This window comes from Numenius arquata, chromosome 23 (assembly GCF_964106895.1).
Source record: "Numenius arquata chromosome 23, bNumArq3.hap1.1, whole genome shotgun sequence".
Taxonomy (NCBI): Eukaryota; Metazoa; Chordata; class Aves; order Charadriiformes; family Scolopacidae; genus Numenius; species Numenius arquata.
Window position 1 is genome coordinate 6924140 of NC_133598.1, and position 65399 is coordinate 6989538.

At 66.6% G+C, this 65399-nt stretch overlaps 5 protein-coding genes across 7 annotated transcripts; 4 read left to right on the forward strand and 1 right to left on the reverse strand.

Annotated features, from left to right (window-relative positions):
* Nucleotides 1-3324: 3324 nt before the first annotated feature.
* On the forward strand, nt 3325-9715 carry THRA (thyroid hormone receptor alpha). 2 transcript variants are annotated; one of them, XM_074163102.1, is made up of 8 exons: nt 3325-3377; nt 4843-4934; nt 6572-6672; nt 6772-6919; nt 7152-7357; nt 7834-7980; nt 8115-8373; nt 9465-9715. In XM_074163102.1, exons 1-8 carry the CDS (start codon nt 3325-3327, stop codon nt 9713-9715), a joined length of 1257 nt encoding a protein of 418 aa, XP_074019203.1. The 2 variants fall into 2 exon arrangements, with proteins under 2 accessions (XP_074019203.1, XP_074019205.1); XM_074163104.1 differs by having other exon boundaries at nt 4843-4904.
* A 3340-nt stretch (nt 9716-13055) lies between these two features.
* On the reverse strand, nt 13056-18917 carry NR1D1 (nuclear receptor subfamily 1 group D member 1). Its single transcript, XM_074163101.1, has 8 exons — nt 18890-18917; nt 16095-16424; nt 15903-15991; nt 15663-15807; nt 14537-14997; nt 14215-14400; nt 13364-13574; nt 13056-13255 (listed from the first exon to the last, which is right to left on the reverse strand). The coding sequence occupies exons 1-8, from the start codon at nt 18915-18917 to the stop codon at nt 13056-13058; spliced, it is 1650 nt and encodes a 549-aa protein (XP_074019202.1).
* A 7663-nt stretch (nt 18918-26580) lies between these two features.
* On the forward strand, nt 26581-33457 carry MSL1 (MSL complex subunit 1). Its single transcript, XM_074162924.1, is given in 9 exon segments — nt 26581-26628; nt 26630-27166; nt 30091-30314; nt 30595-30980; nt 31748-31812; nt 32081-32148; nt 32395-32519; nt 32670-32742; nt 32824-33457. Coding segments are annotated over 9 exon segments (1617 nt in total). The 3' UTR covers nt 32915-33457.
* Nucleotides 33458-34239: 782 nt separating this feature from the next.
* On the forward strand, nt 34240-46141 carry CASC3 (CASC3 exon junction complex subunit). 2 transcript variants are annotated; one of them, XM_074162652.1, is made up of 14 exons: nt 34243-34501; nt 35773-35800; nt 36098-36135; nt 37820-37978; nt 38068-38219; nt 38616-38792; nt 38999-39693; nt 41467-41531; nt 41767-41881; nt 42458-42556; nt 43281-43495; nt 44648-44770; nt 44933-44997; nt 45671-46131. In XM_074162652.1, exons 1-13 carry the CDS (start codon nt 34244-34246, stop codon nt 44966-44968), a joined length of 2160 nt encoding a protein of 719 aa, XP_074018753.1. In that variant the 5' UTR covers nt 34243; the 3' UTR covers nt 44969-44997; nt 45671-46131. The 2 variants fall into 2 exon arrangements, with proteins under 2 accessions (XP_074018752.1, XP_074018753.1); XM_074162651.1 differs by lacking the exon at nt 44933-44997 and having other exon boundaries at nt 34240-34501; nt 45671-46141.
* A 4444-nt stretch (nt 46142-50585) lies between these two features.
* On the forward strand, nt 50586-57430 carry RAPGEFL1 (Rap guanine nucleotide exchange factor like 1). The gene is made up of 15 exons (XM_074162898.1): nt 50586-51000; nt 53202-53280; nt 53753-53903; nt 53985-54082; nt 54404-54516; nt 54682-54849; nt 54936-55033; nt 55136-55258; nt 55363-55541; nt 55623-55713; nt 55831-55881; nt 56147-56234; nt 56331-56395; nt 56687-56741; nt 57306-57430. Exons 1-15 carry the CDS (start codon nt 50586-50588, stop codon nt 57428-57430), a joined length of 1899 nt encoding a protein of 632 aa, XP_074018999.1.
* Nucleotides 57431-65399: the final 7969 nt, after the last annotated feature.

A 65399-nucleotide genomic window follows, 5' to 3' on the forward strand; every position in this document is an offset into this window, starting at 1 on the left:
CCCATGGCATCCTCCGCGCTGGGGCTGCCCAGCTGCTGCGGATGCCTGGGATTCCTGCAGCCTCCCCGCACGCCGGCCCCGCCGCGCGCTGCCATGCGTACCCCACGGCACCGGGCACCCCACGGCACCGGGCACCATGTGGCACCAGGCGTAGGGTGCCGCTCACCGGCAGAGGTGCGGTGTGAGCACGGGGCAGCGGGCAAGGACACGCGTGTGGCACCGGGCGCAGCCACACACGTGGCCACCAGCGTGTGCCGGTGCTGCCAGCTGTGCCATGGCAGGTGGCCCTGCGCCTGGCCGCGCTCCCACGGCACGGTGCTGTCAGCCAGGGCTGGGGCAGAGTCGTGCTGCTGCCCCGGTGCCCGCCGTGCAACACCGGGCATCGCACGCCGGTGTCCGGCGGGTCTGCCCGCGGCGCCCTGCCCCCAGCCCGCGTTAATCGCGCTAATTGGCACCCTGGCTAAAGCGCTTAGGCCCTCACCTCCCTGACCCAGATGGCAGCTGGGCGGGGGGAGGGGGCGCCCGGGACCCCCGGAGCCCATCTGTCCCGGGGGGCAGGGACACCGACCGGCGTCCCCGTGGGGCATCCGCTGTTCCCGGCCCCACAGAGGCAGTCGGTCCCTTTGTGGAGGGGTGTCCCCCAGGCTGTGGTCGCCATTCTGGGGGTCCCCAGGGGTGGGGTGCTGGGTGCCCCCCGCGAGGCGACGTGGCTCCCGCCACCGGCCCAGCCCTGGACTTTGCCCCCAGGTTGTTTTCCATCGCCTGTAACCACCCGACTCAGCAGAAACGCTCCCCTGGGCGTGGGGCTGGGCTGGGGGGGGGGCACAGGGTGGGGACCCTGCCAGCCCCACACCTGGTCCCACAGGGTGGGGACGCAGAGGGGGCTGAGACCCGACTGTGCTCATCACACGTGTCCCACAGGAGTAGGAAGAGAAGGAGGAGGAGGAGAGCCGCCTCCCGTGTCTGTCTGTCTGTCTGTCTGGGCCTCCCCCAGCACAGGGATTCCTCGAGCGAGGGTTCCTGGAGCGGCACCATGGGCTCAGCCGGGCGCTGGGTGCCGGGGGTGCTGGGGGGGGCTGCCGGGGACGCTCACCGGCACGGGTGGGCCCCGACTTAGCGGCGCTGAGCCCCGGCTTTAGCCCTAAGCCCCTCTAATTCGACACCACTCGCCGGCCAGGCCGCCCCAGCGGGGAAACTGAGGCAGCAGCAGCCGAGCCCACCCCATGCCAGGTTTCAGAGCTCCCCCGTGCCCTGGCCCGTGACGGCTTTGCCGTGGTGGGGCTGCACCCCGGCCCCACACATGCACCGAGCCGGGTCGGGGCTCTGCTGGCGTGCGGGGTCCCGGGGGAAGCGGGGCGGGGGGCGGCGGGGGGGCCGGTGCCCGGCGGGGGCCGCGCAGCCCTGGCGCGCTGCCAGTGCCTATACTTGGAAGTCTCTGCGCGCCGTTCCCATATGGAACAAACATTTGCTGCAGCCCCCGGCCGCGCCGCCCCGGTTTCTATAGGTACTGCCGGCCCCAAAGCCCGGCCTGGAGCCGCCGTGGGGAGCCCCGAGCCCCCCAGAGACCCCCCGAGATGGGGAGGGGAGGCAGCCGTAGTGGGTGGCTCGCAGTGCCTCGGTTTCCCCGCAAAGGGCTGGGGGGGTCTGTGGGGACCCCCAGTGCGAACCCCGCCCCCCCCCCGGTGTGTCACACACGCGCGCTCCCCCTGCAGCGTTGTGGGGTGCAGCCGTGCACCTACGGGTGCATCATCCCTCCCCGGGCATCCCCAGCTGGAGGGGGGGGGGGGAGCGCCAGGCTGGGGTACCCCACGGCCTGGGGGTGCCGAGGCAGGGGGGGGGGGGGGACACAGGACACACACACACACACACACACACGCACACGGGTGCAGCCGAGCCCCGGCCGCTGCGTTTTAAATCCGCCGGAGGAATTTCTGCCGCGGCCAAGACAAACGTGACCTACTTTCTGCCTGTCCCCGCACGGAGCGGAGGAGCCCGAGGGCCGGGCACGGCGCCCAGCGCAGCCCCACGCCCCCCCCCCCCATCATCACCGCCACCCCCAACACACCCCCCCCTCCCTGGGGGCCCCCGCACCCTCCTCCCGCACCCCAGGTCGCCGGGGGTTCACTGGGAGGGGTGCATGCAAGCGCCCCCCCCCCCCCATCCTGCGGGTGTGCTGGGGGGTGTTGGGCACCCAGGAGGGGTTGGGGGGGGGGGGGGGGGGATGTCGTGCCTCGGTTTCCCCATCGTGGGGGTCTGCAGTGGGGGGTGGGGTGGGGGGTACCCCCGGTGCTGCCCGTGCCCGGCCCCACTGTGCCGTGTTTTTGCCGCAGGAGAGCTTGCAGAGGAGGGATCGCCCGCACCCCCGGCCCCCCCGGCGCCCCCCACCCCGTAAGTCTCCCCCCACCAACCAGAATGGGCGGGCGGGGGGGTGCACACATGTGGTGAATGCATCAGGGCTCAGCCTGCCCCTTGGGCACAGCATCTGTGGGGGATCCCCTGGGGGGGGGGGGGGCTGCACTCTGCACCCCCAACCCCCCGGGCTCCCCCCAACACTTGAGGGGCCCCCCCCAGCCCTGTTGGTCCCCACGGCAGGGGGCAGAACCCGCTATCGCCCCTGCACGTGCTCGTGCTTCCCTGCACACTCTCGCACAGCCCTGCACACCCGTGCATGCTCTCACACTCGTGCGTGGTCTCGCACGCTTGTGCATGGCCTTGCACACCCCACGTGTTTTCACAGTCTTGCACACCCGTGCACACTCTCGCACGCCCCGCACGCTCCTGCCCAGCCCCGCGTGCTCTTGCACACACCCTGCAAGCCCTCACTGGCTCCATGTGTTCTTGCACACCCCTCGTGCGCTCACCCAGCCCTGTGTACTCTGCACGCTGTCGCACGCTCCGCACGGCCTTGCACACCCAGCGCGCTCTCCCCCAGCCCTGCACGCTCCTGCACGCTCTTACACGCTCCTGCACGCTCTTACACACTCCTGCATGCTGTTACACACTCCTGCACGCTCTTGCACGCTCCATGCGTACTTGCACACACACCCCCCCGTGCGTTCTCGCCCAGCCCCGCACCACAGCGTGACCTCCTGGGGGGCTGCAGCCCTTGCCCCCCCCCCCCCCCGATCCCTCCTCCCCGGGGGTCCGGGCTCAGCCCTGGGTTGTCTCGGCAGGGTCCGGCCCGGGATGCTGCGTGGAGCTGAGCACTGAGGCGGGCGCCATGGGGCGCGCGTGGTAGCCCCCCGCCGTGGCCCCCCCGCGCGTGGCACCGGTGGCGGAGCCCACTCGGTCGGTGCTGAGCGCTCCTTGATGGAATTGCGGTGAATGGAACAGAAGCCCAGCACCCTGGACCCGCTGTCGGAGCCAGAGGACACCCGGTGAGCCCCCCGGCCCCGTGCCACGCTGGCGCTGCAGCCCCCTCCGCCCCCACTGTCGCTGTGTCCCACCTGTCCCCATGTGTCCCCGTGCCACGTACATACTAATGCCCCGTGTGTCCCTGTGCGTCCCTGCGTAGCCGTGTACATGTCCGTGCCCCGTGTGTCCCCGTGCCCTGTGCATCCCGACGCCTTGTGTGTCTCCAAGTGTCCCCATGCCCGGTGCATCCCCATGCCCCGTGTGTCCCCGTTTGATCCCGTGCCCTGGGTGCCCTCCTGCACCCCTGTGCCCCACATGTCCCCATGTATGACCAGGCCCAGCGTGTCCCCCATGTATCTCCACGTCCCATGTCTCCCCGTGTCCCGTGTGTCCCCGTGCCCTGTGTGTCCCACTGCCTGGTTTGTCCCTGTGCGTCCCCATGCTCTGGGTGCCCCCTTGCACCCCTGTGCCCCACATGTCCCCACACATGCCCATGGCCACTGTCCCCCCACATGTCCCCGTGCCCAGTGTGTCCCCATGCCTGGTGTGTCCCCACGCCTCGCCGGGTGTCCCCCAGCCCTGTGCGTCCCCGTGGCCCAAGGTGTCCCCGTGCCCGGTTTTTCCCCATGCCCCGGGTGCCTCCCTGTTCCCCACATGTCCCCACACCCCCGTTCCCCCCCCAACTCGTGCCCCCCCCGCGGGGGCCTCTCCCAGCCCTCCCCTTCCCCGCCCGGGGCCCCTCGGGCCACCCTGTCCCGGGGCTATTTCGGGCGGGCCGCCCGCTCTCACGTGCCCCGGGGGGAGCCAGGCCCGGGGTCACCTTGGGATGGAGCCGGGGACCCCCCCCCCCCCCCTCCCATCCGCGCCGTGGGACCCCCCCCCCCCCCCCCCCCCGGGTGCGGCCCCCGCCCCCCCGCAGGTGCCCGTCCCCGCGGCATCGGCCCCCGCCCCTGGGCCCCGCCCCCTGCGGCGGCTCCGCCAATGGGCGGGTGCCGTGCGGGCGCGGCGCGGACCCCCGCCGCCAGCCATTGGCTGGGCCCCGCTGATGTCACTTCCCCGCTGAGCCAAAAGGACATTTTGTCTTTGACTGTGAATGAGCCCCTCCCCCCACTCAGCCCCCCCGCCCCTCCCCCACCTCCTGCCCCTCCCCCACCCGCCACCCTTTCCCGTCCCCTCCCTCCCTTCCCCTCTCCCCCCCCCCCCCAACTCCCCCAGCTCCACCCCCCCCCCTCCGCTTCGTTTCCCCCCAGCCCCCCCCGGACGATGCTGTGTCCTGTTTCGGGGTCCCCAGCGCCCCCCCCCTCACCCCACACCCGTGGCCCCCTGCCCCGACCCCACAGGTGGCATCGTCCCTTCCCGGGACCCCCAAGCGAGGGGTGCCACGTCTCAGCTGCGGGCGGGGTGGATGGGGGGAGTGGGGGGGTCAGGGGAGGCTGGAGGGGGGGGGGGGCGCTACGGGCACCCTCCCAGCCTGGCCCCCTCCCGCAGGTGGCTGGATGGCAAGCGCAAAAGAAAGAGCAGCCAATGTTTGGTGAAGAGCAGCATGTCAGGTACGGGCTCCCCCCCCCCGGCACTGCCGGGCACCATGGCATCCCCCGGGCACCCCGTGTCCCTAACGGGCACCCCAGTGTCCCCCGGGCGCCCTGTGTCCCCCAGGCACCCCGTGTCCCTTACAGGTACCGCAGTGTCCCCCGGGTGCCCTGTGTCCCTGCCAGGCATTCCTGGGTTCCCTGGGCACCCCGTGTCCCTGCTGGGCACCCCGGGGTTCCCTGGGCACCCCGTGTCCCTGCCAGGGACCCCACGGTTCCCTGGACACCCCGTGTCCCTGCCGGGCACCCCAGGGTTCCCCGAGTGCCCCATGTCCCTGACAGGCACCGTTGGGTCCCTTGGGCACCCCATGTCCGTGCTGGGGACCCCGTGGTTCCCTGGGCATCCGGTGTCCCTGCTGGGCACCCCGGGGTCCCCCAGGTGCCCCGCATTTCTTCTGGGCATTCCTGGGTCCCCTGGGTGCCACATGTCCTTTCTGGGCACCCCAGAGTCCCCCTGGTGCCCCACATTCCTTCTGGGCATTCCAGGGTCCCCCTGGGCACCCCCTGTTCATGCCAGGCACCCCATCTCCTTGCTGGGCACCCCAGGGTCCCCCTGGGCACCCCACATCCTCACTGGCTTCCACAGGCACCACATCTCCTGCCTGCATCCCATGGGCATCCCGGGGTCCCCCGGCAACCCCATGTCCCCGCTGGGCATCCCGGGAACCCCATGTCCTTGCAGGGTCCCACGGGCACCCCACTCTCCTGCCCGACACCCCCCCCCCCCAGGCACCCCACACCCCTGCAGGGTCCCCAGCACCCCCCCATCCCCGTCCCCGCGGGGTGCCCGTCCCCCTCCGTGTCCGTGGATCGGGCCGGGGCGGCGCTATCGGGGCCGGCAGCACCCTGGGGTGGGAGATAAGGGGGGCCCGGCCGGGCGCTGCCCCCCCAGCCCTGCCCCATTCCCCGGCGGGGAGCGGCCGGCGCCGGCGGGATCCTGCCGGGCGGGAGGAGGGGCCGGTGGGGGGACCGAGGCGTCCGGCTCCCAGCCCATCCCCCCCCCTTCCCGCACCCTTCCCCATCCTGGGGAAAGGGTGGCGGGGGGGGGGGAAACGTGGGGCCCCCCTGCATCCGGCACCCACAGGGCGCCAGGGTGGGCTCTCAGGGCCCCCACGGCTGGGTTTGTTCCATCCCGGGGGGGGCGTGGGGATCCCGGGGTGGTGGGGACACACACACACACACCCCCCCCCGCCCCGTGCATGGTGGGTGTTCTGTGCCTCAGTTTCCCCGTGAAGCCGGGGAGGGGGAGGGGGGGGCAGGGATTGGGGGGCTGGTCCCCGGGCTGCCAGGCTGGGGGACCCCGGACAATAGCGGGGACAGTGGGCCATTGTGTGCCCGGGGGGACAGGGACGCCCCCCCGCAGCCGGCTGGGGAGCTGGATAATGGGAGCTTTATTGCTGCGGGGGGCTCCGGCAGCCCCCCTACACACCCCACCCCCCCACAGCCGTTAACCCTTCCCGTGCCGGGGCTGCCTGTGGCGGGGTGGGGGGCAGCAGCAGGGCTGGGGGCAGATGCTGCCTTGGGGGGAAACTGAGGCACAAGGGGGGCTCAGTGGGGGGGGTGGGGGGTGTCCCGAAGGTCCCTGACGTGGGGTGCCCTGGGGGTCCCTGACGCGGGGTGTCCCTCAGGGTACATCCCTAGTTACCTGGACAAAGATGAACAGTGCGTGGTGTGCGGGGACAAAGCCACCGGCTACCACTACCGCTGCATCACCTGCGAGGGCTGCAAGGTGAGAGGGCAGGGGGTGGGGCTGGGGGGGAGGCAGGGAGGGGAGAGGGGTCTCATCGGGGCTCACCGTGTCCTGTCTGTGTGTCCCCGTCCCCCCCAGGGCTTTTTCCGTCGGACCATCCAGAAGAACCTGCATCCCACCTACTCCTGCAAGTACGATGGCTGCTGCGTCATCGACAAGATCACCCGCAACCAGTGCCAGCTCTGCCGCTTCAAGAAGTGCATCTCCGTGGGCATGGCCATGGACCGTGAGTGCGAGGGGGGGGGGGTCGTCAGGGAGGGAGGGGGGGCACCTGCTGCTGCCATGGGGGTCCCGGCACGGCCGGCGGTACCCGGTGCCACACCAGGACCAAGCTGGGGTGCCATGGCGTAGGGTGCCATGGTGTGGGATGCCATGGCGTGGGATGCCCGCCAAGGTGTGGCAGGGGGGGGTCCCGGCTGACCCCGGTGGCGGGGGGGGGGGGGTGTTGTTCCCGGCAGTGGTGCTGGATGATTCGAAGCGGGTAGCGAAGCGGAAGCTGATCGAGGAGAACCGGGAGCGGCGGCGGAAGGAGGAGATGATCAAGTCGCTGCAGCATCGCCCCAACCCCAGCGCGGAGGAGTGGGAGCTGATCCACGTGGTGACGGAGGCCCATCGCAGCACCAACGCCCAGGGCAGCCACTGGAAGCAGAAGCGGAAATTCCTGGTGAGGGCACGGGGCGGGGGGTGCCCGTCACCACCCCGGATCCCCCCACCCCACCCCAGCCGGTGGCAGCTGAGCACCCGCACACTCGGTGCACGCGTGGCGGGCAGTGCTCGTGGTGCCCCGGCACCGGGGGGGGGGCGGTTAGAGCGGAGGTGGGGGGGGGGGGTGTTTGGGACGTCACCCGGTGTCCTTGAGCTCGTCACCCCTGGAGGGTTAAGGGGTGAGCGGTGACCGAAGGGGACAGCTGTGCCCTGCGGGGTGGCCCTGTCCCCGTCCCTGTCCCCGTCCCCGCAGCGCTGCTGGCACACAGCTCCCTCTCCTGGCTGCTGCCCCCAGCCCTGCCTCGCTTTCCCCCACCATGACAACGGGGGGGGGGGGGGGGGGCGTGTCCCGGGGTGGTGGGGGGGGGACATGACACGGTCACACCACACACACACACACACACACACCCAAACCCCACCGCCTGTCCCCCGCAGCCCGAGGACATTGGCCAGTCGCCCATGGCCTCCATGCCCGACGGGGACAAAGTCGACCTGGAGGCGTTCAGCGAGTTTACAAAAATCATCACCCCGGCCATCACCCGCGTGGTCGACTTTGCCAAAAAACTGCCCATGTTTTCGGAGGTGAGAAAGGGGGGGATCCGGGAGGGTTGGGGACACAGCAGTTGTGTGTGTGTGTGTGTCCGTCCGTCCGTCCGTCCCACCGGCTTCAATGACATCCTTTCGTCCCCCCCGTCCCCGTCCCCCCACCGTCTCAGCTGCCTTGCGAAGACCAGATCATCCTGCTGAAGGGCTGCTGCATGGAGATCATGTCGCTGCGGGCGGCCGTGCGCTACGACCCCGAGAGCGAGACGCTGACGCTGAGCGGGGAGATGGCCGTCAAGCGGGAGCAGCTCAAGAACGGCGGCCTCGGCGTCGTCTCCGACGCCATCTTCGACCTGGGCAAGTCCCTCTCTGCCTTCAACCTGGACGACACCGAGGTGGCCCTGCTCCAGGCCGTGCTGCTCATGTCCTCAGGTAGCGGTGGCCGCCTCCACCCCCTCACTGGGGATGCTGGGGGGGGGGGGCGGGAAATGGGGTGGGCACCCCAGTGTCCAGGGAGCCGTAAGGGTGCATGGGGTGGGCACCCCGATGCCCAGAGCCCCCAGCAGCTTGGGGGTGCGTTGGGTGGGCACCCCGCTACCCAGACCCCCCAGCAGCTTGGGGGTGCGTTGGGTGGGCACCCTGATGCCAGAGTTCCCAGCAGCCTGGGGATGCATTGGGTAGACTCCCCGATGCCCGGACCCCCAGCAGCTTGGTGGTGTGTTGGGTGGGCACCCCAATGCCCAGAACCCTCAGCATTTTGGGGATGTTTTGGGTGGGCACCCTGATGCCCAGACCCGCCACCATCTTGGGGGTATGTTGGGTGGGCACCCTGGGAAAACTGTGGCCCCCCCCCCCCGGCTTTGGGGGGATACAGGGTGGGCACCCCAGTGCCCAGAGAGCCGTAAGGGTGCATGGGGTGGTCACCCTGATGCCCAGAACCCCCAGGATGCACCCAGGATTGGGTGGGCACCCAGGGGAAACTGTGCCCCACTGGTTTTGGGGGAAAGTGGGGTGAGCACCCTAATTCCCAGTGCCCTGGGGAGCCATGCCAGGCTGTGGTGGGGGGGATATGGGGTGGGCACCCTAATCCCCAGCTCCTTGGGAGCATGGAGTGGGCACCCTAATCCCGAGTGCTGCATCTTGGGGGTGAAAGGAGGGGGGGCATCTTAATCCCCAGTGCCCAGGAACGTGGGGTGGGGACTTTAGTCCCCAGTGCCACAACCTGGGGGTACAAGGGGGGGGACACGACACGACCCTAATCCCCAGAACCCCAGGAGCATGGGGTGAGGACCCTAATCCTGAGTGTCACAGCCGGGGGGGGAGAGGGGGGCACCCTAATCCCTGGTTCCTGGGAGCACGGGGCGCATGGAGTGAGCGCCTCCATGTCGCGGGCAGCCCTGCCCAGGCTTCACGAGGGGTCTCCAGGGTGGGCACCCCGACACTTAGAGGGGGTGGTGTGTGGGGCAGGCCAGCCTTGCGGGAGGTGAAACCCCCTCGGATGCCCGACTGCCTTGTGCCCGCAGACCGGACGGGGCTGATCTGCGTGGAGAAGATCGAGAAGTGCCAGGAGACGTACCTGCTGGCCTTCGAGCACTACATCAACTACCGCAAACACAACATTCCCCACTTCTGGCCCAAGCTGCTGATGAAGGTGACGGATCTGCGGATGATCGGCGCCTGCCACGCCAGCCGCTTCCTGCACATGAAGGTGGAGTGTCCCACCGAGCTCTTCCCCCCCCTCTTCCTCGAGGTCTTCGAGGACCAGGAGGTGTAGGGCTGCCACCCCCCCTTACCCCCCCCCCCCCTCCTCAATGCCCCCCCCACCTTACCCCTGCTCTGCCCACTCTCCCCCCCTCCTCCAAATTTTTTCTTATCCCTACCCCCTCCCCAACAAGGGGTGAGGGGGGGGGGGGGGAAGGGATGCTGCGCCCAGGTTGGGGGGGTCCCGCTGTGCCCCCCTCCCCCTCGCCGCCCCCCCGCGCCCCAGGACTTGACGAATTTTGTTTGTTTGCACAGGGAAGGGCCCCGACGGTCGAGCGTTTCCTTTATTGTCCTTCTCTTCTTAGATTATTATTTTTTAAGCATTTATTTCCCTCCCTGAGAGGCTAAAATATTAAACTAACTGCACTTTGGAAGGAGAGAGGAGGAGGAGGAGGAGGAGGAGGAGGAGGAGGAGGAAGAGCAGAGGAGAGGAGAGGAGGGGGCTCTGGGCTGCACAGGGAGAGGCTGCCCCAGCCGGGGGGGTCACGGCCACATGCACTTTTGGCCAAGCAGCGGCGAGGGGGCCGGGGGGGGGGGGTCCAGGACCCCCCCAATAGCGGGGTGGGGGGCACGGGGGGGCACAGCGGAGGCTAGGGGGACCCCAGCCCATAGGGGCACAGGGCTGGTGACCCCCTCCACCTACTGGCCTCTGGGTCTGCCCCGGCTGGGGTGCCCCCCCCAACCCTGCACCCCCTGTTTTCCCCAAATTCGGGGCCAGATTCGGGGCTTTGGTTTTCTCTGTCTTTTTTTTTTGGGCTGAGAGGAGACAATTTTGTGCCAAGCGCCGGCAGACGGTGGGCGCTGCAGGACACTGGGGGGGGGTCTTGAGGACCCGCTGCGGCTGCCCCCCCCCCCCCACCCCCACCTTTTCCGTTGTCCTTTTTTTTGTTGTTGTTTTTTCCCCCTCGTCCTCGTGGGTTTATTTGTCGTGTCCGTCAGGAGTTGCAATGGCCCCGGAGGTGCTGGCAGGGGGGGGGGGGCAGCGGGTGCCCCCCCGGGACCCCACACGGCCCCCACTGCACTACTGCCCCGGCCCCCAGCAGCAGCACTTCGGGGGGGGCTGCACCCCCCAACCACTCCCCTGCTCCCGGGGGGGGCTGGGCTGCGGCAGGGGCCGGTGGGGGGTCCTGGGGGGGGGGGGTCCCAGCTCAGTGGGGGGGCAGGGCTGCGGCAGGGGCACCCGGGAATGGTTTTATCACCTTCCCCCCCCCCCCCCCAGTTTAGGTTTGTGAATTTTTTCTTACCTCAGGCGGAGGCCGAGGGGGGGGGCGCGGGCCGGGGGGGGGCTGGCGAGGCAGGCAGCCTGCCGGGCCCACCTAAGCTAATATATATATATATATATAAATATATATAAAATATATAATTTTTGTAATTAAAAAAAAAATCTTTTTACGGGTCGTTTAAAAGCAGAAATCCCAACATGAGACACTTCCCCCCCCCTGCCACCAGGCATGGGGGGGCTGGGCCGGGCCCCCCGCCGCACCCCGGCACCCCCTCACATGGGGGGGGTCGTGTCTGGGGGCCCTGCCGGACCCCCTGCAGCCGGGCCGGGGGGGTGCAGTGGGGCTGTGGGGTGGCAGGGCCGTGGCACCCCTGGGTGCCCTCGCGGCTGGGGGGGGGGGGGGGGAGGGGGGGGTTGCAGTGCCCTCGGGCCCCCCGCCGCAGGGCCAGCATTGCAATTGGTGCAAAATGTCTTAAACTCTCACCCCGGGTGCCCGGCGCTGGGGGGGTCCTGGCACGGCCCCCAGCGGGCACAGCTCCACTGGCACCAGCACGGGTTGTGCAATAGGAGCCGGTGCCAGGAAACACTAACGCCCGCGCTGGGGGGGGGGGGGGGGCGGCGCAGGGTTTGGGGATTCATCCCCCCCCCCCCCCGACTCCAGCAGCACCGGCCCCCCCGCTGCCCACCATCCAGCGCCGGCCTTAACACGTGCCTTCGGGCCGGGGCTGCAGCCCCCCACGGCACGGCGATGCCCGTGCCATGCTGGTGCAAGGCCATGCACGCTGGAGCGATGCTCGTGCCGTGGCCACGCCGTGCCAGCGCGGTGGCCGTGCACGCTGGTGCGGTGGCCACGCCGTGTGCCGGTGCGATCTCTGTGCGTGCCGGTGCGGTGCCGTGGCCACGGGATGCCCGTGTGTGTCCGTGCACGGTCCATGTGACGCCGTGCGCTGCCCGCACGCTGCCCGCATGGGGCAGAGCTGTCATGGGATGTGTCTTAAGCAGCAAACGTGACCCCCCCGCCCACCCCCCCAAACACACACACACACCCCCCTCCCCGCAGCTGGGTGTGGGACACACACACACACACACACACACCCCCCCCGGGGCGGCTTGTCCTGGGTTGGGGGGGCACAGCCCGGCCCCGCTCACCCTGCACGCCCTCGCACTCCCCCCCCACCCCGTGCCCCCCCCGGGCCGCTCCCTCTCGTCTCCGTCTCGCGTCGCCATCGCACGTCCAGCATCAGCCCCGGCTTCGCCTGGGGGGGCAGGACCGGTGCCCCCCACCCCACTCCCCCCCCCCGCCCTTGCCTCCACCTCCCAGCCCCCCTCCGGGCCATCCCCATCCTCGCGTTCCCCGTCCCCCGTCCCCCCCCCCCCCCCCAAGCACATACCTCATGGCTCCCGGAGCTGCCCCCTGCCCAGGGCCGCGTCGAGCCCCCCCGGCATGTCCCGGCACGGCTTGGCACGTCCTGGCACGGCGCGGGGTCCCCCCGACTATGCATGGTGCCGCGGTGGCAGCGGGGGCCGCGGCCAGCGTCGCTGAATGTAGGGCGCGGGTCTGGGGGGGGGGACGGGGGTGGGGGGAGGTTGGGGCGGGGGGGGAACCGCTGAGCTCCGTGACAATCACAGTCTGTGACGTGCGATTTTAAACCCTTTTGTGTTTTGGTCAGGATTTTAAAGAAAGATATTTTTATGGTAATTGTTGCTGGTCTATTTTACTATATATTTATGTAATAAATATATGATGAAAAAAAAAAAAAAAAACACAACCGAACCCAACCAAACACCCCCCCCTCCCCCCCCAGCTCGGCTGGATCCAGTCTCTGCTTTCCACCGCTGGCTGCCGGAGTGGGGGGGACCGGGGCAGGGGGGACACCCCACCCACCCCCCCCGCCGGTGCTGTCAGTGGAGCTGTGGGACTGGTGCCCAATTTGGTGGGGGGATCCTGGCGCCCACTTGGGGGGTGGCAGCCCCCCCCTCCCAGGAGTCCAGCAGGTGCCGTGGGGTTCGTGCTGCCCCTCAGGGGGTTCGTGTGTGTGTGTGGGCGCGCGCCCCCCCCCCTCTTCACCCGCAGTGCTATGTACAGGGGTGGCGGGTGCTTGGTGGGGGGGTGAGGGGGTCCTTTAGGGCCCTACTGGGCGTCGATGCGGAAGGAGAGGAGCTTCTCGGAGTGGAGGTTGTTGAGGGTGCGGAGGTCCGGCAGCTTCAGCAGCAGCTTGGTGAACCGCGAGGTCTCCGCCGGGTGCGTCTTCAGCACCAGCGCGCGCAGGGCACGGATCAGCGTCTCCTGCAGCTGCTCCACCGACGCCGTGTCCTCCATGCCCGAGCGGTCTGCGGGGACGGGGCGTCAGCAGGAGAGTGGTGACACCCCCCAACCCTGAAAACACACACACACACACCCCCCCACACACACACCCCCCGTATCGCCCCAGCTCCCACCTGCCGAGACCAGGACGACGGCGGTGAAGAGCCCCAGCTCCTCGTCGGTGAGGTCCAGGGCGCTGAGCTTCTCGCTGAACTCGAACATGGAGCTGAGGAGGTCGCCCATGCCCATGCCCCACAGCTCCTCCAGGCTGTACTTCGTCCGGCTCATGAACGTCACCGTTTGCTCCTTCACGTCGAAGAGCGAGGCGAAGCGAACCATCAGCACCTGCGGCACACGCGGCATCACTGGCACCGGAGCACCATGCCACACCGAAGGGCATCCTGCGGTGCTGTGGGCTACTGTGCGATGCCGTGGGGCACCGTGCTGGGCTCTGCTCCATGCCATGGCTCCCACACCATGGGGCACCGTACAATGCTGTGGGGCTCCATGTTGGTCTGTGGGGCACTGTGCAATGCCATGGGGCACCGTACCGGGCCGTGCTCCATGGCACAGCTCCCACGCCATGGGGCACTGTGCAATGCCATGGGGCGCCATGCAATGCTGTGGGGCTCTGTGCCAGTCTGTGGGGCATTATGCAATGCTGTGGGGCACCATACAATGCCATGGGGCTCCACGCCATGGGGAACTATGCAATGTTGTAGGGGCAAGGTGCCCATGCTGTGGGGCTCCATGCTGGTCTGTGGGGCACTGTGCAATGCCATGGGGCACCATACTGGGCTGTGGGGCACTGTGCTGGGCCGTGCTCCATGCCACGGCTCCCACACCATGGGGCACCGTGCTGCTCCGTGGGGCTCCATGCTGGTCTATGGGGCAGCGTGCAATGCCGTGGGGCTCCATGCTGGTCTATGGGGCAGCGTGCAATGCCGTGGAGCACCGTGCCCTCCGTTGAGTCCCGGGGACGTACCTCGAAGGTGCCAGCCTTGAGCAGGGTGACCTGGTCGTGCTGGGAGAGGGCCTGGAAGCCGGGAATGTGCTTGGCGAACTCGACCACCTCGCGGACGGCGGGGGTGAAGCTGAGGGAAAAATCCTCCCAGATCTCCTGCACCGAGCGCCCGCTGCGGCCGGGGGGGTGGCTGTTCATGGGGCAGGCCTGCGGGCGACGGCACGGCTCAGCCCGGCGCCGCGGGGCTCCCCCGGCCCCGCCGCCGCGGCACGGACAAGGCGATTAGTGCGATTAGCGGCTAAAAATACCCGGGGAGGGGGAGCGGGAGCCCCCGGGTGCTCACCGGCAGGACGTCCTTGGTGCCGCGGGGCCAGGGGCAACCCCGCGCTGGGGGCTCGGGGTAGGCGGGGGGGCAGAGCCGGGGCTCGGGGGGGCCGGGGGCCCAGGCAGGGGGTGCGTCCCAGTGCAGGAGGCCGCTCTCGCAGGCCGGGGGGGGTCCCAGCTTGTCATGCGCGTAGACGAAGATCTCCTTGTGGGCCTTGGCCACCTGCGCGATGACGTCCTCGGTGGCCCCCCCGGGGCTGGGCGAGCGGGGGGGTGTCAGCTGCTGGGGGAACTGGGAGAAGCAGGCGGGGGGGGCCAGCGGCAGGGGGCCGGGGGGCGGTGCGCGGCCCCCACCCGGTGCCAGACCCTCGCCGGGGCCGGGCATCCCCGGCGCGGTGCTGCCCATGCCGTTCATGGCGCTCTGCATCTCCGCCAGCATCCGCTGCTTCTCCCGCTTGGGGATGCGCCCGAAGCGCACCGCTGGGGGGGGACACACTGGCGTTAGTGGGCAGCCCGGGCATGGTGACTCCCCCCCCCCCCCCCCCCCAGCCCTGCGCGATGGGGGATCTGGAGGCTGCCGGGAATGTGGCTGCATCCCTGCCCCCCCCCATCCCCGGCTTGGAGGGGATGCACAGCCCTGAGCATGGGGGTGTCCATCCCCGGAGGGGACGTACACCCCCGAGCGCAGGGACAGGGGGACATGTCCCATGGGGCATATGGGGCACCCGGTGCAGGCAGGGGGACCCAACCCTGGAGGGGACATACAGCCTTAATCACAGGGTGGACATCAGGGGGGGAGGGGACATACAGCCCAGAGCACAGTGGGGGGGAACCAGTCCCGGAGAGGACAGGCAGTGCTGACCCCGGGGGACACTCATCCCTGGAGGGGACATACAGCCCTGAGCATAGGGACAGGGGGACACATCCCTCGGGGCGTGCATGGCACCCAGTGCACGCAAGGGGACTCGACCCTGGAGGGGACGTACAGCCCTGACCATGGGGGGGGGACACCCATCCCGGGAGGGGACATGCAGCCCTGGGCACGGGGGATCCCATCCCCGGGGGGGGGAGGGGAGGATGTACAGCACTCAACATGGGGTCCTGGGTTTGGGGGGGGGTCCCAGGGGGGCCGGGGCCGAGCTCACCGTCACGGGACATGCCGACCAGCAGGCACTTCTTGAAGCGGCACTGCTGGCAGCGGTTGCGGTTGATGCGGACGATGGAGCAGTTCTCATTCTTGAGGCACTTCTTGTACTGGATGTTCTGCTGGATGCTGCGGCGGAAGAAGCCCTGCAGGGCCGGGGGAGGGGGGGGGGAGGGGTGTCACTCGGGGTCCCCCCCAGCACGGCAGGAGCTCCGTGTCACCCCGACCCCATCCCTGGTACCTTGCAGCCCTCGCAAGCATGGACGCCGTAGTGGAAGCCGGAGGCGACGTCCCCGCAGACCTTGCAGAGCAGCACCATCCCGTTCAGCTCTGCGGAGGGACAGGGGGTGAACGGGGTCCCGGAGTGCCCACCGCGGGGGGGGGGGGGGGGGGAGGTCGACCACCCACTGCCCCTCCAGTCCACCCCACTCACTGGTGACGCCGCTGCCGGCTTTGCTGGGTGAGCTGCGGCGCCGCTCGTCCACGGGGACCTGCTGCACCCCAGGGTAGTTCACCGAGGAGCCGTACGATGAGGAGGAGGAGGAGGAGGATGATGAAGGGGAGCCATCCTCACGGGGGGCCAGTGAGCCCCCACCATAGGCGCGGGAGTCCTGGAGGGAGCCGGTGGGTGACGGGGGGAAGTAGGTGGGGAAGGACTGGGAGCCGGACTGGGAGCTGCTGTTGGAGCTGTCGCTGCAGAGGGAGACGGGGCTGGTGCGGTTGGGAGAGGCGCCGCTGGAGCCCACGTAGCTGATCACGCCGCCTGCGGGCAGAGCAGCAGGGACACACATGCAGCGAGCTGCCCCGGGCTCAGCCTCCCCCGGACCGAGGTGGGGGGAGACCCCGGGAAGAGCATCATCACCCAAGGTGGGGGTCCCCGGGGGAAAGAACCCCGGATGCATCCCGGACCCATGGGTGTCACGCAGCTGGGTGGCCACACGTGCACCGCCCGCCCTGAGTCAGGCACCGCGCCTGCCAGCCGCCACGGGTGCCGTCCCCACGTGGGACGGGGACAGCTGGGTGGGCTGGGTGTGTGCCAGCGTTAGGGACACGGGCATGGCCTCCGGGAAGCGCCCGTGGGAGGAATGTGGGCTGGGAACCCCGTAACTGGGGGATCACGGCAGTTCCGCCCGCAGGCTCCCGTGGCACAGCCCCACTGCCAGCCCCACAGGTCGGGACAGAGCCCCAACGGCGCACACACACACACCCCCCCCCATGGCACCCAGAGTGGGTCACAGCCCACACCGGGGGGGGGGATGCAGCCCCCACTGCAGGGCTGGAGAAAAGGGTTGGCTTGGTTTTGAGTGGGGGGGAACCCCACAAAGGTGGGGACTAGTCCCCATGGCCAGCCCCTGGCAGAGGTCACAGCCCCCCCCTTGTCATCCCTGTGTGTGTCGTCCGTCCGCCCCCCCCCCCCAACACACGGCAGCACCAGGACACACAGCTCCGGGCCACCTGGAGGGCGACATTGGGGACACACGGGATCGCCGGGGGGACATGTGTCGCCCGCTGCACACGGTGCCATGGGAGCCAGCCTGCTCCCCCCCCCCCCCCCCCCCCCCACCCTCCTCACTGAGCCACCTCCAAAGGGGGTCACCAAATCGGGGACAGTGGGTCCTATACCCCCCCCCCAATACATTCCCCTCCTGGGGACCCCCAGCTGCTGGGACATCAAAATACTGGGGGGGTCCCCCACCCCAAAGCCCCGGGACCCCCCCACGGGGGGGGTCCCGGGGCTTTGGGGTGGGGGACCCCCCCAGGGGGTTGCAGCAGGATGTGAGGAGACATTCCCCAGCCCAAAACACCGGGATCCTCTGGGGACCCCCCCCTCCTTAAACAGCCGCCCCGCTTCCCCCCCCCCCTCCCTTCTTCGCCCCAGCTCAGGCGGCCTCACGCCGCCGCCCCACGTGCTCCAGCCGCACGTGGCCTCCCTCGGCCCCGCCCCTTCACGCTTTGCCCCGCCCCTTCCCACCCCATTGGCCGAGACGCGACGCCCCGCCCCCCTTCTCGTTGCCACGGAGACGGCTCCCCCCCCCCTCCCCTCCTCGGGGTTAGAAAGGGAGAGTGGAACGCGGCGTCCCCCACTTCCGGGTGTGACGTCACGAGGGGGGGCAGCGATGATGTCATGAGGCGGCCAATGGGCGGGGGGCGGGGCGGGGCTGCGGGGAAAACAAACTCCGCACGTGGCAGCGGCGGGGAGGGGGACACGTGCCGGGGGGGGCGGGGGACCGGGAGGGAGGGAAGAGGGGGGGGAGGGGGGGGGGCACCGCCTCCGTTTCCACCGTCCCCGTCCCTCCCGGTGCGCGTCCCCGCGCGGGGGACCCGGGCACGCGCCTCTCCGCCTCCGCCATCCACGGGCTGCCCGGTCCCCGCTGACCCGGTCCCGCCGCGCTCCCCGCCGGTGCCGCTGCCCGGGACACCCCGGTCCCGGTGCCCGCTCGTCCTGTCCCCGTGTCCTCCCCCCCGGTCCCGGTGCCCGGGACGCTCCGATGCCGCTGCCCTTCCCTCCGGTGCCCGGGACACCCCGGTCCCGGTGTCCTACTCTCCTGTCCCCGTGTCCTCCCCCCCGGTCCCGGTGCTCGGGACACCCCGATGCCGCTGCCCGTCCCTCCGGTGCCCCGGACACCCCGGTCCCGGTGCCCGCTCCTCCTGTCACGGTGTCCTACTCTCCTGTCGCGGTGCCCGGGACATCCCGGTCCCTCTGCCCGGGACGCCCCCCCGGTGCACCGATCCCGATCCCGATCCCGATCCTCACCCTTCCTACCACCCGCGTCCAATGCGTCCCGGCGTTCAGGACCCCCCGGTCCCGGTCTCCATCCCTGCGACCGGAGCGCTCCGGTGCCGGTATTCGGGTCGCCCCGGTGTCCAAAACGCCCCGGTGCCAGCGCGCATCCCTCCCTCCCTCCCTCCCGGGGACGCCCCCGCCCCGCTGCCCGATCCTTACCCCTCTATGCAGGACCGCCCGGTCCCGGTAGGAAGGAGCCCCGTTCCGGGATGCGGTCCCGGTGCGCGCATCCTGCCCGCTGGGGTGTGCAGGACCCCCCGGTCCCGGCGTCCGGACCCCTCCGACTCGCGGTCTCAGCGCGCAGCCCCCTCGCTGCGGTCCCGGTGCCCCCTTCCCGGACTCCGCTCCCGGTGCCCGCACGCTCCCGGTGCGCACGGAGGAGGAGGAGGAGGAAGGATCGGGGGGTGAGGGAGGGGTTGGGGGGGCTCCGCCGGGGCACTGACCTGTGCTGCCGGCCTCGGGGGCGGCCATCCTCGGGGGGCGCGGGAGATGCGGGGGTCGGGAGGGGGGGGGGGGGGACCGTCCCGGAGCCGAAGGGAGCCGCGCCGAGCCGTGCCGCGCCGCCGCCCGGCGAGGGCTGTTGTGCGCCCGCCGCCCGCCCCGCCGCCCGCCCGGCACCGGCCGCGGCTGCGCACTCGGCCGCACGCGGCGCCGCCGCCTCCCCCATGTGATTCCCGGGGAGAGCCTCGTGCCCCAGTGACACACTTTCCGCCGGCGGCCCCGGCCCCGCGTCGCCGCCGGGGAGACCGGGGCGCAACGGGGGGACCCCCGCGGCGGGGGCGACTCACGGACCGCCGGGACCCGCACCCGCAGCCGCACCGCCGGCGGGGACACCCGGGCGCGGCGCTGGCGGTGCTGTCACCCTGCGCTGGGGACACGGGGGGACACCTGTCACCCGGTACCGCACGGTCCCTGCAGCGGGGACACCCAAGCGTGGCACTGTCCCCCGCACCGGGGACACCCAGACACAGCACTGGCACCCCTGTCACCTTGCATGGCACTGTCCCCTGCGCCGGGGACACCCAGACACAGCACTGGCACCCCTGTCACCTTGCATGGCACTGTCCCCCGCACCGGGGACACCCAGACACAGCGCTGGCACCCCTGACACCCTGCATGGCACTGTCCCCTGCGCCGGGGACACCCAGACACAGCGCTGGCACCCCTGACACCCTGCATGGCACTGTCCCCTGCGCTGGGGACACCCAGACACAGCGCTGGCACCCCTGACACCCTGCATGGCACTGTCCCCTGCGCTGGGGACACCCAGACACAGCGCTGGCACCCCTGACACCCAGCATGGCACTGTCCCCTGCGCTGGGGACACTGGGGGACAACTGTCATCCTGCCACAGCATGGTCCCTGCAATGGGGACACCCAAGCGTGGCACTGTCCCCCACACCGGGGACACCCAGACACAGCACTGGCACCCCTGTCACCCTGCATGGCACTGTCCCCTGAATTGGGGACACATTGGCACAGCACTGTCACCCAAGCATGGCACTGTCCCCCACACTGGGGACACCCAGGCACAGCACTGGCACAGCACTGTCACCCTGCATGGCACCGTTCCCTGCACTGGGGACACTGGGGGACACCTCTCACCCAGCACAGCACAGTCCCTGCAACGGGGACACCCCAGCATGCCACCGTCCCCCACACTGGGGACACCCGAGCATGGCATTGGCACTCCTGTCAAGTTGCACAGCACTGTCCCCTGCACTGGAGACACTGGGGGACATCAGTCATCCTGCCACAGCATGGTCCCTGCGCTGGGGACACCCGGGCATAGCGCTGGCACCCCTGACACCCAGCATGGCACTGTCCCCTGCGCTGGGGACACTGGGGGACAACTGTCATCCTGCCACAGCGTGGTCCCTGCAATGGGGACACCCAAGCACGGCACTGTCCCCCGCACCGGGGACACCCGGGCACAGCACTGGCACCCCTGTCACCCTGCATGGCACTGTCCCCTGCAGCGGGGACACCCAGGCACGGTGTGGCACCGGCACCACAGGCCACCCCACGCCAGGGGTACCTGTGCCCGGCGCAGCCCCTGGCACAGCCCCAGCACACCCCACCGCGCGGCACAGCCGGACCCCTGCCCAACCAGCCCTGCTCAGCCCCCCGCTGCACCTCCCCCACATCCCCCCCCCATGTCCCCAGCGCCACCGGGGGGACGCGCTGCCCACGGCGGGTGCCCGGCGTGGCACGTGCCTGGCACTGCAGCCCAGCCTGGCCCCGCTCCCGGCTGCTGCAGGGGCTGCAGCGACGTGCTGCGCCCGGTGCCGTGGTGCCAGGGCAGAGCCACCGAGCGGATCTGGGTCACTGCACCTGGGCCAGCCCAGCCTGGTGGCACCGGGGTCTCTGTGGGATGCTCATGGCCCCACGGGGGAGGTGGAGGTGGATTTTGGGGGGGGGGGGGGGGGGGGGGGCAGCACTCTCCTGGGTGCCACGTGCCGGGTGCCGCCCTGGCCCCCAGCCAGGAGAAGGTGCAGAGCACAGACGTGCCAGCGCCAGGAAATCCTCGGAGCTAATCTCACGGGAGGGGAGGCCTCGGGCGCCCTGGCTGTGCCGGGAGCCTGCGGGGTGCCCGGCGCGGGGGGACACACCGGAGCTCTGTTCCCCAAGGACCCCCTGGCACCGTCCCTGGTGTGTGCATGGGGCTGTTCCTCGGCTGGGGACCCCCGTGGACCCCCCCACTGGGTGCTGGGGCTGCTGCGGGCTTGTGGGGCGCCCCACGGCACTGGGGCGGTGGGGACACCCTGTCACCCCGCAGGAAGTGCCCTCGCCCTGAGTCACCGGGCGGTTGCACGGTGCTGTGGCCATGCTGCAGCTGGCACCTCCGGCAGGGAGAAACCTTGGCATCTCCCGGAAGGATGTGTGGGGCCAGGCTGGCACAGAGGCCTGGGGACCCTGGGGGCCACCTAGGGACCCAGGGGGCCCTCGCTGCCACATCCCTGCTCCCGGTGGTGCAGCTGTGACCAGGCTGTCCTGATCGTGCAGGTGCCACTGGCCCCACACGGTGCCTCGTTCCCCTCCCGGCACGTTCCTGGGCTGTGACAATTAGCCGTGACTCAGCCGCTCAGAAAACAACCCCGCGCATGGTGCTGCGGCACACGGCACACGGCACACGGCACGGAGCCGGCCCCGCACAGGGATGCCCGGCTGGACCCCGCTGCTCTGCTCCCCCGGGGGTCCCCAGGGTGGGTGCAGGGCTGGGAGGAACCAGATAAGTCCTGTGGGTCCCACCGTGGGGTCCCACCGTGGGGTGCCACTCTGGGGTCCCGCTGTGGGGCTGGGACCCCGGCACAGTGGGCCGGTGCCGTGAGCAGGGTCCCCAGGCTGGGTGCAGCCGGGATACCCCAGCAGCAGGACGGGAGATACTGGCTGGGGACAGTCCCATGGGCTGCAGGGCTGGGGTGAAGGGGCCACCGAAGCCACCGGGGTGGAAGGGTGCTGCAGCCCGGCACGTGCCCGCTGTGCCCTGCGCCGCACCCTCGGTAGCCCCACGGCTGAGCCATCCCCAGTACCCTCCCAGAGGCCGGGGCTGTGCCCCAGGGAGCTCCCCGCGGGTCCCCGTGCACCCCGAGACGGCTGTGCCCATGCACCCCGAGACGGCTGTCCCTGTGCCAACCAGTCCGCGGCGCAGATGGGGCACCTCAACCCCCATCAAGGTCCCAAGGTCGTCACATGCCACCGCGCTCAGGCGCCAGGTGAGCCCTGCCCAGGGCAACGGGGGGACACACGTGTCACCCCAGCCCCTGCCACCGGCGCTGGCCTTGCCCAAGGCCAGCAGCCGGCTGTGCCCCCACCCCCTCCCGTGCCATGCCCCCCATCTGGCACCCTCTGTCTCCTCCCTGAAGCCCAGGTCCCCCCACTTCACCATCCCCCTGGGAGGGCCTGGCCCTAGCCCCCTCCCCTGCAGCGGGGACCCCACTTCCCCCCACCGGGAGAAGGAGGCAGCTGAAGAATGAGCTCGGCGGTGCCAGGGAGTGGGCGTGAGGGCCGGCGGCCGCGTGCCCCGGTGCCCGGGTTGCCGGCGGTGCCGTGCGGCCACGCCACGTGACTGCGCGCTCCGCTTGCCGGCGAACGCCTGCGTGCAGAGGGATTTATTTTTACTCCGGGTTGGCCGGGTTGTTTACCTTGTTGTACCTTTTCCAGGAAAAAGGGGGGGTGTCTCTGCCGGGGACAAGGGTTTGTTCCTGCCCGTCACCCCCCTCCTCCCCGGGCTGGGCACTGGGGGTCAGGCAGGGTGCAGACCCCCCCCCCCAGTGCCGCAGCCCCAGCACCCCCCCGTGCTTGGACGCCTTCCAAACGCGCTGCTGGGCTGCAGTATCCCCGTGGGGTTGAGGACGCCGGGTCTGGCTGCGTCCCCGTGTCACATCGTGCCTCAGTTTCCCCAGCTGTAGGTGTGATGCCGCGGGGGGGGGGACGACACACAACCAGAGACACTGGGTCTCACCCTGCCTGGGGGGTCCTGCACCCCGAGCCCCCCTTCTAGCCCCACAGGGTCCCACCGATGGCGAAGAATGGGAGGGCAGGAGCCCCGGTGCTGTTGTGGGGTGGTGGGCAGGGCTGGGTGCTGGGGGTCTTGCGGGGTTTTGGGGTGTTTTCCTGCCATGCAGCAGATCCGTGGCTGGAAGGCAGCGAGCGGCCCTGGCTCGTCCCCGCGGCTCTTGGCCGGGGCTGGTGGCTCCGCGCTGCCAGGACTCGCCTTTCCCCTCCCTGCGGAAAGGGAAAAAAAAATCAGGTAAACAAAGCAAGCCTGGCCCGGGCGGGGAGCGGGGGGGGGGCACCCCACGGCGGGTGGGGACACCCCACAGCGCCCCAGCACTGCATGATAGGGCAGACCTGGGTCGGGGGGGCAGAGATCCCAGGAAGTCCAGGGTCTGGGGGTGCAGGGGTCCCCAGATCCGGGGAGGTGCAGGATTTAGGGGCGCACGCACCCCGGGAGGGTGCATGGATCCGGGGTTGCAGGGACCCCAGAGAGGGTGCAGAGGCCCCAGGAGGGTGCGGGATCTGGGGGTGCAAGGACCCCAGGGAGGGTGCAGAGACCCGAGGAAGGTGCAGGGATGCAGGATTTGGGGGTGCAGGGACCCCGTGAGTGTGCAGAGACCCCAGGAGGGTGCAGGGGTGCAGGATCTGGGGGTGCAGGGACTTTAGGAGGGTGCAGGGATCTAGAAATCAGGGGGATGCCAGGATATGAGGGTTCAGATGGGGTGCAGGGGCCCCAGGGGAGGGGAGACCCCAATGTGTGTCACCCTGCAGGGTGGTCTGGGAAGCCCCTGGCATGGGGACAAGCTGGGGCGGGTGGGGGGGACCCCTGTGTCCCCCCCCTGCAAGGTGGGGCTGCAGCCAGGAGGGGTGCAGGCGAGGGGGGGGGCAGCGCTGCTGCAGCCCCATAAATCTCCTGCTGGTGTTTGTGTTCCCGTTGCAGCCCCATGGCCCCGGATCCCCGAGCCGCTGCAGGGAGGGGAGCGCGGAGGCAGCACCGGGGGGTCCACGGGGGTCCCCTTCGGCCTCACGGGACCCCCCACACACACCAAGCACACAGGATGGGGAACCCTCTCCCCTTTCCCACGCCTCCGTCGCCCCATATTTCTCCTCCCCACAACACGGCTGGGTGGGGGATGTGGAGCAGCCCCCCAGCCGCCCTCCACCCCGTTAGGGGGGCACGCGGCGGCAGCGGATTTTGGGGGCACCGGGCCGGTTTGGCGTCTGTGCCAGCCCATGTGAGCGGGTGCTCCCCTCCTCCTCCTCCTCCTCCTCCTCCTCCTCCTCCTCGGGTGCAGGGAGCCCTCTCCATCCCGGCGAGCTGGTTGCGGCGTCACGTGGCGCTGGCATGTGAGCCCTGCTCCATTTTTAGCCCCGGCAGCCTCCCTGCGCGGCGGCCCTGCTGCAGAGCCATGTGCGGGCGGGCGCCCGGCCGGCACGTGGGCCTGCCGCAGCGGGGACGGGGGCACCGGGAACATCCCCCCCCCCCAGCACCCCCTCAACACCCCCCCCTCCGAGACTCGGACACGCGTGGGCGAGCGTGGCCAGGCGTGTGCGCGAGCAGGGCCCCACGCGTGTGCGCGCGGCGGGAAGGCGCAGCAGGCCGGAGGGCTTGGCGTGACTCGCGGGGACAGCGGAGGGGCTTCCCCTGCACCCTCACGGCGGGGGGGGGGGTGTGTTGGTGGTGGCACCCGCCAGCGTGGCCCGGTCACGGCGGCGGCAAAGGGGGACCCAGCAACTCATGGAAGTGGGGGGGGGGGGTGTTGGGTGCGGGGGGACCCCCCTGCGTGCACACACCCCCCCCCCCTCGCCCTCCGTGAGCGCAGCTCTGCGGAGAGGCACGTCCCCCACGTGTCCCCTGCGCATCCCCGGCACGTGCCCCGCGTGTCCCCTGTGTGTCCCCCATGCTGCGGGGGTGGGGGGGAAGGTTCAACGGGTGGGGAGGGGGAGGATCGCTGTGAGTGTGCGTGTGTGTGTGTGTGTGCGCGCACACACGTGTGCGCACTGGGGCTGCAGCACGGGGGGGGGGGGGGCTGCGTGTGTGCAGTGGGGCTGCAGTGCCTGCAGGGTGCGCGTGTGCCTGCAGCGGGGGCTGCGGCCCCTCACTGCGGGGGGGTGCGTGTACGTGTGTGTTTGTGCGTGTGTACATGCGTGTGCGTGCTGGGGCTGCAGCCTCTGGGGGGGGGCGGTGCAGGGGTGTGTGTGTGTGTGCACGCTTGCACATGTACACCAGGAACTGCAGGGCTGTGTGTGCGTGTGTGTGTGTGCACGTGGGGGGGCTGCAGAACCCCCAAGGAGTGTGTGCACACGGGGGGGGCTGCAGACCCCGTGTGCGTGTGTGCATGTGTTTGTGTGCACACGGGGGGGGGGGGGGGGCTGCAGAACCCCCAGGAGCGTGTGTGGGTGCACTGGGGGGGCTGAAGACGCTGTGGGAGGGTGTGTGCGCACACGGGGGGGTTGCAGACCCGCGGGGGTCGGTGGGGGCGTACACAAGGGGGTGGGCTTCAGACCCCGTGGGAGCGGGGGTGTACATAAGTGGGGGGCTGCAGCCCCCCGGGGAAGTGTGGGGGTGCACTGGGGGGGCTGCATACCCCACGTGTGTGTGTGTGTGTGCATACGGGGGGGCTGCAGACCACACAGGACTGGGAGGGGGTACACATGGGGGGGCTAAAGCTCTCGTGGGACGGTGTGTGTGTACACGGGGGGGCTGCAGTCCCCACGGGAGTGTTTGTGGGTGCACAAGGGTGGGGGTGTGGGTGTGCACACGGTGTGGGGGGGGGCACTGGCGGAGCCCGGCTCACCAGGACAAACCCGTCCCCGCAGAGCTGGACCCCCCCTCCCCGGGTCCCCCTGCGTGGGTGGGATCGCGGCGGTGGGTCCGCGTCCCCCCCCCCCCCCGGGGCAAGGGCTCCCCGCACCCCGCCGGGTCCCCTCGCCGTGGGGCCGGGCCGAGACCCCCCAAACCCACGGTGGGCGGCGGGACGGAACCGCGCGGGGGGGGGGGGGGGAGGGGGGGCGGGCTGTGGGGGGACCCCTGCGCGCGCTCGGGAGCCACCGGGCGGCCGCGCCCCGCAACTACCGGCCCGGGACCCCCCCCGCCTCGGTCCCAACACCACCCCCCCCCCCGGGCAGCGCCCCGCGCGGGACCGGCGTGTCCGCGGGCGGGGACACCCCCACGTCCGGGGGTGGGGGCTGCCCCCGGTCCCTCCCGCGCTCAGACCTGCCCCGCTCCTCGCCCCCGGGGTCTCGGCCCCCCCCCACCTTCCCCGCCGCCGGCGCATGCGCACCGAGCCCGGTTTAAAGGTAACCGGGGGCCGCCGCGCGGCCCCGGCCTCCACCCGCCCCCGGTACCGGCTGCGCCCCCCCCCCCCCCAGCCCCCTAATCCCCCCCTCCCTGCGTGGAGCGGTCCCGCAGCTCGGCCCCGCATCGGGGGGAGGGGGGCGGCGGGGGCAGCCTGTGTCCCGCGGCCCCCGCCGCCGCCGCCGCCTGGGGCGGGCGGGGGGGGGGGGGATGCGCCGCGCTGATGGCGGCGGGGCCCCGCCGCCCCCCGGACGGCGCAGCCGGTGGCGGCCGCCGCTGCGCCGCGTCGGCGGGCGGTAACGGGGCGGTGCGGAGCGGCGGCGGCAGGGCCCGGCCATGAGGTCCACCGCCTTCCGGGCGGCCGAGCCGCCGCGGGGGGGGGCGGGAGGAGGAGGAGGAGGAGGAGGAGGAAGAGGAGGAGGAGGAGGGCACCGCGCCGCACCGCCCGCCGCCCCGCCGGCCCCGGGAGCCGCCGCCGCCGCCGCTGGGGGCACACAAGGGCCGCGGCGGCGGGGTGGCGGCGGAGCAGCAGCGCTGGGCCGGGCTGGTGCCGCTGGCCGGCGGCAGGCAGGCCGGGGCGGGGGATGCCGGCGCCCGGCCGCGCTACCAGGCGGTGCTGCCCGGGCGCGGCGGCGGCGGCGGCGGCGGGGAGGGCGCGGCGGGGCCGGGAGCGGGGCCCGCCGAACCGGGCCCTCCTCCTCCTCTTCCTCCTCCTGCTCCGCCGCCGGCGCCGGCGGCCGCCGAGGGCAAGTGGAAGAGCGGAGCGCGGCGCGGCGGGATGGGGGCCGGCGGGGGCTCGCCGGGGCAGGCGGCCTGTCTGCGGCAGATCCTGCTGCTGCAGCTGGACCTCATCGAGCAGCAGCAGCAGCAGCTGCAGGCCAAGGAGCGGCAGATCGAGGAGCTCAAGGCCGAGCGGGACACGGTACGGCGGGATGGGGGGGGGTACGGGGGGGGGGAGGGAGGCGGGAAGGCGGCACGGCAGCGGTTAACTCCCAACCCCCCCCCCCCCTTCGAGTTTACCCGCGAGTTTAACCCCCCCACCCCACCCCCCCCAGGTCACCCCCCCCGCGGGGCTACCCCCCCCCCCCCTCGAGTGTAACAACCCCCCCGAGGGGTTAACACCACCCCCCCCTCGAGTTTAGCACCCTCCTCCTCCGCGTTTAACACACACACACACACACACACACCCGCGGGGTTAACCCCCCCCTCGAGTTTAACACACACACACCCACGCACCCCGTGGGGTTAACCCCCCCCTCGAGTTTAACACCCTCCCCCCCCCCGCGAGGTTAACCCCCCCCGAAGTTTAACACACACACACCCCCCACGGGGTTAACCCCCCCCTCGAGTTTACACACACACACACCCCCCGAGGTCACCCCCCCGTAGGGTTAAGGGGTTAACCCCCCCTGCCGAGATTACCCCTGCCCACCCACGGGGTAACCTCCCCCCCCTTCGAGCTTAACTCCCACCCTCGAGGTTACCCCCCCCCCCCCCCGAGGTTAACTCCCACCCTCGAGGTTAACCCCCCCCAACCCTCGAGGTTAACCCCCCCCAGGTTAATGGCCTCCCTCCAGCACCCAGGGGTGACCCGGGGCTTCCACCCACCCACAGGTAAGTGCCCCCCCCATGGTACCCCAGGGGTTAACGCCCTCCTCCTTGGGGTTTAATGCCTCCCACCCATGGCACCCCAGGGGTTAATTCCCCCCTCTTGGGGGTTAACGCCCCCCCCCCTTGGGGTTTAATGCTGCCCCCGTGGCACCCCACGGGTTAACGCCCCCCCTTGAGGGCTGTTGCCCGCCAGCACCCAGGGGGTTAGTACCCCCCCCCTACACCTTAGGGGGTAATACCCCTCGGGGGGGGGTTATCAGTCCCCCCCCCCCGGTACCCAGGGGGTTAATACCCTCCCCGGGCGGTTAATGCCCCCCCCCCCCAGCGTTTAACGCTCCCCTCCCTGTCCCCCCAGGAGTTCATGGCCATGCCCCTCCCCCCCCCCCCCCCAAGGGATTATCGGTCCCCCCCCAGGCACCCAGGGGGTTATGACTCCCCCGGGGGTGGGGGACACCCCGGTGTCGGTGCCCCCCCCCCAGACAAAGGCCGGCGGGGGCACAAAGGCCCGGGGCGGGGCGGGCCGGCGGGGGTTAACGGGCCGCCGCCCGTCGCCATGGCAGCGGGCCCGCGGGGGGGGCCTTAAAGGGCCAGCGGCGCCTTCCCGCCCCGCCGCGGGCTCACGTGAAGGAGCCGCGTCACCGCCCCCACGGCGGGGGGGGGAGGCACGAGGGGACCCCCCCCACGGCCACACAGGGCTCCTGCCGGGCCCCACGATCGCGGGGGGGGCCCACGATCGCTGGGTATTGCCCGTGCTGTGTGCCCCCCCGTGTGTACCCTGTATGTGCCTTGCCCTATGGATGCTGTGCGTTGCCCCCTATATGTGCCTTGCCCTATGGATGCCATGCATTACCCCCATATATACCCTGCCTGCACTGCCCTATGGGAGCCATGCATTGCCCCCTATACGTATCTCACCCTATGGATGCTGTGCGTTGCCCCGTATGTGTATCTCGCCCTATGGAAACCATGCGTTGCTCCCTATATGTGCCCTGCCTGCACTGCCCTATGGAAGCCATGCGTTGCCCCCTATATGTGCACTGCCCTATGGATGCTGTGCATTGCCCCCTATATATCCCCTGCCTGCACTGCCCTATGGATGCCGTACGTTGCCCCCTATGTGTATCTCGCCCTATGGAAGCCATGCATTGCCCCCTATATGTGTCTCACCCTATGGATGCCATGCATTACCCCCGTATATACCCTGCCTGCACTGCCCTATGGATGCCGCGTGTTGCCCCCCGCGGGTGCGCTGCCCCACGCGTGCCGTCAGCCCCCGCGCGCCAGGACTGCAGTGCCGGGGGTTGCGGTGGCCCCGGCTGCGGAGGGAAGAGCCGCCCCACGTGGTGCAGCCGGCGATGCCGCGTCCCTGCGGCGCCTGCCGCGGCCGCCAACATGGAGGAGCCGCTGCGGCAGGGCCGCGGTGACGCTTCACCGCAGCTAGGCCAACCCCGGCTGCACCGGGCAGGCGGGGGCTGCTCCCAGACCCCCCTCCCCGAGCCTGGGATCCCCCCGCAGCCCCATCCCCGGGGGGTGCCAGGACCCCCCCCGCAGCTCCATATGGCTGCTGGGCTGGGGGACGGGTGACGGAGGGCAGGTGTCACCCAGTCGGGTGCTGGCCTTCTAATGAAGCCCACATCTAATTACAAACTGGGGCACCTGGGGAGGATGCGGCAGAGGTTGGGACCCCCAAATCTCTCCTCAAAACATGCGGGGTTTGCAAGAGCCGGGGGGGCGAGAAGCCACCGGGGAGCAAGTGGCCGTTTTGGGCCCTTTGGCCATCTGTGGCCCCCGCCGTTAAACTTTCCGGGGTGCGGTGCCCATGGCGCCCCGCGATGCCCACAGACCCTGCCCTCAGCCTCCCGACCCCTCTGCGAGGGTGGGCATCGGCCATGGCACCCCCCAGCGCTGGGAAGCCTGCGGTGCCGGCTGAGTGGGGACAGCTTGGGCACAGTTGAGGGGCTCCCGCGCCCCGAGCGTCACCAGGGGAATGCGGGGATGGGCACAGGCAGGGCACCGCAGCGGGTGGCGCCGGTCCCGCACCGCCTGTGCCGGGGCAATCCTCCGTGATGGCTCAGGTCGGCTCTTCCCGATGTGTTTCCTGGCTGCCGAAGGGATGTGCAGGCAGGGGACGGTGCAGGCAGCTGCCTGGAGTGGGGGTACGGGCAGGGTTTTCCCCCCCCCCCCCGCTCCCCGCAGAGCACACCCCCGAGGTGAGCCCTCGCCCTTGCGTTGCAGCTCCTTGCTCGGATCGAGCGCATGGAAAGGCGGGTGCAGCTGGTGAAGAAGGACAGCGAGCGGGAGAAGCACCGCATCTTCCAGGGCTTCGAGGTGGAGGAGAAGCCGGAGGCGGAGGCGTGCGAGAAACTGCCCTTGGAGTGTCCCCAGGACCTGCTGGAGCCCCCCCCGACCCTGCAGCCCAAGCACTTCCCCTACGGCAGGAACGGGAAAGGGCATAAAAGGTTAGAGGGTGCTGGGGGGAGGGTTGTGTGGGGCCGGGGGGGGGACGCTTTCCCTATGGCTTCACCCTCCATCCGTGGGGCTGGCGCTCGAGCTGCTCCGAGAGGCTGCTTGGCACTGGCTGGGGGTGGGCGAGGAGTGTGGGGTCCCAAAATGCTGGGGAAGCCTTGGGAAATCTGCCTCCATCCGTCCCTGGCACAGCAGCCCTATTTTGGGGGTGCTGGTAACCCCGGTGCGGGGCGAGGATCCGCACGCCCGGCTGAGCTCCTCTTCCTCCCGCAGGAAGCCGACGTTTGGGAGTGCAGAGAGGAAGACGCCCGTTAAAAAACTGGTGTCCGAGTTCTCAAAAGTGAAGAGTAAAACTCCAAAGCACTCCCCGGGGAAAGAGGAATCGAGCGGCTCCTTGTCCGAAACTGTTTGTAAACGAGAACTGCGGAGCCAAGAGACTCCGGAAAAACCCCGCTCGCTCCTGGAGACCCCGCTCCGAGCCTCGGCCCCGCCGAAGGGCCCCGGCGCCCACCCCAAGGAGAAGGGCTTCTTCAGCAGCGAGACAGACGACCTGCCCTATCTCTCAACCACCGAAATGTACTTGTGCCGCTGGCACCAGCCGCCCCCGTCGCCGCTGCCGTTGCGGGAACCCTCCCCAAAGAAGGAGGAGACTGTAGCAAGTAAGCGATGGAGACCCCGCCGCAGCGTGCCGGGCCGTGGGGCAGAGCCAGCGGCCCAGCAAGCGGGGCTCGGTGCCCTCACCCCCGAGCTGGCCAAGGGCAGAGTCCCGGTCACGGTGGGAGAGCTGCAGCCGGTCGTGCTGCGCCGCCGGCTCCTCCCGCGGCGGTCGGTAGCAGCCCTGGTGCCGGCGATGGGCTCTACCGAACCACATCACCCAGTTTGCCCTCCTCTGGCACGTTGCCACCGTGCCGGGCAGGGCTGCCGGCCCCACTCACCATTAGCCACCCGGTTTGCCGAGCAGCCCTCGCGCCCGTTTGGGCCAAGGGGTGAAGCAATTTCCCGTTGGCGGTTGGGAAACACGTCTCTGGCTTGTGCCGCTGCTGCGCCGCGCAGGTTCCTTCAATCTGGTACCAGTCCAACCAGTTGCCCCTTCCCGGCTGGTCTCCTCCCGGGGGTCCCGTGGCGATGGCCGGCACCGGGCTCCGCCGTGGCAGACGCCGGATGCCGAGCTTCCCGGCACAGGGGGAGCTCGGCACGTCTCCTCTCGGAGCGGCGCAGGTTTGCTTCTGCACTTGGCCGGGGGGGGATGGCGACGAGCTCGCCCTCCTGGCTCTGCCTCCCCTGGGACCCCCCCGGCAGTGTCGCCCAGCCTGGTTCAGGATGGGGGTCTGGGGAGGCCGCGCTGCGCCCCCCCAAGGGAGGGACGGGGTGGGGAGGGGCGGTGGGGATGGAGCTCGGGGTAACAGCCTGGCCTCTTGCCCTGCAGTTCCGTCTTGGAGGGACCATGTTGTGGAGCCCCTGAGAGACCCCAACCCCTCGGACATCCTGGAGGTACGTGTGCCATCCCGGTGTGTGCCGCGGCCGCCATCGGAACTGGGGTTGCCGCAGGCTCCTTCCCAGCTGTTTCACCGCTCCAGGAGAGCGGATTCGGGGTATTCACTCCGGGGCCGGTGGCATCTTGTCCCCATGTCCAGCGTAAACGGGTGCGGGAAATCCCGGCTGCGGTTGGAGCGCCGGGGTGGGGGTGAAGGGCCGCGGTGGCTCCGGTTGCCGGCTCCCGGTGCCGGATGGACACGCTCATCCCTCTCTGTCCTTGCAGAACCTGGACGACAGCGTCTTTTCCAAACGGCACGCGAAGCTGGAGCTGGATGAGAAACGAAGGAAAAGGTGGGAGCAAAGAGGGCAATGGGGGCCCGGGGGTGGTGGATTTAGTAAATTTGGCCAAAACCACGACAGATGCCCGGCAGAGCGGGTGGTCCGCAGGGAAGTGCCCTGGGGATGGGAAGCAGAAACTCTGCTGGAGGAGGGATGGTCCCACATCGCTGCAGCCCCCTGAGCTCCCTGGGGGGGGTGGAGGTGCCTGTCCCCTCCCTGCCTACGGATTCTCAGTGCCTGGGGCCCCGTGTTTTCCAGGTGGGACATTCAGCGGATCAGGGAACAGCGAATTCTACAGCGGCTGCAGCTCCGAATGTACAAAAGGAAAGGGATTCAGGAGTCGGAGCCTGAAGTTACCTCATTTTTCCCTGAGCCAGATGATGGTGAGTGCCTTTGGCTTGGCATCGGGGGGGCAGGCGGGGGGTGCTGGGGGGCAGGCGGGGGGTGCTGGGGGGCAGGCAGGGATGCTGGGGGGCAGGCGGGAGCCCTGCCTGCAGCAGGGGGTGTGTAACGCTCCGGTGTCTCTCCCGCAGTGGAAAGTTTGCTCATCACCCCCTACCTGCCCGTCGTCGCCTTTGGCCGGCCCTTGCCAAAACTGACCCCACAGTGAGTACCGGTGTCACCGGCAGCGGGAGGGAACGGTGCCGGGCCGTGACGGTGCCACATTGACGCCAGCTCTGCCCGCAGGAACTTCGAGCTGCCCTGGCTGGACGAGCGCAGCCGCTGCCGGCTGGAGATGCAGAAGAAGCAGACGCCGCACCGGACCTGCCGGAAATAGCGGAGCCACCGGGAGTTTCGCACGTCTCGCCGGGGTCGTGCCGATGGCCGTTGCCCTCCCTGCCTTCTCGTTGCCGGATGGTTTCGTTCCTCCGTCACCCCAGTTTTGTTCTTTTTGGGTTTTGCAACATGTTTCTGGACTTTATCCTCCGGCGGCCCCGTCCGAGGTGTCCCACCGGTGGCACCGGCCCCGGGGGGGGCAGCGGGCAGACCCTGGCCCCGTCCTGCCCGTCCTCGCTGCCTCTGCCCTTCTGCAGCCCACGTTGGGGTTTCTTTTGGACGTTTGCCTTTGTGCCGGGGGGTGTGTGTGTGTGTGCCGCGTCCCGCCGGGGCTCTGCCCGCCGCTGCCTTCGTGTTAGGTTTGGTTAGAAACGGGGATAAGGAGCCGTTGGTGTCGGAGCGGGACGAGGAGCGGGGTCCCGCTCTGGGCTTTTCCCCCCTCTCCAGGGGCTGTAAGGGGGGGGTCGGGGAGGGGGAGAGTTTAAAAACAAAACCTTTCTCTCTTTTTTTTTTTTTTTTTGTGAAATAGAATTTCTATACGCACAATTTTGGGTTTTTTTTGTTTTTTTTGTTTTCTTTTTTTAAAGGTGGTTTTGTTTTGGTGTTTGTTGTTTTGTTTTTTTTTTTTTTTTTTTTTTTATAATTTAAGTGTTTTTTTGAGGTTGGCGAGGTTGGGTGTTGTGAGAGCTTGGTGCTGTGGGGAGGGGGGGCGCCGGGGGTCCCACCGGGGCCCTGGGGCCTTGGGGAGGGAGGGAACCGCCCCCGGTGGTGCCGCCATCAGCCCGGTACCTGCCCCCCGGCCCCGGGGAGGGTTCTCCCCCCGCCGCACCCAGCTCCCGTCCGGCACCGAGGGGAATTAGCGGAAGGAAACCTGTTTAAAAAAAAAAAAAAAAGTTTAAAAAAAAAAAAACAAAAACAAACAAAAAAGGAACTGCGTTTAATAAAACCCAATAACGTTGCGAGCCGGGAGGGGGGGGGTCGCGCGCGGACACCCCCGCCCTCTCCTTTTTTTCTTTTTTTTTTTTTTTTTTTTTTTTTAACAAAATAAAGGAGGAAAAGGGCCGCTGCCTGCTGAGTCCTGCCTGTCCCCCCTGCGCGTGACGTCATTTCCGCCGCCGTGACGCCATCCGCCGCCGTGACGTCGGCGCTCGGCCCGGCGCGCGCCTGCCCCCTGCCGGGGAGAGGGGAGAGGCCGCGGGGAGGGGGGAGCGGCCGCGAGCCGCCGTCGCAAGGGCTGGCGGGACGGCGGCGACGTGACGCGGGGGCCGCCGGGAGGTGTAGTCCGTCCCGTGGTGCTCCGCGCCACCGCCCGCCCCCGCCGCTGCCCAAGATGGCGGACCGGCGGCGGCAGCGCGCCTCGCAGGACAGCGAGGACGACTCGGACTCGGCCGCCTCCGACAGCGCCGACTCGGCCGCCAGCGCCCCCCGCTCCCGATCGGCCTCCGGTTCCGGATCGAGATCCGGTTCGCCCCGCCCGTCCCACCGCCCTCCGCGGGGCTCCGCCGGGGCCCTCAGCGCTGGGCCGCGGGGCCGCGGGGCCGAGAACGCCGCTGGGGGGGCGGCCAAGAGCGCGCCCGAATCCGAATGTGTGAGTGCGGGTGTGATGAGGGAGGGCCTGGGAAGTGAGGGGGCTCGGGGGGAGGGCACTGGTGTTCGTGGGGCCGAGGGGGTTGGGGGGACCTGGGGGGATACTGGGGTGCGGAGGAGGGCCTGGGGGAGCGGGGGGCAGTTGGGGGGCTGGGGCGGGTGTGGTGGGGGTGGTATTGGGACTTGGGGAGAATTGGAGGGACTTGGGGGGACACTGGGGTGAGAGGGGGGCTGGAGAGCTGTAGAAATTGGGGGAACCGGGCTGCACCCCCCCCCCCCCCCCCCCCCCCCCCGTGTGTGTGGGTGCAGCTCCAGGGGGAGCGTAGGGCTCTGCGGCCCCCCAGCACCGGGCAGGGGCTTCCCCCTGCACCCCGTGGCCGGTTCCCCACTCCAGGGTCCCGTCCCCTAGCCTGGGGCGCGGGCGGTGGTGGGGGGGTTGCTGCTCGATCAGGCCCTCTCCGCTCTTTATCAACTTCAACCAGCCTTTTTTTTGAGTTAAAAAACCTTTTCTGGGTAGTTTGTGGTGCAGCTCTCCCCCACCACTGCCAGGTGGTTCTTCTCCTGGGGCAGCTCATGACTGCGTGGGATTTTGTCCCGTCGGGGTTTATAGTTCTGATTATTTCAAGTTTCCCCCTGAATCTGTGTGTTTCTGCTGGGTTGTTTTGGCGTTCGGGCTTATCTCGTTAACGCCTTGGCTGCTTTTATTTTTGGTCTGAGGTTGTTTTTACTGCATAGCTCCATCGGTCTGTTCCTGTAGTAGAAACTTTCCCTGGTCTGAGCTGTTCTGCTTCACCTGGCGTCTTCTCTGGGGCATGGGGTTGTGTTTCTGTCGCCGGAGCCTCTTGCAGACGTCTCCCTAAGCTTGGTCCCGCTCGGCATCTGCTCGTTATTCCTGGGCTCCTGCTTTAAGTAATCCTCTTGTCCTTTCCCGAGTTGGCTGGCTGGCTCTCTGCTCACAGAGGGGAGCCTGGCTTGTCTGTCCATGTCACCTTTTTCCTTGGAAGACCCCTCGGAATTAAAACAATTGGTGCTTTTTTTTCCTCAAGCCATGTTCCCCCGGTGTAACTTGCTCTAGAAGGATCTTAGAGAAAGGCACTGGGAGCCCTGAATTTGTTTTTTCTTTCTTGGTCACTGAAGCTGAACTTCCAAGGACAGATGTGATAAAAACGGGGCCAAATGGACTTAATTGTGTCTGGGATCGTAGGATGCGGCAGGGACCCAGCTGCTGACCTTCCTCTCCCCTAACCCACCTTTCTCTCCCTCTCTCCACAGGAAAGCGAGGATGGCATTGAAGGAGATGGTGAGTAATGGCTCCCTCTGGCACCGCAAGTGCTGCCTGGGTGCAAAAAGCAAAAAACTGGGCAAAACGCCTTTTCTAATAGTCCTGGGATTGTTGTCATCCCAAATATTACCCTGGTAATAGCAGGGAAACGTGGGGTGCGGGGACAGCGTGCCACAAACTCACCCTTGCTTCCTCCTGTGCGAGCTGGCAGTGGCACTTGGGGATACTGTGGTGCTCTCTCCTGCCGTGTTAACGCGTGGAGTGAAGCTGTCTCTGCTCCTGCCCTGACACCAAACTCCTCTCTCTCCCCCGCAGCCGTACTCTCCGATTACGAAAGCGCAGAAGACTCGGAGGTGAGAGGAGTCTCTGTCCTGGCCTTCGGAGGGTTCTGCCCAGTGACGGCAGCGCGCGTAATTTTAGCACAAAACCCAGTTTGTGACCTTTGTTCTCTTCCACTGTCCCTGCTGGTAGTAATTGCCTTGGTCTTAAGATGCCAGCTCGTGTGCGTCGCACCGGCCGTGCAGAGACTCCGTGTGAGCTGCGCCACCGCAGAGGAAAAGGGTTTCTCCCAGTCTGAGCCCCTCACTGGGCAGTTCCCTCCCACATGGCGCTGGGAGAAGGTCCCTCCGCTGCTGGGGGTGGGTGTAGGGCTAGTGTGTGCGGTGGGGAAAAAACCTGGCTCCTCAGATGTTGGATACTGGGAACAGGATTTTCCGCAGCCAAGGAGGGTGTGGAAGGAGGTGCAGGATGCTGGTTATGTTTTAATTAGTTGAAATTAACGTAAGTGCTGGGTTGGGAGCATCCCAGGCAGCATCCCTGTCTTCTGCAGCTGGAGGGGTGACGCGCCCTGTGAGTGCTGGCAGTGCCGCGCTGGGTGTGTGCTGAGAAAATCCCCCCCTCGCAGGCACCGAGACCCCCCTGTCTGCCCCTGGGGGGTTCTCAGCGGCTGTAGATTTCCCTGGATTTTTAGTTCGGAATTGTGAGTTTAACATCTCGAGGAAGTTTAGAGAAATTCTGGTTTCTAATGATTACAATGAAGGTTTTCTAGAGAAAACCTGCCTCTGGAGATGGGTGTTGGGGGGATCTCAAGGGGGGACCGCAGTTAGAGAAGACACAGAACAACAAGATGGGTGAAATCAAAGCTCGTATGGGCTGTTAATTTGTGAATTAAACTGCCGTTAACGAGGGAGGAGCGCAGCGGGCTGTAGAGGCGGCGCGTGGAGGGGTAAGGGGCAGCTCCCTGTGGTCACCGTTGTGGTGGTGCAGCAGCTCTTCGGGCCTGGAGACCTGCGTGGAGGTTCCCAGCACGTACTGGTGCAGGCCGGGCTGCTGGAGCAGCGGGGAGGTATTGCATCACCGACGTGCCAGGATGACTCTGTTCCTGTGCCTAAAAATAATGCCACGTCTGGGTTTCCCCAACGTAAACAAAAGGAGCAGTTGATGTGCAAATACGCTGTGTTGAAAGAGAAAAATAGAGCAGTCTTTTTGTTAATCACTGCAGAGCTATTTTTAGTGTGGGTTCCAGCCGAAGCAAGGCTTGCAGGCTCCTGGAGGGTGAAACGAGGTCAGGCTCCTGCGAGCGGAGTGCTCCGAGTGAGTCAGCTGAGTAACTCCAGGGAATTTGGAAGCGCGGCACGGGCTGGATCCGGGCCCTCGGTGTGGGAAGGAAGGGACGGTCCGAGGGCTCTTGTTCGCTGGTCTCCCTGGGCTCACATGAGCCCTTTCCTTTCTTTCTGAGCGGTGAGAGGCTGTGGTTTTTTTTTGGCGGGGCTGGTGCTGGCTCTGCTCGAGAAAGCCTGACTTTTGGACCTGATGTGGCTGGTAGGAGTTGGTGGAGACAGGTGTTGGGTTTCGTCTTTACTTTTTCCGTAAAATTACAGGGATAGGAAGAACCTTGAGACCTAATTCTCTGCTTTGAAAGAGTCAGGTCCCTAACAACTGGAACAGGGGTCTAACTCCAGATTTGAGGACTCGTGGGGAAATTCCTGGGAGACCTGCTGCTAAAGGTGCTTTTATGAGTAATTGGGGCCCTTACAGGCAGAGGAAGAGGATTACAGCGAGGAAGAAAGCGCCAAAGTGGAACTGAAGCAGGATAGCAATGATTCCTGCGAGTCAGCGGCAAAAGCAGAGAAAGGGGATGATAAACCTGACTCCAAAGGTGCTGTGACTGGTGAGAGGCAAAGTGGGGACGGGCAGGTAGGTGTTAAACATGCGCTCTCTGGGCCGTGGGGGGGGTTTCTCGCAGAGGGACTGCTGCAGTGGTGAGAGCTGTCTGGTTTCGACAGGAGAGCACTGAACCTGTTGAGAATAAAGTTGGGAAAAAAGTTCCCAAGCACCTGGACGACGATGAGGATCGGAAGAACCCGGCTTACATCCCGCGCAAAGGGCTCTTCTTCGAGCACGACCTGCGAGGGCAGACGCAGGAGGAGGAGGTCAGGTATGTGAGTGTTCCTCCCTTGTCTCAGCGTCTCTTTGGCCTCTCTCAGCCTGGCGTTTGGCAGCGCAGCTCCTCGTTTTGCTGGGAAGGTGTCAGCAAGGAGGATCTGTCTGTGCTTCAGTTGCCTGCCAGGGCATTTTAGCTCTTAGTTTTGAAGGAAAGACTGAGGGTGGTGCAAAAAAGCCCACACGGAAAGGCTCTTGCTGACAAGCAGTGACCCTCCTTGCTGCTTTTCAGAACTAGCAGTGGGTAGAGCAGGGCAGGAAGAGGAGACGCTGCCTCCTCTGCACACCCTGCCCTAGAAATGCTCTGTCTCTGCGTGTGGGGCTGGTTGAAGCTGCCACATCTCCTTGGCTTTCTCACAACCTCTTGGTCCTCCCTGTGTAACTGTTCCAGGCCCAAGGGTCGTCAGCGAAAGCTGTGGAAGGACGAGGGCCGCTGGGAGCATGACAAGTTCCGGGAGGATGAACAGGCCCCCAAGACCAGGCAGGAGCTGATCGCGCTTTATGGCTACGACATCAGGTCAGCTCACAACCCCGATGACATCAAACCCAGGAGGATGCGCAAACCGAGGTGAGCAGCAAAGTCAAACTAGAGCCTGGTTTGTCCCAGAGGGAGATGCGTCTGAAGTGGGAAAGCCCTTTTTGTTGGCTTTGGCCCCGGGGTGGGACCTTGGTCCTGGGATTTCCGGGTGCTGCATCCCGGAGGGGGGTTCCCTGGCCCAGTGGCGCCTCTCACCCAGAGATTTTTCAGTCATTTGTACTATTTTTCTGCCTCAGGTTTGGGAGTCCTCCTCAGCGAGACCCAAACTGGTCCAATGAGAGGCCAAATAAGCCCCCAAGGCACCAGGGCGCAGACAGCACTTCGGCTCCCCCACGAACCTTCACCAACAGGAGCTCCGCAGGAACAGGGAGGATGCCCCCACCTAGGAACTACCCGAGGATGGGGGGCTACAAAGAGACCCGTCCAAGCTACCGAGCTTCGGAAATGAGCCTCCCACATCTGTCTCGAAACGGCGAGCAAGCTAAACAGGAGGGCAACTATCGAGCGAAGCACGCAGAGCAAACCCCACCAAGGGATAAATCACCCGAGATGGAAGTGGCTCACGTCCACAGCAGCCCTGTGAAGGAGGAGGTCGCTCTGGAAAACCAAGCCACGGCTGCAGATGCTGCCCAGCCACCACCAGACAGACCAATTGAAAAGAAGTCTTATTCCCGGGCAAGAAGGACCAGAATCAAAGCTGGGGACGCAGGGAAGCTGGCGGATGAAGTGCCTGCTTCAGAAGGGCTGACTCCTGTGCCTCCAAAACCCGTGCAAGCCGAGACGTCCCCCCCACCAGCCAAGAGCAGTAACTGGGAGTCGCCGGTAGAATCCAGCTTGGATGGACTCGAGCAAGAGATGACCCAAATGAACCTCACCGAGCAGAACTGGACTCCGGGGCAGTCGCAGTTCATGCAGCCCCGGGAGCTGAGGGGTAAGTGGGCGCAGGCTGTTGGTTTTCCGCTGAAACCCCAGCCAAAGGCAATTCCGCATCCATTTAGTTGGTCAGAGCTGAATTGTCCCTGCCTTAGTCCAGTCTCAGGGTGGGTATGTGGTGGCAACACACGCTGCTGAGGAAGTGCAGTGGAGATGGCTAGAGGGGACAAAACAGAAGAGAAAAAGGGGAAATTAAACATTCCGGTGTAGGTTAATTGAATTAGGGCTGGGAAGGACAGAAGAGTAGATCCTTTCCCTCTCTCTGCTCTGTTTTGCGTTGATAATGGGGAAGTTTGGGTGAAGCTGAAGGCTTGTCTGTGGAACAGGCAGTGGGGACTTTGTGCGGTGTGAGTCACGGTGAGACTGGCTGCTGAGGCAGGAGCAGAGTTCGGGAGATAAGGGGCATTGTGCTGGGACGGCCCATGAGGGAGGGTAATGGATAATTGGGCTCCTGTAGTGTCCTGCTGGGAGCAGGAGGGAAACTTCCCTCTGTTTACCAGCTTATGTCCTAGCATTGGGATTCGGATGCCATTGGCTAAGACCTGAGAGGGGTTGGCAAATCCCTGGTAGAAGGAAGCTGCTTCATTCGCAGCAGCCCGGCGGAGGGAGGGAGATGTGGCAGAGTTACCCCCGTGCGAGCAAAGGGCTGAGTTCTAGTTGAGCAGCCATGCGACAGGTCATTCAGGTATAATTATCTCTTTGCAGAATTAGAGTCTTTTCTGGGGAGTGTTAAGAGTCCTTCCCGAGGGAAATAAAACTGGAGCAAGGAGAAGAAAGCGACTTGCTACTTTCATAAGTGTTATTTTGAGGTTTAGGTCACGAAACCATGAGTCCTCCTGCACTGATGTGACTGGTAAAGTCTTTGAGTGAACAGACCCTTGGTCTCGGCTGTGGGTGCAAGTAGAAAGGCTTTAAACCTGCCAGTGGAGTGAGAGTTCAAAAGGGCTGTGTTTGCGGCTGAGATTGTGTACTCTGGGGGGTTTTTTTTTTTGATGCTTAAAAATAAACCATCTTAACAAATATAGCATGAGACAGCTCTAGACTGCAGGTAGGAGACCGCTGTCTGTCTGGAAGGAGGACGTATTATCCTGTCCCTTTGTTCCCTCCTTGCGGAGAAGGTGGGAGTTAATTCTGGGGGGGCCTTTGGCTGCAGGAGCCAGGCATCAGGTCACTCTGTGTGTACAGCGTGTAACCCTGTGCCTGTATTTGCAATATCCGTGAGCGATCCCTGGGCACTTTCACTTTTTGTTTTGCCCACTTTCGCTCCCCTGGAATCACCTGGGATCGGGTTGGGATCGGTCTGGCACCGTGGTTTTGAGTGTGCGCCATAACTTGGTGGTTTGAATTAAAAGGAGCCCAGGATAAAAGTAGTTACACCCTGTAGAGAGTTTAAACTGCAGCTTCCCCAGATCCCACACGGATCCTCGTTTCTCCTCTGAGGAGCTCCGTGTCCCCACAGGAACAGAGTTTAGATCAGGACCTGCATTTCAAGCTGAGGATTATTTTATTTTAGCAAGATGTAAAAGGTGTTGAGCAGCGCGGATGATTGTACCGCGGCACGAGACAGCTTCTAATTTGTACCAAAATGTTTAAAACCTACAAGACGAAGTTGTTAAAAGGTTTCTTGTCATGAAAACAGGACCTGTCCCTGTTTGTGGTACAACAACGTCCCCAGGCTGCCGGCGCCTCCTGGCAGTGCCCTCGGCGGGATGAGGTGGCTCTTTACTGGCAACAAATGCAAACCATAATAACCAGTTTGTTTCCTCCTCAGGTATTCCTAACCATATGCACGTGGGAACTGGGCCGCCGCCTCAGTTTAACAGGATGGAGGAAATGGTAAAAGCGTGTTTGCGTGGAGCGTGACTCTTGCTTTTAAAGCGCGGAAGCCGAGCGTTTATTTGTTTCTGGGTCATAGTAATTAGAGGCTGCCCCTGACACCTCAGCCTTTCCCTTTTGTGGGTGTTTTTCCCCGTGTCCCCGAGGTTTGCAGGGGCTGGTGGGGGAGCGGGTCGGTGCTGCCTCGCTGGAGGAGGGGGCTCCTGACCCTCCCGATGCCTTTGGACTCTTTCAGGCGGTGCAGGGGGGCCGCGTGAAACGCTACTCGTCGCAGCGGCAGAGACCGCCGGTGCCGGAGCCTGCCCCCCCAATGCACATCAGCATCATGGAAGGGCACTACTATGACCCACGTGAGTGTTTTCCTCCGTGTGCGCTCACACCTCAGCAGCTGGAGCAGGAGTTCCCCCCACTCCTGTTGGGGTCGGGCAGATCGGGGGCTTTGTCTTTCCTTTATAAATAGCGTGGCATCGTCTTGTACGGTAATTAAGAGGTTGCCCCGAGCCTCCCTGGTTGGTGTTTAAACCCGCTGAAACGCAATTCCCACCTGCGCAAGGGCTCTCTAGGACACTGCTTTTCCTCATGACAACTAGGATTTAAAATTAACTTGAAATCAGAGCAATGTCTTTGACATTCAAGAGCGGGGAGAATTACAGGGCAAGGCTGAGGATGGATTAGGAATTTGCTCCAGCACTTCAAGTGTCGGAGAAGAAATTCCCTGAGTGTTTTCCTCCTTTGTGAAGGGAGTAGGAGGCTTTTCGGTTGGGAGTGTGTAGCATCTGTGAGCCTGGTAGACGGCGTGCGCCGATGGGAATGCAGCGTGTGGCGCTGCATCCGAGCTGTGTAGCTGGCTGAGGGGGTGTGGGGGATTTGCTGCAGTAGAATAAAATTCGTTGGAGCTTTTCCTTACCAACTGTCGTGTGTTGCAGTACAATTCCAGGGACCAATCTACACCCACAGCGAGAACCCGGCCCCGCTGCCGCCCCAAGGGATGATCGTACAGCCAGAAATGCACCTCCCTCATCCAGGTGAGGAACCAGCGGGGCACAGGGGCAGTGGTGGTTGTGCCCTGGGGCGGCTCAGCCTGTTCTGGGGAGCAGAGAACTCTGATTTCACACAGATTCTGTCGTTGGGGGAATCCATTTTCCTTATTTCTACAACTGCTTCCCTCATGCGGGGAGGCTGGATCAATATAAATTTTAAGGAAGGAATAATAGATGTTTCTGGCTCTTGCAGCCGCTGCAGGATGGAGATGATCTGAAGGTTTTGGCACCTCTATGATGTCTGCAGGTTCTGTGCAGACCCTCCTGGCTGAGTCGCCTCCCCTTCGCTGGGGCGCTTGGTTCTGCCAGCTGTTGTGCAAGGCTGGCTCTTCAGTCCCTGCTGCTTGTAGATTGGAAGAGAAAAGCAGAAATGAGAGCTGTTGAATTGGCATGTTCTCGATCCTGCCCACAAAAACTGTTTCCTGAAGTGGATGTGCTGACGGGGGCCGAGTCCGGTTGCGGTGAATCGGGACCCCGGTGCTGGGGAGGGGACTCCGCTGAGAAGCACTTCCCTTTTTCCTTCCCCGGCGCAGGAGCTGAGGCCTCGTGGCTGCAGGAAAACCCTTTGAGCAAAATGCTTCTCCTTCCTGCTGCCTCGAGAGAGGCGCAGCCGCGCTGACCTCCTGGCATTGTAGCCACCCCGGCCCTCCACGGGATGCCCTGGCTTTTCACACGACATCACATGCAGCTTTTTTATGATATTTCCCAGGTTTACATCCCCACCAGACGCCGGCCCCCATGGCAAACCCTGGCCTCTACCCTCCGCCCGTCTCCATGCCCCCAGGGCAGCCCCCACCACAGCAGCTTCTCGCACCGACTTACTTCTCCCCTCCTGGAGTCATGAATTTTGGGAATCCTGGCTACCCCTACCCCCCGGGAGCGCTCCCCCCACCGCCTCCTCCTCACCTCTATTCCAACACGCAGGTAAGCTAACTGTGCTCCGTGTCTCCTTCCCGAGCGGGAGCCATGGAGAGCAGATGGGATCCTGTGGTTTTGGGGGGGCGTATATTCTCTGAGGCTTCCTGGATGAGGACAGGGAGCAGCTGGGCTGCTCCGTGGTGGCAGGTTGATTTTGCTGTCATCGCTCTCTCTGCTCGAGGCGAGTGTCTGTAAGGAGCGTTCCCGTGGATTTAGGGTCTACCCCAGATTTAAGGTCTAGTGGATGAAATGCCTGAATTGATGGATCTCAGAATCGAAATCTTCCCCTTCAGAGCAGGGAAACAGCCCACCAGGAAAATCGTGGTGTCCCCTCGAGGTCCACGCTAAGCCAAGGACACCTTGAAAATTCCTTTGGAAGCCTGTCTGTTAGAGATGGAGGCAGGAGGCTGGGAACTGGCTGGTGCTGTTCTTTGGCACCGGCTGGGAAAGCTCGTGGTGTGGCCAGGACAGGGCTGGCTTTTCCTGCTCCACATCCGACCTGTGTGTCCGCAGCAGCCACTGGGCAGCGAGGACACGGATCTCTGTGGGCGTTATGAGGAGGAACCCGCCGCTCCCGTGGCCGCTGTGCGAGCGGCACACGGCTGACACGCAGTGGCAAACCCGAGATGTGCACGCTCCCTGAGCCCTGCAACCTCTCTGACCTTCCCTCCTGCCCTGGGCTGATCCCGGCTGCTCCGGCAGGGAAACAGCCTGCTTTTGGGGCAGATCCTGAGTTTCCGGGCAGCTGGAGGGGTTCTTGGTGCGAAAGGGAATTGTTACCTGTGCAGAAAAGTGCTGGCTGCTGCTGTTGGGAAGCACAGACGTTATGTGGCAGTTGGGAAACTCTGCGGGGTGAAGGAAACCCGTCTGACACCGCTGCAGTTGCTGCAGCCTGTCCCTGCCCACCCTCCCCAGAGCAGCGAGACCCTGGGCAGGGGCAAGGGTGGGCGAGGGTCCCCTGGGAGCTGGAAGAGCTGCTGCTCTTCGTGGGCAACAGCACAAATCAGCCCCTATCCCTCTGTGGCTTCTCACCTTCGGCGCCGGGTGGTGGCATCTTTTCACAGCCCAGTTGTGGGCCATAAAAGCTGCCTGAGACAGCTTTCCGTGCCCCCCCTCCACAGCAAAAACAACTGACCTTTGTGCTCTCTGGGACCGCAGGCCCAGTCCCAGGTGTACGGAGGGGTCACCTACTACAACACTGTCCAGCAGCAAGTGCAGCCCAAGCCTTCTCCGCCTCGAAGGACGTCCCAGCCTGTCACTATCAAGCCGCCACCTCCTGAGGTACCGGCCCCTCGGCGTGAGTCTGTGCGTGTATGATGCTGTAGCCTCAGGGTGCGCGTGGTGCTGCAGTCTCCCATCCAAAAAAAAAAAAAAACGTTGTTCTGAGGAAATCTTCAACTGTCTAATCTTTGACGTGTCCCAAACCTCAGCTTCTCGTTGCAGGTGATAAGCAGGGCTCCAGTTAATTTGAGTTTCTAAATACTTTAAAAACTAAACGCACGTAAAAAGTAAGTCCAAAGTTGCTTTTTTTTTTTTAATTTGCTCAGGGTAGAAAACAGGACACTTTAGAGAAAAATCCAGTACTGAGCAAGGAGGCAGGGACTCCTCTGGAAGAGTAAATGCCCAGACCTTCGCAGTAGATAACTCCAGCAGCAGAATTAAAGGCTTTCCAGAGATGGGAGCCGTTTCTCTGTGCTGGGAAGGGTTTCCTCGCTCCAGTGCTGAGCTCTGTGTGTGTGCGTGTGCCAGAGTGCCACGTGTGTCTTTGGTTTCCTTTTTAATACCTCGCTTAGCGTGTGGGAGCTGAGCCGAGCATGAATCCCGGCAAGCCCAGACCCGGGCAGGCATGTGCTGGTTGTTTTCCCTGTGCGCGGGGAGGCGGCATGGTTGGAGGGCTGGGAAACAGGCAGCGTTTGTAAATCCACTGCGAGATCATCCCATCGAGGTGCCCTTTGAAAGGTTCCTTGCGATGGAAAGACATTTCGCCACAGGAAGAGCTGGGCTGGAGGGAGCTGGTTGGGCTCGGAGGCGTGGGCGGGTGGTGGTCGCGTTTTGGCACCTGGGAGCGGAGGGGTTTTCCTCGCAGGACCCCGATGATAGTGCTGAGACCCCCCCCGTGGCGTTTGCAGTGGGACAGCCTAAGCCTCTGCTTCTCTTTCCTCTTCTCTTTCCCCCACCCAGGACAGCAAAGGTGAAAAAGCAAAGGAGAGGAGCAACACGTAGGGACGCAGCTGTGGGAACCCCAGCGCCAGACTCGGCACCTCAGCAAGGAGGAAGCTCCTTCTCGGGAAAGGCTCCTTCCCTGGCTGTAGGTGAGGCAGCGGCATGAAATCAGCTGCACCGTCTTGTGTTCAGGGCCAGGCACCTTCCCTCGCTGGTTTTACCGGTGCCCTCCCGAAAACCATCTCAGCCGCTGCTGATCGTCCCTCCTTCCCCCTCCTCACTCCCTGGGCACAGCGGTCACCGAAGAATCAACCCCCAGAATCGGTCCCAGACCACGAGTTCTCGCAACTTCTCTCTTTTACTAAAACCTCTGCCCTTTTCCCTCTGTAGGATGTTAAACTCGACTGGCTTGATTGTGGTCTCTGTTTTTATTTAAGAAATGAAGCAGCTCCCATCCAGTAAAGCTGATTTGTTTCTTTTGGGTATTTTGAATTTGTTTGTCTGGCTAACCGGAACGTAACATCCCCTACCCCCCCCGCAGATACAGCTGTTAATTCTTCATTTCAATTCTCTTTTTAAATTAGCAAGTTTATTTCTGCCGTTGTTGAAGCATAGGAAGGGCAGCTGAGCCATAGGGGCCCGTCAGGAACGCGCTGGCTGCGCAGTCGCCGCTTAATTTAGAAGCTCCTCCCGTTTTTTCTTCCCGAACAAGCCCCGTCGGTACCGTGTGTTGTTGGCAGCTTCTGTCCGTGTGTGTGTGAGCTCTCTGCTCGCATCAGGTGGGATTTCCCCCCGCCTCCTGCACCTCTGCCAAACCAGAGGCAGAGAGGAGGGAGGTTTATGGGTGTCCAGGCACCTCGGTGCTGCCGGAACGGCGCTGGCAGCAGCCAAACCAGCTCGACAGGGCAAGCAGAGGAGTGATTCGCTCCCAGCGCTTGGGTGCTGCTGCTGTGGAAGAGGAAAAGGGGGTGTTGAAACCCGCCCCGACGCTCCCAGCCCTGGTGCCTGCCGCCACCACCTCACCCGGTGTTTCCCCTGGGACCTCGGCAGCCTTGTTGCCCCCATTAGGATTCGGAAGCCGATCTGCCGGGGTGACTGGCAGCGCAGTGCCGAGCGTGCCAAGCCGTGCCCGGCCGTCTCGCCCCGCGCCGCAGCGCTGCAGCTTGCATCCCGCCGGCACCGCGGCTCCCGGCCACGCTGGGGCTTGGCCGCGTCCTCGCAGCCGTTTGCAGATTGCATTAGGAAACTTGGCAAAGGCAGCGGCTGCTGCGTCCTGCTGCTCGCCCCGAGCACGTGCTGGGGCAGCGTGGGCAAGTGCCAGCTGCTGGCGCAAGCCGCTCGGCGCGGGGGGCATCGCCCCCACTCCAAGCAAGCGGCGTCTTGGCCTCTGCGTCCCCATCTGCAGCGATGGGGGGGTCCCTGGTGCCCCACCTGCCCCCCTCCCTGGTCGAGATCCCATGCGTGCCCGGCTCTCCAGCAGAAACACCGCCTTTGTTGGTTGTTTGTAACCCCATGACCTTTTGTACCTAATTTCAGATGTCAAAGCCACGTTTTAAAAGCAGCAATCCCTTCTCTTGGAAATGCCCCTGTTTCTCTGCCTTAAGGCTGAGGCGTATCGGTGACAGCTCGGTCGCGCGGCTGGACTCCTGGATCTTACAACACTGTGATGGGCTTTTTTAGGGATTCCTGTCCCTTAGGAGTGCACATTTGTAACCAGCAGCGTATCGGCAGGCGGGTGAGAATACGTTTTAGAAAGCAGCCAGCTCTCTCGTCTCTCTTTCCTCGGGCTGAGACCTCCAGGGACAGCATCCGCCTCCCCGTGAGGACCCGTGTCCCTTCCAATGCCCGGTGGGAGAGCTCGGCCGTGCCGGGAGCTCCTGGTGGCACCAAGAGGGGCAGCGGCCACCTTTGCCCCCACGCTGGCGTCCCCGGGGAGTAGCCGGTCCCCAAGGCCAGCTCTGCCCCGGCAGCGGGGCTCAGCGCAGCGGCGAATCCCCCTCTTCTCCTCTCCCCTCTCCCCGCAGCCCCTCTCGCTGTGGGGAAGGAACAAGTGGTGTGTAGGTGGTGCGGGAGCTGCCGCCCGCACGCACGCTTCTGCGCCGCGACGCCTCCCTCCGCCTCGGCACCGCCGCCTCCTGGCCCACAGCCTGGCTTCCCACGGCAAACGGGGGGGTTGTGGGGCATGCACCCCCCCTCCCGCGCCCTCCCGGCACCCCCCTCCCTCTCGGCCCCATCGCTGTGGGGTCTGACCTCCTGCAGCCCCCAAGGTGGCTTGGGAATGCGTGGGGAGGGGGAAGGACTCAATTGCCCCCCTCCCTATCCCCCCTCTGTCCTTTGTTCCCTACAGCCCTCTCTGCCCTCTCACTTTTGGGGTCCCGGAGCCCCTCCAGCGGCAGAGGCGGGAGCCATTAACCTCCTCGCTGCCCCCCTGCCTCAGTTTCCCTCCCTGGCAGAGGGCTTGGGGCCAGGCCAGCTCGGACCGCGTCAGGGACCCTGCGGAGAAGCTGCCGGGTGCGAAGCCCCTCAAGTGGGGGCTCTCCCCTTCCCCGAACGCTGAGCCCCCCTCTCCCAGGGCTGCAGCCGGGAAGTGGGTTAAGGCGCTGGCTCGGGGAGGGATTTTTCTTCCCTCCGTGTAATTTTTCCCTCCTACACAAGGTCTGTTTTGAGCAGTGCCTGGAGGCTTCGCACACACACACCCCCCACCCCCCCCACCTCGTTCAGCTGCTGGGGCGGGGGGAAGGCAGCGCGGCTGCAAAGGGAGGTGCGGGCTTTGGGAGGGAAGCGCCTGCTCCAGATCCCAGCTCGTTAGGAGAAATAACAGCAAATTAATTAAGCTAATAGCTCGCTCTGTGACAGCGGTGCCCCTCTCCCTGCCGAGCCGGGGGGAGAGGAGCTGGGTTGAGCCCACGGGCCTGGATCTGGGGGGTGATTGCCGGGGGCAAGCGTGGCTCACAGTGTGGCACAATGCTATGGCCTCTCTGTGCCTCAGTTTCCCCTCCAACCTCTGCTGTCAGAAGCCCCTCTCTGTGCGGCTGCAGCCTGGGAGCAGTCACCACTTGCACCCAGGGCCAGCCACCATCAACACACACACACCCCCCCCCGGCAGAGGGGACGGAGCCCCTCGGGTGGGTTGGAGCGTTTTGGGGTCTCGGGTGGGACGGGGGGGGGGTCTGAGCGCTGGGGCCTGGTGGGGTGGGTGAAGGTGCCATGGGGTGGAGGAGGACCGTGCCGTGCCATCCCCCCCCAGGCTGCCGTGCCACCGGGGATGGGGACTTGGGGACACATTTTGACACTTTCCCGTGGCCGCCTGGATGGTGACAGGACAAGGGGTAACGGTTTTAAATTGGAAGAGGGGAGATTTAGATGAGATATCAGGAGGAAATTCTTTCCTGTGAGGGTGGTGAGGCACTGGAACAGGTTGCCCAGAGAAGCTGTGGCTGCCCCATCCCTGGAGGGGTTCAAGGCCAGGTTGGAGGGGGCTTGGAGCAACCTGGTCTGGTGGGAGGTGTCCCTGCCCAGGGCAGGGGGGTTGGAACTCGATGATCTCTAAGGTCCCTTCCAACTCTAACCATTCTGTGATTCTATGGAGTTGCCAAGCAACTGCTGGGTGGAGGCAAAGCGGGAGCTGCTGGGACCCCAAGGGACCCCCATCACCCCAAAACCCCTGGTTCTGCCTGCCTGGGCACAGCGGGGGCTATGGGGGTCACCCGCCGTGTCCCCCCCTGGCTGTCACAGGGAGTGAACCCCGGGAGATGGTGATTGTGGGGGGACACAGGGTCTGTCCCCCCCCTTGTTGTCACCACCATCGCCGTGCCCAGAGGGACGTAGAACGGGACCCGTCCCCGGTGCCTCCCCAGCCGCTCGCAGCAGGGCCGGGGGGCCAGGGCAGGGCGGGTGCTGGGCACCCAGCGGGTGGGGGGCACGGTGGCTCTGCCCCGGGCGGGCGCCACGTCCCACCCTGCCCTGCCCCGGCGCCTGCCCCAGCCTGCCAGCCCGGCAGGGCCTGTTCCCGGCTGGCAGGCATCGGGGGGGGGGAAGGGGGGGGCAGGCAGCTGCCCCAACCTGCCCGGCCCTGCCCGCGGGGCGGCCCCAGCCCCAGGGGGTGCCCGTGCCAGGGTGGGGGGTCCTGCACCCACCCCCGGCCTTTTCCCACGCTGGGAAGGGGTGCAGAGAGCTGGGCTGGGCGGGGGGGGGGGCAGAAGTGGGTCACAATGTGCCCACCGCAGAGGGGACACCATGGGGGGGGGACGGTCCTGGGTGCCCCAGGGCTGCCAGGGCGTGGGGCTGGCGCGGGGGGGGGGGGGGGGGGGGGGGCGCGGGAGTGTGCTGGGGGACAGGGTGTCGGGGTGTGCCGGGGGGTGTGACACGGGTGTGAGACAGCACGGGGGGGGGTGCGTGTGTGTGAGACTCGCCCGGGGTGTGTGATGGTGCCGCTGGTGTGACAGGGGAGGGGGGGGGGGGGCTGTGTCCCCCCCCTGCCAGTCTGTACGGTGGTGCGGGGGCTCTGCCAATGTGTCCCCTGTGCGTGACTGATGGCGTGTGGGCGTGTGGCCGCGTCCCCGCTGTGACAGCTCTGCGGGGGGGGGGGGGCGGTACGGGGGTGTGCAACGCATCACCTGTGCGGGGCTGCCGGGGGGGGAGCGAGGAGGGCGACCGTGTCCCGCCGCGTGCCCGCCGCCGGTACCGCCGCCGCATCCCCGGGAGGGCTCGGTCCCCGGTGCCGTTGCCGGTGCGGCGGCGGCGGCGGCGGGCGGGGGCGGGCAGGTGCCGGCGGCGGGGCCGGGGGCGGGGCGGCGGGGCGGGCGCTGGCGGCGGCGCGGCGGGGCGGGCGGGGAGCGGCGCCGGGGCCCGAGCCCGACCGGGAGCCGAGCGGAGCCGCCCCGCCGCCGCCGCCCATGGCCCCCTGAGCCGCCGCCGCCGCGCCCGGGCGGCCATGAAGCCGCTGGAGAAGTTGCTGAAGAAGCCGGGCTCGCACCTGCCCGCCCGCCCCGCCGCCGCACCGGGACCGGCACCGGGGCAGGGATCGGCACCGGGGCCGCGGCGGCAGAGCCTGTCGCGTCCTCCCGCCTCCCCCGAGGAACCGGCGGGACCGGCGGGGCCGCAACCGGGGGGCGAGGGCCGCTGGCTGGAGCTGCGGCCCCCCGAGGCGCCGCTCCGCTCCCCGGAGGATCCGTCCCCGGGAGGCGACCGGGACCGGGAGCGGGAGCCGCCGAGCCCCGAGCCGCCTCCCGCCGCCCGCTGCTGCTGCGGCTGCGGCCCCGCCGCGCCCGCGCCCCCCGAGCGGCTCTTGGCCGCGCTGCTGGAGCGGCTGCCGGCGGGCGGCGCGCACGGCCGCGGCTGCGGAGCAGGTACCGCGGGTCGGGGTCGGGGGCGACCCCCCGGGAGCGCGGACGGGGACGGAGCCGGGGGGAGAGGCCGCGGGCGGGGGATGCTGGGGAAGGGGGGCGGGGGGGGGGGATGCGGCAGCGGGCGGCGCTGGGGGGACGGACGGACGGACGGACCGGGGGGGGACTGATGGGCGCCCGGCTGGTGCCCTGGGGATGCGGGTGGGGGGTACCGGGGTGGGGGGTACCGGGGTGGGGGGTACCGGGGTGGGGGGTACCGGGTGCGCGGTGAGGGGGGGTGGGTGGCACCGCGCAGGACGCAGGAGGGTGCCCCGGTCGGGGCGGCAAGGTCAGGCAGGATCCCCGCTGGTCCGGGGCAACCGTGGCAACGGGGCGGGCAGGGGCGTTGCGGGGCGGGCGGGGGTCCCGCGGGGGCTCAGCGTGGCAGCGCCAGGCCCGGCGGAGGCCGAGGTTGGCCGGGCACCGACTGCCGCCGCAGCGGGCAGAGCCATCACCCTCCCGGCTGATCTTTAATATTTTTCCCGGTGCTAAAATTAGCCTCGGTGGGAGCCGCAGCGGTTGGGGGGGGGGGGGGGGGGGCGGCGGGGAGGGGTGGCCGGGCAGACACCCCTTCCCCGAGCCGAGGTGCCGGGCAGGTTTTGGGTGAGCGGAGCCAGGCTGGGAGCGCTCCCACGCCGTGGGGATCCCTGCTCCGGCAGACCCCGCTCGGCTGCCGGGGTGCGGGGTGTCCTGGGGGGGCAGTGGGACACCCCAACCCACCGCCAGCCCCACACTCCGGGGGTGCCCGAGGCCGGGGTGGGGCTCACCCCCCCCGACACGAGGGAGCCTTTTGGGTAGGAGCGAGATGGGACTGGCAGCACCAGGCCCTGCCTGCGCCAACACGCTGCCAGGCCCGGCCCTGCGGTGCCAGCGCTGGGGGGGAGCGGGGGGGGGGACAGGATGCAGTGTGGGGGTCCGGGGGCTCCCACCAGCCACGCTCTCCCGGCGTGGGAAAGCCGTCCCTGCGCCCGCTCGTGGTCCCTGCGGCGCCGGGGGACGGTGTGGGCGCTACAGAGGGATGGGGAAACTGAGGCAGGGCTGGAGGAGACTGCAGGGATGGGGAAGGGGGGTGTGTTTGGCTCCTTCTGCCCCCCCGAGAGGGGGCTGCAGGCAGGGCAGGCAGGGTGGTGGAGCCGGGGGCCGTGTACCTGCCCTGGGGGTGCCCCCACACTGCTGGTGCCCCGGCCCTGACGCGGGTGCAGGGCGCTGAACGTGGGGCACCGGCCCCACAGCACTGGGGGGGCTGGGCTGGGGGGCGGGGAGGGGGGCATGGGTCCTGCCTGTGCCCCAGACTGTCGTGTCCCGTTTTTGGCAGCAGCTCGTTCCCCGTGGGCGCTGTGCCCCGGCACGGTGGTGCCGGGGGAGCCTCAGCCCCAGCTTTGGCACAGATCGGTGGCCGGGTTAATGGGCTGGGGCCCAGGGGGCGGCCGGGGGCTTGCTCGGCACAGCCCCTCCCGCGGGGACAGGTCTTTTCAGGCCCTGAGGGGGCACTGGGATCCCACCACGGCGTCCCCGGGGCACACGGGCACGGTCCCCCCCGGGGCACCCGCTCGGGTCCCAGGGTCGAGGGCTGCTCCGGGGCTGGGCCAGGGAGCGGTGCCTCGTCCAAAGGTCTCGGTGGTGGCTGGGTGCTGGCACCGCCAACCGGGCACCGCCACCGGTACCGGCCCCTCGGCTCACCCGGCCGGGCCAAAACACCCTCCCCGGGGCCGGTGCCACCTGTGCTGGCCCAGAGACCCCCACTGCAGGCACCGGCGCAGAGTGCCCTGAGCGTGGCCACCCGAATGGTTGTTGCTGCCACCTGCCCTCGGTGCCTGCCTCAGTTTCCCCGGTGCCCTGTTGTATATCCCAGTTTGCCCATGGCTGGGCTCCTGCCAGGGTGGGGGCAGGGGGTGCCGGGGTGTCACGGCTCAGGTCCTGCCCCACCGGCATCTCTGCCCCTGCGCCGCGGGGCTGGGAGCGGGTCCGTGAGTCAGCGCCGGGTGCGGGGGGGCTCGGCAGCTCCCGGCACCACCTTGGGAGTTGGCATCGCTCCCCTCGGCCGCCCACTCTGCTATGTACGGGGGCTCCGGGGGTGTCGGTGGGGGGGGGCTCCGGGGGTGTCGGTGGGGGAGCTGCATGACGGGGTGCCCACGCCTGCCCCCCCCCCCCCCCATCTCCCCCAGAGTCGCTGCTGGACGACATCGTGCTCACGCACTCGCTTTTCCTGCCCACTGAGCGCTTTCTGCAGCAGCTGCACCAGCAATATCCTTGGGGGGCACAGAGGGGGCCATGGGGGTGTGGGGAGGGCTTTGGGGTGCCAGGAGGGTGGGCATGAGGGGGCAATGAAGAGGGGTCCAAGGCTGGGCGTGGGGAGGGCACCGGGTTGCGGTGACAGTGGCAGGAGGGTGGGCACGAGGTTGCAATGGGGAGGGGTCTGAGGTTGGGCATGGGGGGGTTGTGAGGGTGACAAAAGCGTGGGCACGAGGGTGGGCGTGGGGTTGCGAGGAGGAGGGCAGCAGGGTGCCGTGGGGGGGGACACATGAGAGCAGCAAGGAGGGAATTGGGGGGCCATAAGGGTGGGGGGCATGTGGGTGCCGTGAGGAGGGCAGGGGTTTGGGGACAAGGTGGGCACCGGGGTGCCACCAGGGAGGCGCTCACAAGGGGTGCCTGGGGTGCAGCGGGTGGCCACAGGCCGGGGTCCCTCCTTGCCGTGGCACCTCCTTGACGGTGCCACCTTCGTGCTGGCGGCGGGCAGCCCCCCCCCACGCTGGGAGGAGGGGGCCGGGCTGCGGCGCAAGCGGGCAGTGCTGGCCGTGCTGCTGCATTTCCTCGAGACCTACAAGGGGCTGCTGCAGGAGGAGGAGAGCGCCGGGAAGGTGATCAAGGTGGGTGCCCACCCTCCTGCACCCCCAGACCCCCCCAGACCCCTGCCCTGAGCCCCTCTCGCCCCCCTCCCCCCCCCCCAGGATCTCTACCTGCTCATCATGAAGGACACGTCCCTTTACCATGACCTGGAGGATGAGATCCTCAAGCTGCACCAGCTCGTGGAGACGGTGGAGCTCAAGTGAGTTGGGGGGCAGGGGGTCCCGGGGAGGGGGGGGGGGTGTCAGGGGATTCCTGGGTGGGTCAGGGGATTCCTGGGTGGGTCAGGGGATCCTGGGGGTCAGGGAGTCCCTGGAAGGGACAGGGAGTTGTCATCCTTGGGGATGCCCAGGAACTGGAGGGGTCATTAGCTCATTAGCAGCCCTTTGGCAACAAGCAAGGACCCGGGTGGTGGGTCTGGCCCCCCCCCTCTGGCAGAGCCCCCCGGCAGGGCTCGGGGTGCAGCACCCAAGGGTGCTGGCCGTGCTGGGGGCTCCTGCCTGATCCCGCGCCGGTGCCGCAGGGTGGCCGACGAGACGCCCCCCCCGAACAAGCAGGTGAAGCCGCTCTTCAGGCACTTCCGCCGCATCGACTCGTGCCTGCAGACCCGGGTGGCTTTTCGGGGCTCCGACGAGAGTGAGTGATGGGGGGACGGGTGCTGGGTACCGGGGTCCCCTCCCTGGCCCACCGGCGGCTCCAAGGCGCCGTGCCTGCTCTGTGCCTCAGTTTCCCCAGCTGGGGCTCCGGAGCTGCACCGGGGGTCTGGCATGTCCCTGATGCTCCCCCTCCTTGTCTCCCCAGTTTTCTGCCGCGTGTACATGCCCGACCACTCCTACGTCACCATCCGCAGCCGCCTCTCGGCCTCGGTGCAGGACATCCTGGCCTCCGTCACCGAGAAGCTGCAGTACTCAGAGGAGCAGAGCGCCCGCGAGGACGCCCTCATCCTCGTCACCATGGCCTCCTCCGGAGGTGCCCGTGGGGTCAGGGGGGAGTTGTGGGCAGGGGTGGGGGGGGTCTGGCCAGCGCTGACCCCCCTGCCCGCACTCTGCTCGCAGAGAAAGCGGTGCTGCAGCCCAGCGAGGAGTGTGTCTTCACCACCCTGGGCATCAACAGCCACCTCTTCGCCTGCACCAGGGACACCTTCGACTCCCTGGTGAGCACCGTGCCGTGACGGGGACCCCCTGGGCAGAAGAGGGGGGGGACCCCCATAGTCCAGCCCCCTTCTGAGCATCCCCATCCTCGTGGCCCCTCGCAGGTGCCGCTGCCCGAGGAGATCCAGGTGGTCCCGGGGGACACCGAGATCCACCGCGCGGAGCCGGAGGACATCGCCAACCACCTCACCGCCTTCCACTGGGAGCTCTTCCGCTGCATCCACGAGGTTGGGGGGGTGATGGGGGTCTGGAGGGGGGGGGGCGCTGTGCCATGGCCCGGGGTGGGGGGGGCCCTGACGTTGTGTGTGTGTGTGTGTCCCCACCCCGGCAGCTGGAATTCGTGGACTACGTGTTCCACGGGGAGCGGGGCCGGCGGGAGACGGCCAACCTGGAGCTGCTGCTGCAGCGCTGCAGTGAGGTGCAGCACTGGGTGGGCACCGAGCTGCTGCTCTGCGAGTCGCTGGGCAAGCGCGCCCACCTCCTCAAGAAGCTCATCAAGATCGCCGCCATGTGAGTGTGGGGGCCAAGGGCACGCTGTGTGGGGGGGTGGGGGTCCTCTGCCCACCCCTCACCCTCTCCACCCCTCCCCAGATGCAAGCAGAACCAGGACATGCTCTCCTTCTACGCCATCATCATCGGGCTCAACAACGCCGCCATCAGCCGCCTGCGTCTCACCTGGGAGGTAAAGGGATGTGGGGTGCTCTGGACCACCCCTCCAAGTGCTCCCTGACCCCCCCCCTGGAGTGTTCATGCCCCCCCGCCCCGGGTGCTCATGGACCCACCTGGGTTTGTCTTGCAGAAGCTCCCAGGGAAATTCAAGAACCTGTTTCGGAAGTTCGAGAACCTGACGGTGAGAGGTGCCTGGGCACCCCGTGGGCTTTGGGGGAGCCCCCAAGCCTCCCCAAGCACCACCGCCCCCCGGGGTATTTGGGGAGCTGGTGGGCAGGGGGGACATTTCCACACCATCTTCAGGTGTCCTTGCCACCCACAAGACCACCAGCAATGGCCACAGCCCTGTGCCCATGGCAGCCAGTGTGGCAGAGGGGTCCAGGGCAGGGTGCCCATAGGGAGCCCCCCCCAGCCCTGATCGCCCACGTGTCCCCCCCCCCCCACAGGACCCCTGCAGGAACCACAAGACCTACCGAGAGGTGCTGGCCAAGATGAAACCCCCCCTCATCCCTTTCGTGCCACTCATCCTCAAAGGTGAGGGGGAGAAACGGGGGCTGCCCGCACCCCACATGGGCCAGGGGCCCGGTGCTGTCCCACGGGGCCCCCCCTCACCCCCTGCTTGCCCCCCAGATCTGACCTTCCTGCACGAAGGCAGCAAGACCCTCCTGGATGGGCTGGTCAACGTGGAGAAACTGGTGGGTGCCCCTCGCTGGGGGGAACGTGGCCGAGGGACCCCCAGGGGTGAGACCAGGGAAAGGGGGGCACCACCGAGGGGCTGTGGCTCTCCTGTCCCTGCAGTGGAGTGGGGGGGCCTAGGGGGATGCTGAATAGAATCCCCAGGGGTATGGGGGGGTCACTGGTGATGGGATACAGCAGGGTCCCAGAGGGGGGATAGTCCCCAGGATCTGGGGAGGAAGGTGGTCCCCAGGGGGGTGGGCAGGGTCCCGTGGGGCCGGGGGCTGACGGGGGGGTGCTCTCTGCCCCAGCACTGCATCGCCGAGAAAGTGAGAACCATCCGAAAGTACCGGAGCCGCCCGCTCTGTGAGTACGGGGCGGGGGGAAACTGGGACCCCCACAGGCCTGGGCGGGTGGGGGTGAGGGTCCAGGGATGTGGGAGGGGGCTAATCCCATGGGACAGGGGGGGTTGTTCATGGCCCCACCACCCCCGGTGCTGGCCTTGTGGGGCAAGGATGTGTCTGGACCCACATCCACATATCTCTTCATCCCCACAACTCCCCCTCCCTGTATCCTTTCCCTATATCCCTGCATCCCCATCCCGCATGCCTGCATCCCCATCCTCTCCCTGCATCCCTATCCCCATCCTTGCATCCCTCCATCTCCAATCCTTGCATCTCCATCCCTGCATCCTTGCATCTCCTCCTTCCATCCCTGCATCTCCATCCCTGCCTTCCTGTATCCCCTCCCTGCATCTTCATCCTTGCATCCCCGCATCCCCATCCCTGCATCTGCGTCCCCATCCCCGCATCCCCATCCCTGCATCTGCGTCCCCATCCCCACGTCCCCGTCCCATCCCCGCATCCCCATCCGATTCCTGCATCCCCACCCGGTCCCCGTGCCGGGGGCTGCCTGTCCCCCCCCCCCCAGGCCTGGAGCTGGAGGCCTCCCCGGGGCAGCTGCAGACCAAGGCCTACGTGCGGCAGCTGCGGGTCATCGACAACCAGAACCTGCTCTTCGAGCTCTCCTACAAGCTGGAGCCCGGCGGCCAGTGAGCCCCGGGGGGGCCCCCACCCCGGGGAACACCGCTTGCCCGGCCCGGGGGGCCCGACCCCCCCTCCCCAGCACTGACGCACTTTGCCCAGGGGTCCCGGCGGGGTGGGGGGTGCAGTGGGGTGCTGCCCCCCACCCTTGGCATGGGGGGGGGGGGGCGGGTTCGGGGTCCCCGGGCACATCTCCCCCCCCCGCCCCCATCCCCCCGGCACCCCGCTGCCTCCTCCCTCCCGGCTGGGGTGCAGGGACCCCCCCTCTATTTTTGTACGTGCCCCCCTCCCCCGCCCCCCTCCCGCCCCAGACGTGTATATTTTGTACCGAACCGCCGTCCGGAATTGTACATTTTATTTTTTAAGAAAAAGGAGGAAAAAAGGAAAAAAAAAAAAAGAAAAAAAAGAAAATCCCCGGGGGGCACAGGGGTCGCGGAGCCCCAATAAAAGGCTGTCCCGGCGCCCGTCTCCTGATGTCATGCTGGGGAGTGGTGTCACAGCCGTGCTGCGGGGGGCGGAGGGTCACGGGGGTCGTTCCACCCCCCGGTCCCCGGCTCCGGGCGCTCCGTTACCGGCAGGGGAGGGACGGGACGGACCCTCGACCCTCCCAGCATGGCGGCCGCCAGGGTTCCGCCCGACCCTCCCAGCATGGCGGCCGCCAGGGTTCCGTCTGACCTTCCCAACATGGCGGGCGGGCGGCGCTGGCGTTCGGCAGCCGGGCTCGGCCGGGGCACCGCTGGCTTGCAGCAACGGCTCGGTACGGGGCAGAGAATCGCTCTCCGGTGCCGCCGCGCTCCCCTCGCTCCTCTACACGCCTACGCAACCGGGCACAGCGGCCGCGGAGTGGGGATGACCTTCCCAAGATGGCGGCCACTGAGCCCTGCGCCACTCCCCGCCCTTCCCACCATGGCCGCCCGACCTCCCCACCATGGCGCCGCCGTGCCCCCGTGCCCCGCCCACATCCAGTCCATCTGGCGCAGGCGCAGGAAGGGGGGGCGCGGCCGCCATTTTGTTTGGCGGCGGCTGGAGGCCGGACGGCGCCGCGGGGCCGCGTTTCCGGGTGCGGCGGGAGGAGGCCGCGGGCGGCGGGTGAGCGCGGGGGCACCGGGCCGGGGGCTGTGGGGCCTGCGAGGCCTGGGGGGGAAGCTGGGACTGCGGTCCGCCGGGCCTCGGTGTGGGGTACGGTGGCTCGGGTGGGCGTGCGGGGTGCAGGGGCCCTGTGAGGAGGCCGGGACCGGCTGCGCGGTGCCCGGGACCGGCGGGGCTCGGGGGCTGGCGGTGCGCGGGGCCCTGTGTGAGGCTTGTTTTGGGGAGGAGGGTGTGTACTGCGCGCTTCCGGGGTGCGGGAGGGTGGCTGGGGGTGCTCTGGGGCGGGCGGGGGGGGGGGGGGCGGAGTTGCGCTGGGCTGCCGGGGGTGCGGCGGGGTCTGCGGGAATGGTTGGACCGGGAGGATGCGGGGGGGGTCCCAGGGGAGGCACAGGTGCAGCTGGGAACCCCTGTGCTGGGGGGTGTTGGTGAGGGGCTCTGCGGGGAACCTGGGGGGAGCTTCTCCCCCCTTTGCTTCTCGGCGAAGAAGCCCCTCACGTTTCTCCCTTCGCCCCCCCCTCCAGCGGTGCTCCCCGGGGGACCAGGGAAAGTGATATGTCCATGTGTGGGCATCCACCATGGGAGGTTTGGGTGACCGGTTGTGCCATCCTTGGGGAGACGATGCTCTCAGGGTCAGGCCAGGCCCGTGGTCCCCAAAACACTGTCACAGTCTGGTCACTCTTGTGGGCCTGGAGCTGGCAAACTGCGGCCTGAGCACCTTCTGCCTACGGAAAGCCCGGCATGGGGCGGGCAGCGAGGAGCTGCGAGTGCCACGGTGGAGCCTGAGCTCTCCCTTCTGCTCCGGGTAAACACTGCCGCAACTGCGTGCTCCCAGGCCACCGGCCCTCCCTGCCCACGTAGCCGTACCGCACACCTGCCTAGGCCTTGAGGACTGCATTCTGCTGCAGGTTTGTGCTCCAGACCCCTCCAGAGCCCTGGTTGTAAGTGAATGCAGTAAGTGGCTGATTGTTTTCTGCGTGCCATGTCCTTTGGGACAGAGGGAGAGCGGCAGCGCCGTGGCACGAGCAGACGCAGCCTTTCCCCCCCGCGAGGACTCAGCAGAATTGATGTGGCTCCTGCCCGCCCTTGAGTGCGTGGATGGCCCTGGCGAGTGGCTCTTGCCCACCTTGGCCCTCTGTTTGAAGGGTACCCCTGTGCCTTGATGTCCTCAGCCGTGACACGGGAGGGACATGGATGGGGTCAGGCTGTGGGCCATGCAGAGACGAGCCCAGTGGTGCCCGTGAGCCGGTGCCTGGCCACTGAGCTGTCCCACCTCAGGGCTCTGCTGCCATCGAGGTGTTGCTTGTTCTGGTGTTTGCCCTGGCACGGAAAAGCCGCAGCGAGCCCAGAGCTGGGGGAGGTAATGGCTGGGGGGGACGTGTTTCACGGCAATGCAGGCCAGACCCCCAGCATGCTCTGAAACACCTTATTCACCAAGCACTGCTCAGAGTTTTTTGGGGCTTTTTGGGTTTATCTCGGGTCCCCGTTGCTATTAACCATGGCTCTGCTCCAGCTACCCCCCCCCCGGCAGTGAGCAGGGGTAGGGGCCCAGGCTTTCCCCCCTGATCTGCTTGGAATTGGGCAGCGTTTCTGGGGCTCGTGGGATGGGATGCGGGAGATGTTGGCTGCCTCCTGACCCTCAGCTGACAGGCGGACATGGGGAGCTGAACCTCGTGACTGCCCTGCTCCAGCTGTTCCCACCCCTCCATCTGGGCGGAATGTGGGCTGGGGGCTGCTGCCCACCCCCCTGGCCAGTGGGAAGGCGACGGTGAGGAGCCGGTGTGGCAGCATCTTCGGGCCAGGTGGAGGCAGAGGTTTTGCATGAAAGTCATTTCACTGAACCACAGCCTGTCGCTGGGGTGAGCAGGAGCCCTTGGAGAGGTGCTGCCATCCCAAATCAGCCTTGTTTTACCTTTGGCAGACTTGGCTGCAAAGGGGGGGCTGCCCGGGTCGCTCTGGCCCGGCCCATCTCTGGTGTGGAGTGTGGCTGCCCCGCTGAGGGCTGCCAGGGAGCATCTAATCTGTCCCCACTCCCGTCTCCGCGGCCGAAGGAGTTGGCTGGGTTTGCAGCTGAGGTGTGAATCTGGCCGGACGTGCTCTCCTAGGGGGCAGAGCTACCTGCCAAGTGCCTCCTCTGCTTTTCACAGCTTCCTGCCTTCCTTCCTCCCTGCCCTCACCTTATCAACTCTGTGTTGTCCCCAAAGTGTCTTGGCACCCCTGGGGAGACGTCCCCTCTTTGCACCTCGCCTGAGGGGGGCCGCTCTCCCGCTCGCAGCCGCCCCTTGTTGCTGGAATGCGAAGGCAGAGCCTGTTTTTTCCCATGGCCGTGCCGGAGCCAGCAGCACAGACCCCTCTTTGTGCCATAGCAGGGGGGCAAGGGAGGGCTTGGCTCCGTCCCGCCGCCAACAAACGGCGACTGTTTGCCCTGCCGTGCCAAGCCGGTGCCATCTGGAGTGTGTGGTGCCCAGTGCCACCTTTACCACCGCTGCCTGCCCCGCAGCCTCCCTCCCCGCTGAATCGGGTCTGTTTGAGTTAGTTTTTGTCACTAAAGGCAGGTCTGTGGCTTCGTGGGAGGTTGCAAAGCTTTCGGCGGCTGCGGCCGCAGGGTGTTAGACCCTGACACGACATCCTCTGCCGCTCTTGGATTTTCTGCTCGTTCTGAGTACGTTTCCTCCGAGGTGAGGCACGTCGGTCCCCCCCCTCCTTCTCTGCCAGCGCCAAGGTGACGGGGCACGTTCCAGGTCAGGGCTCGCTTCCCGCTTTGCTTTAAAGTGCTGCTGTGGAGGCGCTCTGGTCCTTGTCTGACCTACTTACTTACATCTGGCTGCTTGGAAGGAAGGCAGATTTGCTCTGCCAAAGAAGTAGCTTTGTGCTGGGAAGCGAAGGTGGGCGGGGGGAGCGGGTGGGGAAGGTGCCCTCCTAACGAGGGACGGAGCGTGTTGGGTTTCTCCCACTGGCTTTGCCAGGGCCGTTCTGGCACGAGCGCAGCTCCCAGGGCTTGCTCCTCACTCTGATGTCCTGAGCTTGGTTCAATAATTAAATGGTCTTTTCCAGAGCCGGCTTCTTCATCACCAGCCTCGGGGTGGGGGGGGCTGTGGTACTGGGAGGCAAAACCTGCTGTGCCGGGGGGGTGTCTCTCTCTGTGGAGCTCCGTGCCTTGCTGCTGGGGCTTGGGTGCTTCTCTGCTTCCCTTTGGCCTGTTCCCCTTCCTTCCTCTGGTGTCTCCCACATGCAGTACCATAACCCTAGAAATTCCTGCTGCTTGGCAGGACTGGCTGCACCAGCCGGAGCTGCGGCAGCCACCGTGGTGCCCAGGGCGCAGACTCTGCCTCCGGCAGCCCCGGGGCAGTGGCAGCTCAGGGGGGATGCTCATGGGGGGAGAGGGGAGAAGCTGCCGGGCGGGTGCGGAGGTTTTTCAGGGAGCTGCGCTCTTCCCTTTTCCAGCGGGAGCAGGTGAGGTGAGCTGGAAATGCCACAGGGTAGGGCTGGCCCGCATTGTGGCCCCCGGGCAGTCTGGGCTGTGGGGAGATGGATGTGGGCGTCGTGCCGGGACGCTGCGTGCCGGGATTTGGTGCTGCCACGCTTGAGTCCTTGTCAGGTCCAACCCGCTGATGTGGGGCTCCTGCAGTGACACACGCTTGTGCCCATCTCTGCTTTCACCAAAGCAGCCGAGCACCTTCCCTGCATGGCCAGTGGATTTTCCTCCTTCCAGCGTGGGGCTTAAACCCTCCTTGGCCTGGGCAGAGGCTGGGTTGGTGGCCCAGTGGCACTCGTGGCTTTGACCAGCAGCGAGGGGGTTGCGTCTGCGAGGACCGTCTGACCCCACAGCCGAGTCTCTCTGACTGTCACACCCAGTTACTAGATCACGTCTCAAAGCTAACTCTCCTCTCCCTCTGCGCCGGCTGTAAATTTGCAGCATGTTCTTGGCACTTCCCGACCTGAAAAGCAGCCGAGTGGGGATCCGACTGCGCAGAGAACTCGCCCTGACGGGGCTTGGCTCGCTTTCCCCTTGGCACTGACACGGGCGCTTCCTTCGGGCTCTTACACCTCCCACGGCTGCGGCTGCCGCTGGGCCCTCGCCACCTTCGGCCTCTTGCCCCGGCGAGGGCTCCGCTCCCCGTGCGCCGTCCTGTCCATCCTGCGGTGTGGATCAGCCCTTTTCATAAGATTTCTGTAGCTTGAGGGTCTTGCACAAACATCAAGTGTATAACGTGTGTCCCAAAATGACACTGAAGTGCTGGGTGTTTTATGGTAGGTTGTCATTTTTCTCCTGATGACTCTGAGTGCCTGCCTGGTTAGAAGAAAGATGCGTTTCTTTAGCCAATTAAATTTTTTAGAAGCAGTCGGTGATGGTTTCCCGCGCGGCAGTTTCCTTTCTGCGAGGCCGTTGTGGCTTTGGGCTGGTTCAGGGTGACTTTATTCTGCGGCAGGGACTGTGCCCTTCCAGCGGGCACCTCCCGCCGGCGCCCGGCGGCTTGCACTCTGCCTCGGTTACTTGCCCTGTGTGTTCTGGATTGCAAATCAGCGCCTCTCTGCTTGGCCTTTGCCTAGGAAAACCCTGAGAATACTTGGCCGGGTTTAGTGGAACAGCAGGAGACCGCATGCTCGTCTCCATCAGGGCTGTTTCCCGCAGCCGGGCTCGGAGCAGCTCTTGCAAAAGAGCCTGCATGGGAGGCTGGTGGGAAGGCAGAGCCCCCCCCTTCCTCTGGTCTGCGGGAGAGGGGTGGCAAAGGGATCAGAGTTGGAGCGCTCTGTCCTCAGACTCCCCAAACCCCCCCCTGAAAGCCCCGTCAATGAAGGAAGAGGGAGGGAGCGTCACGGACGCCTGGCAGGAGGTGGGAGAGACCCCGGGGGGTGTCCCTCCTGGAGGCTCCTGGCCAGGCCATGAGGGAGCCAGCCCAGCCCTGGGTGCTGCCCTGTAAGCAAAGGGGCCCAAGGGCTGCAGGCAGAGCAGGGGGGGCACGGCGGGGTCTCAGATGTATTTAAGCACCCTGCTCAAACACAGGCAGAGGCTGGTACCGGGGGTTAAGCTGGAGCTGGCCCTGCGGTATTTTAAAGGCACAGTTATTCTCCATCCAGGCTGGGGAGCAGCACCCTCCAGGCAGTGTGTGTGTGTGTGTGTGTGTGTGTAGCTCATGGGTTTTCACCAGGAGTTTTTTTTCACGGTTGTAACCACATTATCTGAGTGGGGGCCGGGGGACTGGGCAGACCACTGGTTTTTCTCCTAAAACACCGGCACAGCCTGTTAGCTCCCGTGGTGCTGTGACCTCTTGCTGGGACGCTGCCCGTTGGGCCCTCACACCGGAGCAGGGCCACCGCTCACACCCAGAAACGCCAGACCTTTGGCGCTGGCCCGGCATCACTCCTGCTCAGAGGGGGGGTCAGCCCATTGCCAGCCTCTCAGATATGGGGGGGAGACTGGGAGAAAAGCCTGGCGCAGGGGTTTGGGTTGGAAGCATGGCCTTCAGCGGGGGGTCATCTCCGATTAACGTGCTTTTTTTGGCAGAGAACTTCACCTGGCCATTTTGCTGTCCCTGCCTCAGGCCCACGGCGGCAGACGCTGCAGCAGCCGACGGCGTCAACTGAGGGTGGCAGGCTGGAGCTGGAGACTGGTTGCCTGCTCCCGTGCCGTAAGCTCTGCGCCACCGAGCGCCTGGTGCTGTTTCACAGATAGCTCTGCACGCTGTCGGGTTTGCGTGACGGTCGGAAGAGCCGCGGGTTCATTCCCTGTTCCTCACGTCAGCCACAGCCTGGCCGAGACCACAGGCAGACGCTGCCCTGGGTTCACTGTGCAGTCTTAGAGGCAGTTCGTTAGCGCTTGCCTCTAAACGAGCCCTGCGTGAGTGGGCCACGGTGCTGCTGAGGGGACTTAAGAGGCTCTGGGAGGTGCTGGAGCCATTCTCTGCTCCCTGTCCTACTCGGAGCAGCCTGAGGCCGCCAATATTTTCTTTGCTCCCTTTGCCTCAAGGAGCTCCTGGTCTGTTGGCTCCGGTGTGCAGGCTTCGTTTGCTTTAAATGCTCAGACGGCATTGGAGCCCGTGGTGAAGGGGACGGTGCATCGTTGGCAGTTGATAAAAAGGCATTTTTATCTGAACGCGAACATCACCGGTCTCAGGAGCCGCTTTCCATTCAGCAGCTTATTGTTCTCTATGAGGCTTGGGCCATGCAGCGCGTTATTCCCAGCCCTGGGTCACCAGTGAAGCAGCCGGGAAGTCCTTGTGTCTCCCGCCGCTTCCTCCCGCTGGAACAATCGGAGATGTCCGTCGGAGAGAGCGATGGCTCGGGGCGGTTCCTGCCCGGTCCCCTCGTGTGCCACCTCTCCCTCCCTGGCTTCCTTTCCCCTCTCGCCTGGCACAGGGGACGGGGAGAGGCAGGGAAGTCTGCGGGCCCTCCTGAGACGGGCTTTTCCTGCTCTTCCCTTTGCTGCAGCCTAATGTCAGGACGCGATTCCTCGCTCCTGATTAAAGGTTTCCTCTGCCAAGCGAACCTGTGGAAAGCTGCTAACGGGCAGCCCGACTCCGGGGTCCCGTGGCCGAGGATGGGGAAGCCAGGGCTCCACCGAGGGCTGTGGAATTCGGCCCCGAGGCGTTAGAAACTTTTGTGTTCAGGGGTTTTGTTAAAAATGCATTGTCAGTGACCGTGGGTTGTTAATAATTCAGAGCGAACGTCTGAGTCCCGCGGGGCTGGAGTGTGTCTGTCTGTCTGCACGCAGAGATGCACCGGCTCTTTGAGCCGCTCCAAATCGAGATGGCAGCTCGCTCTCTTAAAGCATGCTGATACGATTTTAAAAGCCTGAATGACCTTAAATCCTGCAATGGCTGTCTTTCAGGATAAATTATTTATGTCGCATCTCCGGTGCTGCCGAAGCCCTCGCTCCTCAGGAATGGGCAGAAAT

Coding starts and splice junctions, on each gene's coding strand:
- RAPGEFL1 (XM_074162898.1), top strand. CDS start 50,586: ATGAAGCCGCTGGAGAAGTTGCTGAAGAAGCCGGGCTCGCACCTGCCC. Junction 51,001..53,201: donor CGGCCGCGGCTGCGGAGCAG/GTACCGCGGGTC, acceptor CATCTCCCCCAG/AGTCGCTGCTGGACGACATC. Junction 54,517..54,681: donor TTTTCGGGGCTCCGACGAGA/GTGAGTGATGGG, acceptor TTGTCTCCCCAG/TTTTCTGCCGCGTGTACATG.
- CASC3 (XM_074162651.1), top strand. CDS start 34,244: ATGGCGGACCGGCGGCGGCAGCGCGCCTCGCAGGACAGCGAGGACGAC. Junction 38,220..38,615: donor ACGCAGGAGGAGGAGGTCAG/GTATGTGAGTGT, acceptor TAACTGTTCCAG/GCCCAAGGGTCGTCAGCGAA. Junction 41,532..41,766: donor TTAACAGGATGGAGGAAATG/GTAAAAGCGTGT, acceptor GGACTCTTTCAG/GCGGTGCAGGGGGGCCGCGT.
- THRA (XM_074163102.1), top strand. CDS start 3,325: ATGGAACAGAAGCCCAGCACCCTGGACCCGCTGTCGGAGCCAGAGGAC. Junction 4,935..6,571: donor CCCCCCCCCGGCACTGCCGG/GCACCATGGCAT, acceptor GGTGTCCCTCAG/GGTACATCCCTAGTTACCTG. Junction 8,374..9,464: donor CGTGCTGCTCATGTCCTCAG/GTAGCGGTGGCC, acceptor TTGTGCCCGCAG/ACCGGACGGGGCTGATCTGC.
- NR1D1 (XM_074163101.1), bottom strand. CDS start 18,917: ATGGCCGCCCCCGAGGCCGGCAGCACAG. Junction 15,808..15,902: donor ATGCTTGCGAGGGCTGCAAG/GTACCAGGGATG, acceptor CCGGCCCTGCAG/GGCTTCTTCCGCCGCAGCAT. Junction 13,575..14,214: donor TCAAGGCTGGCACCTTCGAG/GTACGTCCCCGG, acceptor CGTGTGCCGCAG/GTGCTGATGGTTCGCTTCGC.